A 72,089-nucleotide genomic window follows, 5' to 3' on the forward strand; every position below is an offset into this window, starting at 1 on the left:
TTGAAGTCACGTGTTTCACAATTCACTGATTCTGTGCTCAATAACCATGGGGATGCACAGGAATTAAGGTACGGGTAAAATTGTTTTGGCAATGGGTTCACGGACATTGTTGGTACCATAATTTGACTACCAAATAATTTTCCCTATGACAAAATATGTTGTGTCGTAATTTGTAACAATATGTAGTTTTAATTTAAGAATTCTTCCAGAAAATTATTCCCATATATAAAAGACATAAAAGTTCCTACTTATTCAGTATTTGATAGTATACAGATTTGTTATAGACAAGTACATTATTACTTATTCTGTATTTACATATCTTAGTTTCTTACATCATTAATTATAAATTTTGTTGACAATGCATTTCTTGACTTACTGTCCTAAAATTTTATCTTCCATTCAGGGGTGTAGTCGTCTGTTACGAGTCGTCAAATGTCAGGTCATAATATACAATAAAATTACTGTCATAAAATTATTTAAAGTATTCTTTTGCAGCTGAAAATTAAGGTAAACATTATTCTGGTTAGACATTGTAATGTGTGGTCCCCATCCATAGTGTTGCAATGTGTCACATGCTAGCAAAATTATTTCTTAACATTATACATTTCTTATATACTAACATAACATACACATTCTTCTTCTGCATCTGTGTCAACTCTCTGCATAACCTGTTATAAACATTCAGCATTAATTAACGTCAGCGCACGGCATGACTTATTATAAAACATTCAGTATTAATTATCGTCAGTGCACGGCATGAATTCAATAAACATCTTCTGGTACTTCTCGTCCGCTCCTGGCATGACCTATAAAACACTTTATCATAATATTAACTGCTGCAAAATCACGTCAGCTCCCGGCATGACCTATAAAATTTCTGTAATGACAATTAGCGTCAGCTATCTGCGTGACCTAAAGATTCACATCCTTATTCTAACTAAAACTACGTTTCATTTTGATGACGTGTGACAACAATGCTGCATTCTGGAATAAAGAGTACATGTTAATGTTACCACTAAAATAATTGATTAATGAACGATCTATATTATCAGTTTAGCTATTGCAAAAATCGACATTTTCTTAAGTAATTATGTCACGTTATAAAAAAAATTTCTTTCATTTATGAGCTCTCAGTGCACAAATTCATACGTCGTGTCGTTGTCTGCATGTTCTCTTTAAGTTAGGAAATGTTTCTCGTGTTTTTATTTGTCTTGGCTGGCGTAGCATCATTAAGTACTGCTGTGTTCTTTAAGGTACGGTGAAATATTAGCGGCCCGCTGCGTGTCGCGGCTTTGTTTGTTACTGAAGCGCGCTGAAACTACCATTGTTGCATACTTACGTGTCACGCCGTCCTTTCGTCAGCTGAAATGCAAAAATTTAAGTCAAGAAATGTTTCACGTTGGATACATGATGATTCCCTAATGATTTCTTCTTACGTAGCGTTTCCACATGCACTACATTAGCGTGTGGAATATTACGAACTCTGTAAGGGCCTGCATACAGAAGTTCGAATTTACGGCATCTGTGCTTACTTTTGTTGGAAAGAAAATGAGTGCGAATCAGTACTTTGTCGCCAATCTCGTACTTCTGTAGTCGACTTACCTGCTTCTGTTGTTTCTTCCGCCGATCTGCAGCTCTTTTAGTGTTTGCTAATGCTGTGTCTATTATTTCACAATGTCGAAGCCTACGCGTCTTAGGAAAAGTAATTAGTTCGTTAATTTTGTTCGGTGGGTCTTTATTTGTCAGTATTACGGTTGGTGATAGCATCGTAGATTCATTGGGTATTGCATTTATCACTTCTTGAAACTGTAAAATATATTTATCCCATGTTGTATGTCTTTTATGACAATAAATTCTGCATAACTTCCCGATCTCTTTCATTATTCTTTCTGATGGGTTGGAAGAACTGTGATATCTTGATATGTAAATAGGTGTTATGTTCTTACTTTCTAACATTTTCTTCCATACGTCTGACCTAAACTGCGGACCGTTATCCGAAATAACCTTCTGTACACGTCCTACTACTGATAAAAAATCTCTTACAAACGCTCTTGATACTGTTCTTGCTGTTGCTTTCCTTAGTGGAGAAAATGTTACAAATTTGGATGTTAGTTCTACAGCTACAAAAATATAACTATAACCATTATTTGTTCTGGGGATTGGGCCGAAAAGATCCACTGCTGCCATGTGTCTTAACTTAACCGGTATGATGGGATACAATGGTGGAATGTGTGACACTGTTGATGATTTAGCTTTTTGACATATCTTGCATGATGGTATTACTTTTCTTATGTGTTTTTCCATGTTATTAAAGTGGCAATTTTGTCGCAGAATCAGAAAGCATTCCTCGCTCCGTAGTGTCCATAACTTAGATGTGTATACCATATCAGTTTATTTACGATCCCTTCCGGAATGCATAAAAGCCAATTATTACCGTCTCGGTATGATCGAATAAAGAGTATATTTTGATGTACAGTGTAATGAAGTCTGACTTTAGCGTTACTTCTGTCTTTCCAAAGCGTTACAATCTCTTTCAGTGTTTCATCTTTCTGCTGTTCTCTCTCTATATCCTGTAATGCTGCTGATATAAAGTTTTCGAAAGCTACTTGTTTAATATACATAATACTATGGTTGTTGTAGCAAAAGGTATTTTCTTTCTCCATGCGTTTATTGTGAATGGACCTCGACAATGCGTCGGCAACAGTATTCTGCGTGCCTGGAATGTGTATAATGGTAAAATCAAACTCTTGTAAGTATAATTTCCAGCGGCTTAATCTATGGTGCGTAAGTTTTGCTGACAATAAAAACTGGATTGCTCGGTGATCGGTATATATTGTTGTATGTCGGCCATATAGAAAATGACGGAATCGCTTAAAAGCGTAAATTACACATAGTGTCTCTAATTCTGTTACAGAATAATTGCGCTCTGCTGGAGAAAGTATCCTGCTTGCAAAAGCAATGTGTTTCACGACTGTCTTATCTTCTTCCTTTATTTCTTGGAAAATATGTACTCCTAGTGCTGTGGTTGAACTATCTGTTGCAACGGAAAAGTTTTGTGTTGGGTCAGGGTGTGATAACAAAGGTGCTTTTAATAATGCTTCTTTCAAGTTCTCGAATTCAGCTTCAACGTCTTCATTCCATGACCAAAGTGTGTTTTTACTTGTAAGCTGGTATAGCAAGGGCGTGTCTAATGCTTTGTAGTGGATAAATTTTCTAAAATAATTGATAAGACCGAAAAAGCTCCGAAGTTCCTTTTTGTTTGTTGGCACGTCGATGTCTTTCAGTGCTTGCAATTTGTCAGGGTCTGGTGCGATACCTGTTTGTGAGATAATGTGCCCTAGAAATTTTATTGACGCTTTACCAAATTCAGATTTACGCAAGTTTATAGTTATACCATTCTGCTCGAATGTATTCAGTAATTGTTGAAGAGTATGATTGTGTTGTTCCCAGTTTTCTGCTGCAATTAAAATGTCATCGACATATGTAGTAATTTTGTTTTTCAGATCTTGTGGTAGAATAGTATTCATGCCTCGTATAAAGGCGGCAGACGAAATCGTTAGTCCAAACGGAAGTTTACAAAATTGATAGCATTCCCCAAAGCAAAGGAATGCCGTATATTTTCGGCAATTTGGGTGTAGTTGGATTTGCCAAAACCCTGATTTGAGGTCGAGTGTAGTATAAATGGAGGTGCCATGAAATTTTTGCAGTAACTCTTCTAACGTCTGTGGTCGGTCGGTTTCTGTAATGATTATTTTATTAACTTGACGTGAATCTAAAACTAAACGTAGTGATCTATCCTTCTTTTCAACAATGTGTAGTGGATTTATATATTGGCTGGCTGCTGGTTCTATTACTCCTTGATCGATCATTGCTCGTAATTCTTTCTTAACTGCTTCTGTGTGTATGTGTGGGATTGGATAATGCTTTGCTTTGAAAGTCTCGTGTGGTTTCACCTGAAATTCGTACATAAATCCTGTCATTGTTCCTGGAACATTGGCAAAAACTGCTTTGTGTTGTACCAGAATATTTTCAAGTTCTGTGCGTTCTGCATCGCATTTTGCTACACTATTGTCTACCTTGCGTGTAATTGTCTCGAACATATTGTACTCCTGTTCCTCTACCAAGTCATTATTAAGTGTGTTCGTGTATAGTGCGATATAACAATCGTTATCTTGAGAATCAGTAATAATCTCGATCCTGTGCATATTTTGTTATTCGGAGGATACTGTGTTTTGAAATCTTACGATCACTTCCCTGTTTTCCTTTTGTAGTGTGAGGTATGACGATTTGAAGTCAATCTTCGCATCGTACTGAACAAGAAAATTTATTCCTAATATCATGTCTGTTTTTAAATTCGGAACTATCCAACAATCACTGTGGAACGTTTCCCCTACAAAAACAAATGTTAATTGTGTCTGTCTTTTAACTTCAATGCCTTTTCCTGCAAAAGCTCCCTTGACCTTCGTTCTGTTTAAAGGAAATACTGGGTAATCATTATTGCTATTGCATCTGTTAAATGTGTCTTCGTTAATTACGCACATAGGTGAACCTGAATCAATTATCGCTAAAATATTGTGCGACTGTAAATTTATCTCTACTATTGGGTGATATATTGTTTTCTGTAGGATTGGTTTTTCCTGTAACAATGTGTCTCTCACGTCGTCAAATGTAATGGCATTTTCGGTCGTTATGTTTTCTCTGTGTGATTTCATAGTATCGACATTAAAAGATTCATTGCAGGTTTTCTCTAGTCATAATTCTTCCGATATGTGATTTTCAGCTTGGGAGTTTTGTATGTGTTCTATCAACTGTACAGTTCTGCCGTTTTGATTATTAGCAGTGTCTGGTGGATGAAATCTGGTGTCTGGTACATTCATACGGTAACGCAGCTGTTGGGCCCTGTTGTAGTTTCCGTTAAAATTGTCATTGTGGAACGTCCTCGGCGGTCTGTGTTCGTTTTCTTTTCTCCTGTCGTTATAACTGTGACTGTACGGCAGCCCACCTGCACCCCGTAGAAACGTTTGTTTTTGTTCATTTTGCGGTCGACCCGCGTAATGGCCTTCCCCGGTCGCATTATCTGAGCGATGATTCATATGGAAATTTGACCTATTCGGTTGCGTGTTAAGTCTCGGATTCTGTTGCTGTCCTGAATATAAATTTACCGTGTCAGTATAATGTTTTTCATTACTCCTGTTTTCGTTGTCATTTTCGCTGCGAAAGCGTTTACTCGGATTGTTATTACCAAATCGTGTTTGTTCAAAAGTAGCTGAGTTTGTTTGTTTTCCGTTCTGTCGTGAAAAATTTTTGTTAACAAATGCGTAGTCTGCCTGGTGTGCTTCTAATAGTTGTAAGATGTCTCTAAAAGCGGATACATTGTCCTTTTGTTGCCCTGTCAGTAATGACACTTTCAAAGCTCTGGGCAGTTTTGAAATGCAAAGCTGTATTAATGCCGATTGACTGTATGGCTCGTTGAGGTACTGGTTCTGTTCCACCATGTACTCGAAAAATTGTGTGATTGTTGGAAAGGTAGAATTTTCAAAGTTTGGCAAACTAAGTAGCCGATCTTTGATGCTGTTTTGTGTAGTGTCAGACCAATATGCTGATAAAAATGCTTCCTCAAATGCTTCTACGGAAAAACATTGTCTAGCAATTGGTCGCATTCGTCGTGCTGGTTCTCCTTCAAGAAAACTGACAATAAATTCTAACTTATGTTGTACTGGCCATGATGGTGGAAGTGCTCCCCTGAACTGTTGGATAAAATCCAACGGATGTATTTGCGCCCTGTCGTTTTTAAATGTTTTAAACTTTCTAACTGAAAGAAAATGTTTGTGATCAAAACTATCATGTCTGTGTGTGTAAGTGTTGTCGTATTGTCTTGAATATGGATTCGGGTGTCTTTCTTCCTGGGTAAAATCTCTTACTCTCTGAAGTCTACCAACATTATATGTATTATGGATCTGAGGCATTTCGTAACGGTGTGTGTTCTGTTGAAAATGATTATGTGCGGCGGTTTCTTGTGCGTCCGCTATCTCTTGCTGTAGAGAATTTATTTGCTGATGCAATGAATCATTACGCGATTTTAGATCTGTGATAGTTTGTTGTATATTTGTCAATGGCGTGTTATTACTATTAGAGTTCTGTTGCACTGGGACTGGTGCAGTGTCGTCTGATCTCTCGTCATTGTTAGTATCTAAAAGATCTATTCTTGTAGTGAGTTCATTGATCTTTTCTGTCAGTTCGTTTCGTAATTTACGGTTGCTTTTGGTGACTTTCTTAAAATCTGCCTTGAAATTTTCTGTGTCATGGTTAATTTCTATGTGTTCTATTTTGTCAGTTAGTGTCTGAACGTCCTCTGTTAATTTATCTTTAACATTCTGGATTTCAGTGTCTGTAGAAGTTTTCACATCGATTGTCTGTGTTTGGATTTCTGTAAGCCTGTCTTGTATTTGATTATTTGTTTCTTTGACCGTTTCGATTTCTTCCGAGATCGACTGTATGTGATTGTCTACATATGTTTTGCCCTGGGCAAACACTTTCTTTTTGTCGTCCTGACGCTGTTTAGTGATTGTTTGTAGTAATTCTTTTCGTTCTTTATCCTGCGATCGCACCAGTTTACGGTGACGTATCAAACAGTTTTCTGTGTGATTGTTAAAACGTTCATCAATCTGAGCGTTTTGTTTAGCAAAGTTTTCTGTCATTGTTTCCCGTATACTAACTGCAAATGTTGCTTGGTTATCGGATATTTCTTGAATTTTGTCGCGTAATTCTTGTGTTGATTGTGAACATTTTTCAGCGACTGTTTGAATTTCTACTTTGATTTCGTGTTTTAGATTTTGGTACATGTTGTCTAATTTCTGATCTGTGTGTGCGTGTTCTGCCTTAATTTCGTTTTTTAGATCTTGTGACCTTTTTTCTAATTCTTGTGACCCTCTGTTAAAGTTTTGATTCATGTCTTGTCTCATTTGTAGCAAAAATGCCATTATTGGATCCGTTTCGGATTGACTTCTGTGTGTATTTGTATTCGTTGTTAAAGGCTGTAGATCTGTGTTCATTTGAACATCCTCAGATGATTGTGACTGCGTCACGTTTTCCGTAATTTCGGAATTTTGGTCATGAGAACTGTTGGATCTGCTACGCAGGTTGTGTAGCTGTGTACCGTTTGAATCTAAATCAGTGCTTAATGGAGTCTCTCTGTCTGACTGCATTGTAGTGGTTTCGTTACTGAAACTGTTATGTCTATTATGCGGAATTTGTGACTGTGTACCGTCTGTTGCATTTAATGCCAAATTATTTTGCACTACCGTTTCATTGTCTGTGGGCATTTCTGAAGTTACTTGTTCGTTAAACGCTTCCATATTGTTACAGTTATTAAATGTCTGTTCACCTAACGTTTCAGAATCAGGGTTTTCACACGTATTATTACTGCCTATTCCAGAAAAGAATCTCTCGTCAGTATTTTGTACAGTTTTATCAGTTTGAGAACGAGTAATTATTCTGCGGGACATTGTCTATAATCATCACACGCAACAAAAAGTTTTATCAGTTTGAGAACGAGTAATTATTCTGCGGGACATTGTCTATAATCATCACACGCAACAAAATATATCACTGTTCAAAGCGGATTCAACACTGAACAAACACTTTTCAACGCCGAATCAATAAAGCAAACAGAATTGCCGATGACCTGTGAATAAAAGTTATACACTTTAGTATATGCGTTGCGCCACTTAACAGTAACTTATTCACACTATTATCAAAGTCAGTATATTCATATCCACAGTAGATTCACTAAAATGTCGTACTGAATGGATGTCGCCAAGTGAAACCTTCCCGTCTAATATTGAATGAACGTTTGCTTGCTGACTGAACGCTGCGTCTCTTAAAATCTTTTAACTGCTGCTCTGTCAAGACTACCTGCTGATTATTACGACGAAACATAAAATGTGTTGTCGCCGTGGCCCTCAGTCGTTACCTGAAATTATTAAGACTGATTCTTACCTTTAATTATTTATACTGGATCGCCATCTGACTGCTACAGCAAACTGTGGAATGAATATACTTACTTCTCTTTAACATAATTATAAGCTGCTGGTGGAGTTTCATAATACTTTGTGACTGGAATTCTTTAAGTTGAAGTTAATTTAGATTTGATAAAAGCTGAAGCTCAGTTTAGACTTTTCTTTTAAGATAACAATAAATTCCGTAAAGCATTTACGTGAATGATTTTGGGATAGAAAATTCTTAATGCATTTAATCTGGTAGAAGTTAACTATATTCTGAGAACGATCTTGACAAACAATTACAAGGGGTATAGTTCTTTACAAAAATTCTTAAAAAGTAGCGTTGCGCTACATACCTAATTTTCCATCAAAATTACATAACTATATTCTGAGAACGATCTTGACAAACAATTACAAGGGGCATAGTTCTTTACAAAAATTCTTAAAAACTAGCATTGCGCTACATATAGCGAGTGGCTGGCGAGCACACCGCTTCTTTCAAAGTGTTAATTCATACCTCGCTTACAGCGACCTCCTCTCATGTCTCGCTAGCTACGACTGCCTCGTCTCACATCTTACTCGCAACTGCTCGCTTCCAACGCTCAATGCTACAAAAGTGCGGTCTCGCCGCCAACAATGGTTTTTGGTGCAGACAATCCCTGCTACCATTACAGATGTATTACTGCGCGCTGTTTCCCGCTCTTTCTCAAAATGTATCTATGCGCGGTTTCCCGCTCTTTCTCAATAATACACAATGCAATTTAATTAACAAAACAATTTAAATAAGAAACAGTTCAGATAATTACATGCTAAAACAGTTTAAATACGCCTATTACATAATTACAATCTCCAAGCTCAATCGTTCCATTTGCTAAGTCCTAAACTGCAGAGATGCTCACTCTTTCTCGGCAAGCTGAGTAAAGAACGCTACGTCCGCACTCTAGGCAAGCTGGGAACGGAAGACGCCTACAGAGACTTCTCCCAGTCTGCTCTTCACCTCGGTTTTCCCTCCAGCAAAATCACTTACACCAATTGCAGCACAAGTGGCGTTAATTATGCGTCGCTTCCCAGCGCTGACCAATGCCTGCTCTGGGAAGTGAACAAATTCCCACAAAATTTCCCTTCCTCTCAGCTTCTGCTATTTAGCTCTTCCCAGGCCATCCATCAAGGTTAGCGTCTGCACAAAACACCAATTTTTCCGGAATTCTGACTCCCAGGACAGTACTTCAAATTCCTCGGCCCTACGTTCCCATCGGAGGCCGGCGTATTTCATTCTGTCGCTCTTCACCTGATTTACTTCAGACTCTGCGGACCGTGAATTCAGCGTGAAGTTGCTATAGTCAAGAACACGCATATTTTGGCCTGTGTTGATCACTCCGCCGTAGCTTTGCGCGGCTTTCTTGCATGTTTCACTGAAAACGGGACGACGGACATTTATCAACAGGTGTACAAGTTCTCCCTCTGCTTCCCGGTACACCAGCATGGGGTGAACCACCCACTCACTGTCACTCATCTTAAGGCAGCTGCAGGCCACGCCCCGTTACCGCTTTCTCAGAGCTTGAGCCGCCCTAAGCTGCCTGTTGTCGCTTCCCTTCGCCGCTCCCCAGCCAGCCACGTTCAACTCTGAATACTTCCCTGGGATAAACTAGCCTCCAGTAAATCGACGCGTTTCCACAAAGTTTTCATGTTGTGTGAATTACTTTACATCACCCAACATTAGTTATTCCAATATATCCATACTATACCCTCTACAAGATGCATTGTGCCTTGTCAGTCATTTTGTTCAGCCTACTGTTCGCTCAACGTGAGTTAGGTGATCTTTAGTGACTTCATGTAAGGGGCATAGTTCTTGCTATCTTACACAACCATTAACGCTCGAAAACAATAACAAACATGATCGGAAAAACGAGTGTCGATAGTAGACACAGGGTAGGAGACATTGAATCTATAAAACAATAGAAACATGAAATAATACACAAGGGGTAAGAGAACGCTGTGCGTTATCCCTGCATGGCAAAAAAGAAAGGCGCAGCACTTAAAATGCCCGATTGCACAGAGTGTCAGGAAGACCATAATTCCTCACGAAAAAATTGTCGTATTTACATAAAACAAAAACTGTTTCACGTAGGAAAGATCAGGCATTTCAAGTACACTAAAATCTGAAAATAGAATTTTTGAAGCCCACTTGCCTTCCGTCTCCCCTTAAAGAGTTTAACGGCAAGCATACAGGGCCAAGTCCACTCCTCTTTCGTTGGCGTCCAACGCCTTTTCACAGCCGGCACTGTAACGTGTCTGCCGCCGCCGTCCGAAAGCAACAAAGCCTATTGGCATCCGTGCAAAGCAGAGCCTCGTGCCAGTACACCTGGAGGGCATTAAGGTCCTCCACCAGGGATGGAGTAGGGGATCTCCCTGGCTGCTACAAAGGCCATGATTACTTCTTAATTTGGCTGCTTACAAGAAGTGTTGTTCTCCGGGCCACCTTTTTAAAATTAAATTTACTGAGATTTTGGACCGCCATTCGGATTTTATTACTGTTTACGCGGATGGGTCTAAACAGGGGGATTTTATGGGCTGCTGTGCTGTGTTTCCCGATACTGTCCGTAGGATAGGGCTCCCAGAGCAGTTCTCAGTTTACTATGCAGAACTGTTTGCCATTCTACAAGCGTATGCGACGACATCGTGGCACGAAATTCATCATCTGCTCCGATTCCCAAAGTGCTCTACACGCTCTTGGACAGATGTACCCAGCAGATCGGATGGTGTAAGAAGTGCAGGACACACTCCTGCTCTTGCAAAAGCAGGGTAAGGATGTAATTTTCTGCTGGGTTCCAGGGCACATACAGATTCCTGGAAACGGACTTGCAAACGCGGCTGCCAAGGAGGCTTGCTCCATCCCACCTCCTGCTCGATGTTCCGTCCCCCTGCAGGCAACTACATCATTCGTGACTCGGAAGGTCATGCGTAGGTGGGAGGCTCAGTGGCTGGAAGTGAGGGACAGTAAGTTGCGAGCGGTGAAGGATTCTGTCCGACCGTGGCTTACCTCCTCCCGACAGCGACGAGCAGAGGAAGTAGCCCTTACACGGCTTCGAAGAGGACATTGTCCGTTGACACATGGCTTTCTGTTACATCGTGAGGAGGCACCAACGTGTCAGACATGTGGGACACAGCTGTCGATACGACATATTTTAACTGAGTGTGTTTTATATAAGGGTTTGAGGGAATATTTCAGTTTCCCACCAGACCTGCCCTCTATTTTAACCCTTTATTTGGTAAATGGTGAAAATAAAAACAATTTTTTTTTCAGTGCTTATATTTATTTATTATGCTTAAAGAAATACAATTCAGTCAGTTTTAGAATTTTTTGACAAAACGTATGAAAATTATGAAATGTTGCTAATAAGCAACATTGCCAGCAGTAGACCACATTTATACATATTATAGAAAATAAGTATTTGTCAATAACATCAAGCAAAAGGTTTCCTGCACGTGAATAATTTAATTTATAAACACATTTATGCATTCCTGCTGTGTAATAGCACTGTTTCACTTTCCCTCCTATTTCTTCTTGCAATGGAATTTTTGGAAACTCCAGACACACCAGCACGAACAAAAATCTTAAAACCCCATTTGTGTGGTTTGTTTTGAATATATTGGCACAAATTACCTGCTCTTGTACCTCTATATGGAACCATCAGCTCACCTACAGAAAATTCCGACTCTTGTTTCTGCCCATGGCAGTTCTTTACAATTGACTCAAGAACAGGTCTTATTTTGAAAGGTCTGTCAGAAGAGTTCACAGCATTCTCATTGTTCGTAAAATGCAGGTATCGGAGGAGTTTCTGAAAGCGATTCAAACTAAAAATGCTGGTGATTTTTCCACAATTCATTGACTGAGACCAACAGTAAATGTACGAAGGCATAGAAACAAGACCCATGTATATCAGAACACAAAAAAATTGTTCCATTTCATTTATATTGGTGTTTACTGACGTGGTAGTTCGTTGCACAGAGTATAAGTTCGTTTCCTGCACAATTTCGTCAATTGGTTCTGAATCAAGGAATCTTCTGAAATAACCCAGTGGTGATTGCCTTCGTCAGAAAACACAGGAGACAGACTTTCTGCCCTAGCAGTTATATCTTCCTTTACCCACATGTAAGTGACTGCTTTGGTAGTTTTCTTTTTCACTTGAATGACACTTGCCCTAGAAGGATTCACTGCAGAAGATCCTTACGTAATTTCAGCTTCTGAGATTTCACTTCCTGAATCAGAATCAGTTTATGGAACTGAGATTGACGCTCTGGAATATAGTCTGGATCATCATCACTGCAGTCTGCCAAAACTTCGCGTTCAGAGTCTTCAGATTCGCTTAGATCAGACAAAGCCGGGTTTTCTGATGGAACTACTATTCCTCTCGCTTTTTTAATTTCATAAAATATTCTGGAATCCATAGCTAAAAGCCCACAAAAATAAAAATAAAAATGTCTACTGTCATGCTGTTAGAATATGTGATATATTAATGGCACATGTCCCAACTATGGGCAATGTTGCTAACAGGCAACATAAAAGTTTTATACTATTTACGTAATTCAAAACAATATTAGATTGAAATATTTCTGCTGTAAACTCACCTCTGGGTATTTCTTGAAGAAAATCTGCTAAGATTACTGCAAATTTATTGAACTCCACTTTTTCAGAACCAAAATAAGACACCCCTGTTGCTCACACGAGGAGATCTCTGTAATACCACTTCACAAATTGTCATCTCGTGTGGAAAACCTTGAACTATTACAACTGGCATTCGCAGTGTGTAAAGGAACGTTGCCTGGAGGCATCAATGCCAGTAAAAGGCACTGGGAAGTGTTTGTTGTCCCATAAGGCGAACGTAAATTTGATGTTGCTTGAGAGCAACACTGCCAAATAAAGGGCTAACTAATAATGAGGCAAGTGTGGCTCTAGATTTACGTTTTTGTGTGATGTCTGGACTTCTTCCCAAAATATTGGGATTGAGATCTTAATGTCCTGTAAAGTGGTTTGGTCACTCATTATTTGTAAGTGCTCACTCAACCACCCTTTAATAATTTTTACCTGTTTTGTACTGCTACTTTATTTTTAGTTTCATCTACCTGTTTTAATGTGCTGTGTCCAATCTTGAAATTTGAACATTTACAACTCTCGCAAAGATCGGCTCTGAATTGATCCTTGTTTAACAGATCTTGGCTGCGCTCGTCAACATTTCTTTTGGGAACGGGGCTGATAACCTCGTTGTTGTGTGCCCTAAAACACTAATCATCATCATCAGTAAACAGTTTAACATCACCCATCAGTTACCTCAAGTTTCAGACTCAAGACATCAAGTGTAAAATGAGAAAATTCACAAAAATCACTTGGACTAATTTTGGAAGTGGCGTGGAATTGAAAATATACTCATCCTATGTTTAAAATGACGGGAAACCCACTGATTTTTATAGAGTATCACTTGAGGGGAGCCACGCATTGTGTCGGAACATTATAGAACGTCCTCTGCCTTAAAACTGTGTGACTCACTGATAGAGTCTGTATGGTGGTCAACCTCTTGGCTACTATTATGTGTAGTGGGGGTTGGGGAGGGGGCAGGGGGGAGAGAGGGAGGGAACGCAATAGGAGAGATATTCATTTGCGTCTTTATGTGAACACAGCGGGCCCCATGCCATGCTGGAGGATGGAGGGCACTGCTACCTGCAGTGCAGCTACCCGCAGAGCAGCACCGCGCCGAGAACAGAGACCGCTGCCAGATGCCTGAAGCAGTTACACCACACTTGCTGTATCCGCAGCTGACAACACGCTAGATGCTCCAGTGGGTCCTTTGGTCCTGTGGACCCAGCCAAACTCAGCAGCCCACTACGAGCCACAACTGACCAGTTCCATGTCATCAGTTCTGAATGCATGCCGAAGTTTCCGAATCTCCTATTGATAGATGATGGCTCGACAAAGCCGGTTGCGTGGTTCCGTCCTTACCCTACTACACTGCTGGCCATTAAAATTGCTACACCAAGAACAAATGCAGGTGATAAACGGGTATTCATTGGACAAATATATTATACTAGAACTGACATGTGATTGCATTTTCACGCAATTTGGGTGCATAGATCCTGAGAAATCTGTACCCAGAACAACCACCTCTGGCCTTAATAACAGCCTTGATACGCCTGGGCAATGAGTCTAGCAGAGCTTGGATGGCGTGTACAGGTACAGCTGCCCATGCAGCATAAACACGATACCACAGTTCATCAAGAGAAGTGACTGGCGTATTGTGACGAGCCAATTGCTCGGCCACCATTGACCAGACGTTTTGAATTGGTGAGACATCTGGAGAATGTGCTGGCCAGGGTAGCAGTCAAACATTTTGTGTATCCAGAAAGGCTCGTACAGAACCTGCAACACGCGGTCGTGGATTATCCTCCTGAAAAGTAGAGTTTCGCAGGGATCGAATGAAGGGTAGAGCCACGGGTCGTAACACACCTGAAATGTAACGTCCATTGTTCAAAGTGCCGTCAATGCGAAGAAGAGGTGACAGAGACGTGTAACCAATGGCACCCCATACCACCACGCCAGTATGGCGATGACGAATACACGCTTGCAATGTGCGTTCACCGTAATGCCGCCAAACTCGGATGCGACCATCATGATGCTGTAAACAGAACCTGGATTCTTCCGAAAAAATGACGTTCTGCCATTCGTGCGAGGATCGTCGTCGAGTACACCATCGCAGGCGCTCCTGTCTGTGCTGCAGCGTCAAGAGTAACCGCAGCCGCGCTCTCCGAGCTGATAGTCCGTGCTGCTGCAAACGTCGTCGAACTGTTCGTGCAAACGTCCCCATCTGTTGACTCAGGTATCGAGACGTGGCTGCATGATCCGTTACAGCCATGCGGATAAGATGCCTGTCATCTCGACTGCTAGTGATACGAGGCCGCTGCGATCCAGCACGGCGTTCCGTATTACGCTCCTGAACTCACCGATTGCGTATTCTGCTAACAGTCATTGGATCTCGACCAACGCGAACAGCAATGTCGCGATACGATACACCGCAACCGCGATAGGCTACAGTCCGACATTTATCAAAGTAGGAAATGTGACGGTACGCATTTCTCCTCTTTACAGGAGGCATCACAACGACGTTTCAGCAGGCAACGCCAGTCAACTGCTGTTTGTGTTTGAGAATTCGGTTGGAAACTTTCCTCATGTCAGCACGTCGTAGGTGTCGCCACCGGCGCCAACCTTGTGTGAATGCTCTGAACAGCTAATCATTTGCATATCACAGCACCTTCTTCCTGTCGGTTAAATTTCGAGACTGTACCACGTCATCTTGGTGGTGTAGCAATTTTAATGGCCAGTAGTGTATAATTTCACAACTACGCCGCGGCATGCTACGTCGATGGGCGTCCACGCCAGGCAGAGACAGAAGCTGACCCCTCCACGTCCACTGAGCAAAAGAGCACTGCTGTTAGAGGCAATAAAAATACTATCTAAAAAATCGCATGAAACTGTTTTTAATCCTGAACTTTCCTCTACGTTTAGAACAACATGCTATCAAAGTTAATTGAAGGTGTATGTCAGAGAAAGGAATGGAAAAGCAAGGACCTCATGATATCAACTGCATTGGGGCTTTACATTGAATCGGCAGTGATGAGTCAAAATGAGCGCCGGACCGCGACACGATGCTGGGATCTCTTGGTTACTATGCAGTTGCTTTAACCCCTGTACCACCCAGACATAGCGTGTATCAGAAGTGCGCAAACTATCTCGGCGCGCCTCCCCTGGCAGACAACTCCCCCGCAATTGCAACCTAGCGCCACCTATCTGCAGTTCCTGTCCGTGCCCTCCATGCTTGCTAGTTTTAAATTCTTGCTGAAGGTCGAACATAAATGTGCACCTACGCTCACGGATGTGGATTCATATCCCATCGAGGAATATCATTTATATGTATTATGTATGTTGTTTCGGGCATGCAGGTAGGTGACGTCGCTAAATGAGTGTGAGAGTCGGCCTAGGAGGACGCCGAGACAGTCGGTGAATTTCCAGAATGAGATTTTCACTCTGCAGCGGAGCGTGCGCTGATAGGCAACTTTCTGGCAGATTGAAACGGTGTGCCGGACCGAGACTCAAACTCGGGACCTTTGCCTTTCGCGGGCAAGTGCTCTATCAACTGAGCTACCCGAGCACGACTCACGCCCCGTCCTCACAGCTTTACTTCTGCCAGTACGTCGTCTCCAAGCTTCCAAACTACAGAAGCTCTCCTGCGAACCTTGCAGAACTAGCACTCCTGAAAGAAAGGATATTGCGGAGACATGGCTTAGCCACAGCCTGGGACATGTTTCCAGAATGAGATTTTCACTCTGCAGCGGAGCGTGCGCTGATAGGCAACTTTCTGGCAGATTAAAACGGTGTGCCGGACCGAGACTCGAACTCGGGACCTTTGCCTTTCGCGGGCAAGTGCTCTAACAACTTTTTTTTTAATTTTTTTATTTATATATTTTTTTCTTGTGAACATAGTGTTTATGAGTTCTAGGCTGCCGTTGCGCAATATAAGAAAAGAAAGGAAATGTCTTCTTGAGGTGCACAAAAGACTATCACATCATTGTCGAAAGGAAAGTTGCTCCGCTGCTCTGCGAGAGAAGGAAAATGTTGAGAGAAAAATGGGAAGGAAAAAAAATTCCTTCTGCATTGGTGAGCATCTGAATAGTATCTTAAAATTCCGGCAAGAAATAAAGTCCCAGGAAGCAAATAGGATTCAGACATACAGGCAACTGGCAACCTCTACTATCCAAATATTGTATTTGAAGCATTTAACCGTTAATTATGATTTTCAGCATATTTCCAAATATCCTCCTGTAGTCACAATGTTGGCTTATTTTAAAGTGTTCAATTTCTATGTAAGAATAATAGTCTAGAAAAGTAGCATGCCTATTCTGCATAATAAACGATGCTGTGTGGCCCATGATCCACGTTGTAGCGTTGTTTTTTGCTCGTGGATACCTCAGTTTTTGTGGCTGAGTGATCTCTAAAAGTTCTACACCACTGGGCGTCGTACGGTCTATCACTGACAATCGTTGACGAAGAAATGTTGTAATTTCTTCTGCATGTCCGCAAGTGAACCTATGAAGGAGCGTATCGACTCTTCCGCATGCGTCACAGTTGGGCGTTGGTTGAAGGCCTATTTTATGTAGCTTTTCATTCGTTGCTACGTTATCGTTGACTGTGAGATACCAGTCTGCTATCACGCGTGATGGTAACATGTCGTTGTGCACATTCCGCCATATTATACTCCAATCTTCGAGACGATTCCTGTGGTTTGTTGTCATGAGAAGGTCATAAAGCTTCCTGTTCGTCAGGCTTCCGGTATCGACGATGTTGTGTCGAATGTAGCTCATTTCCATGTAGTATAGTCGCACATGTCGGTAAGAAAGTGGAATGCCGGCGATATTAACGGGTGGGTCCAAGCTATGAGGTTTCCACCGCTGAATGAGGTTTCTGATGAGACTGGTCCTCCGGGTACGAAACTCCTTCCTGATGCGATTTAGGAGCAGGGTGACACATTTTTTGTGTACTTTAATGAGGTTAAGGCCACCTTTGGACGAAGGTAAGGTTAAGGTATCGAACTGAACTTTGAAAATATGCCCCCTAAAAATAAACCAACATAACGCTTGTTGTATACTCTTGGCTAGGTGGTCGGAGATTGGAAGAATTTGCGCCAAATAATTCATCTTGCTCGTAATGGCGATCTCGATGGTCTTAACTTTCTGTACTATGTTCAAGTCACGGTCGGAGTGAAGCATCAAAGCAGCACGTAATTTATGAAGCCTGTGTGACCAGTTCTTCGTCAGGAATTTGTCTGGTTTGGCTTCAAAAGTAACACCGAGGATTGTGTGAGAATCCTTTACCTTGCACCAGGTATCATGGGATATGTCTCCGATACCGCCACCGATTTGCAAAACTGTGGTTTTAGTTCTATTGAGTATTGCTCCTGAAAAAAACGTGAATGTTTGTAGAAGAGTTGCTGCTGACAGAAGTTGTTGCGATGATGACACAGTTACGCATATATCGTCAGCATACGCAATGCATGGGATAGTGACAGACTCGACGCTAAGCCCGATCCCGCTATGCACTAAGTTGTTCAGGAGCGGCTCTACTGCAATGGCGTACAAAATCATTGAGAGAGGACATCCTTGGCGGATGGACTGCTCGATGGAAACTTCTTTTGTAAAATGGCCATTAATGAGAATCCGTGAAGAGGCGTTTGTAGTAAGTTTGCGAATTAATTCTATGAGATGAGGTCCAAATCCTAATTTCTTCATGCTTTGAAAGAGGAAATCATGACGTACACGGTCATAAGCCTTCTCAAAATCTAGAAAGATCAGAGCGCCCTGTCCTTTAGTTTCAGCATATGAACAGATGATGTCCCTCAAATCGCAGGCAGCTGAGATTGCACTTCGACCTTGCACTGCACTGTACTGGTAACTGCCTAAAACCTTGTACATAACGGTTTGCATCCTTAGCTTAATCGATCTGGTGGTGATTTTGAAGTCGGTATTCAGGAGTGTGATGGGTCGCATGTTTTCAACCTTCCTGCTGTTCCCTTTTTTCGGTAAGGGCAGGATGATACCTTCCGTAAATGCCAGGTGCCAGAGTTCATTCGCTATCTCGAGGAGTGTCGGACCGAGGACGTTCCAGTATCGCTGGTAAAACTCAGCGCTGAGACCATCAGGTCCTGGTGATTTCCCTTTCTTTGCACTGTGAATCGCCAGTCGGATTTCGTCCTGTGTGAAAACAGATTCCAACTTTGCATTATCCTGTTGTGACAAGCGACAGCTCAAGGTCCTAAGAAAATCCTCGCACGAGTGTTCATCAACGAGTTGCTTCTTGTAAAGTTGACTATAATAGTCGTAGACGTGCAAGATGATGTCACGTTGCTTCGTGATGGCATTCTCAGCGTCATCAACGACTGCTCCAATCAACATGGCTTTACACCGTTTCGTCGTTCTCAGGATGTGATACAGAGAAGCCCGTTCTTCGGCGGCAACGTCCTTAGGGTGGGCTCGCACGATGATGCCATGCATTCGTTGGCGTTGTATCGCCGTGATTTTCGCTTTATATCGTTTGATCTTTACGTCGATGTCTCGAGAAGGATTGCTAGTGCGACTGTACAGTTCTCTCAAACAGCGATAATAAAATTCAATAGTCTGTTTCTGCCAAAAGCTTTTTTGTCGGGCGTAGCTCATGACGGTCAGGCGTAATTTAGGCTTAGCACACTGAATCCACCACTGTAGAACGCTAGCGTAACGACGTCGGTGCCGCTGGAGCTGTTGCCACGTTAAGTTCACCTCCTCTTCAAGTTGGGCATCCTGCAGAAGGCTGACATTCAATTTCCAGTAGCCCTTCCCGCGGTAAATTGGCTGGCGGTGTAGGTTGAGGTAACACTGATATGCACAATGGTCGGAGATATTGACAGGAGCTATGTCACAGTTCACAGTGTGTCGCTGGAGGGCATCGGACACATAGATCCTATCCAGCCGACTGGCAGAATGACTGGTTACGAAGGTGTACGCTACCCGTTCACCGTGCAGTTGTTCCCATGTATCGTGAAATGTTCAAGTTCGATACATCTGTTCGTGTTACGAGTTTGGTCTTTGTCGTTGCGCACACAATTGAAGTCGCCACCAAGGATGAGATGTTCACGATAAGCGCTAAGAAGAATGGGAACCTCTGTTTTATAAACGTTTGAACGATCTCTCTTATGAGTGCTACCTGAGGGGGCGTACACGTTAACAATCTGCACACCATTCACTCGAAGAGAAATGCCACGACCACAGGGCAGCCGCTGCACATCCGTAAAGGGTACACCGTCGTGCAGAAGGAGGGCAGTGCCTACAGCATCCTGAAGATTGATGTTATCAATAAGAACGTAACCGGGCACTTCTAAGGCTGTGACTACCTCCTGTAGGAGGGCAATGTCAAAGCTGGTACCGTACAAGAAATCATTTAGCGAACGGAGTTTCACCGCACTTTGAATTCTATTGACGTTAAGTGTGGTAATGTTGTAGGTTTGGCTGTCACCCATGATGGTTCAGAGGACAATGAGCTGTGAGTTTCGCATCGTCCTTCTCTCCGGCTTTGAACCAAACTCGTTGGTAACGTTTGGAGTACGGAACGAAATGTCAAAACCAATAACGGGTCAGGGAGGGGAAGGTCGCAGCGCGATGGTCATGCGCGAGAGCAGCTACTGCTGCATCTCCTCGTTCTGCTGCCACCACGGCTCATTGCTGTCTGGGTGCTGCGCGGTGCGCGCGCCGCCCTGCTCGCCACCGCCGGCTGAGTCTGTCAACGTGGTCGCATCCGCCTGGCCACCACGCGGGGCTGCGACTGACGTCAGCGAGTTCCTGCGAGATCGCTGCTGCAGCTGCTCGCTGCTCTGCTCGCTCTTCCTGTTGGCCGTTACGGTGCTCTGATCCCTTTCAGCGCTCAGTAGTGCCTTCAGGTGTTTGGTTTGTTCACGAATGCGTTCTTGCCTCGCGGTGTCCTCGCAGCGCACGGGGCAAGAAGATTGAGGTTCAGTCTCGCTGCCACTTTCTGACATGTGTACGGGTCCTAAATCATTCGACTTTTCCTCTTTGCTACTATTCCCTTTGCTTCTCCTTCGGCGGCCTTTCTTCGTGTCTGCTACAGTCTCTACCGATAGGGGTGGTTCAGGCAAACTGATCTGCACCCGCTCCTGTATGTCACACGGCTTTGTTTCAGAGGTGGCTGGCGCATCGTTGGTATCCAGCGGTAACTGCCCCGGTGAGGATGACGGTGCCGAATCGACGTCCGTCCTACTGCGAATGTCTTTGGCACTGCATTCCATCCGAACTGGCACCTCCGCCTCGCTGACATGTTCCCGCTGCCGGGGTGGTGGTACAGTCCCCGCGACCACCTCACTCAATAGTGGTACTAGCTTTTCACTACCGTCTGCAGGACGTTCCCGTGGAAGTTGAAATGGACGTCGACGTGTACAGTTCATCCGCAGATGTTCAGTTGAATGGCAGATCGAACAGGTAGGGGGTTGACCAATGTAAGTTACCTGTGCACGACAGCCGCTAATGGCAACATACGAAGGTATATGCTTTTTCAAGTCTACACGTACACTGCGCACCCCGCTGTTAACGTGGTAGCGATAGGCACTCGACCATTTTTCATTTGTAACTGACAAAACAGCGCCGTACAGTGACAGAGAACGTGCAATCAGATCATTAGGGCACTCAGGTGGCACATTAAATACCCTGACGGTTCTTACTCCGTATCCCGAAGGCACGATTTGGACATTACTAATACTGCCATCATTATGACGGAATGGTCTCACACCAACATGCTCCTCAGCGAATTTCTCGTAAGTGTCACTCGAAATATATTTGATAAATAACGAGTACTGCACAAAGTCCAACTGGAATGTGTCGACTATATCTTCAGGCAATTTCAAATCCTCAAAGATCCACTCATGAATTTCAAGCGCCGTCGGTCGAAAAGGCAGCGCGATCGAAAACACACTGAACGCTGTTCGCTCTGTTAATTGTCGACATCTTACTTACAACAGTTATACAGAAACAAACGTTAACAGCGCTCGCACACGCTGCTCAGCTCTCCACCTCAGCACTGCTCGCGACGTAAACACTGGCCCGCGCTACCGCCCGTCACCGCGCGATGGGCACTGGCCGAGTGCCGGAACACGACCAACTGAGCTACCCGAGCACGACTCACGCCCCGTCCTCACAGCTTTACTTCTGCCAGTACCTCGTCTCCTACCTTCCAAACTACAGAAGCTCTCCTGCGAAACTTGCAGAACTAGCACTCCTGAAAGAAAGGATATTGCGGAGACATGGCTTAGCCACAGCCTGGGACATGTTTCCAGAATGAGATTTTCAGTCTGCAGCGGAGCGTGCGCTGATAGGCAACTTTCTGGCAGATTAAAACGGTGTGCCGGATCGAGACTCGCACTCAAAGAGCTTCTGTAAAGTTTGGAAGGTAGGAGACGAGGTATTGGCAGAAGTAAAGCTGTGAGGACGGGGCGTGAGTCGTGCGTCGTAGCTCAGATGGTAGAGCACTTGCCTGCCAAAGGCAAAGGTCCCGAGTTCGAGTCACGGTCCGGCACACAGTTTTAATCTACCTGGAAGTTTCAGTCCGTGAGTTTGTGATAAACACTGTGTCTGGGTGGCTCAGTAGTCAACGAAATTGCCTGGTAACGAGGAGATCAACGAATTCGAGTCATGGTTCAGCATACATTCTTTACTCGTCGCCGCTGATTCTGCATAAAGTCTCGATGGAGCTAATATCATCATTACCTTTCCTTTCATTTTCCTTCTCCTCCTTCCACCTTCATTTGCATAATATGGGTCACAGATACGGATTCCGCTTGGTGCCTGTTCTTTCGGACGAATCCAAAGGATTTGTGTTGTTGTTCTTGTGGTTTTCAGTCCTGAGACTGGTTTGATGCAGCTCTCCATGCTACTCTATCCTGTGCAAGCCTCTTCATCTCCCTGTACCTACATCCTTCTGAATCTGCTTTGTGTATTCATCTCTTGGTCTCCCTCTACGATTTTTACCCTCCACGCTGCCCTCCAATACTAAATTGGTGATCCCTCGATGTCTCAGAACATGCCCTACCAACCGATCCCTTCTTCTACTCAAATTGTGCCGCAATCTCCTCCCCAATTCTGTTGAATACCTCCTCATTAGTTGTGTGATGTACCCATCTAATCCTCAGCATTCTTCTGTAGGACCAAGTTTCGAAAGCTTCTATTCTCTTCTTGTCTAAACTATTTAACCGCCACGTTTCACTTCCATACATGGCTACACTCCATACAAATACTTTCAGAAATGACTTCCTGACATTTAAATCTATACTCGATGTTAACAAATTTCTCTTCTTCAGAAATGCTTTTCTTGCCATAGCCAATCTACATTTTATATCGTCTCTACTTCGACCATCATCAGTTATTTTGTTCCCCAAATAGCAAAACTCCTTTGCTACTTTAAGTGTCTTATTTCCTAATCTAATTCCCTCAGCATCACCTGACTTATCTCGACTACATTCCATTTTCGTCGTTTTGCTTTTGTTGATGTTCATCTAATACCCTCCTTTCAAGACAGTGTCCATTCCTTTCAACTGCTCTTCCAAGTCCTTTGCTATCTCTGACAGAATTACAATGTCATCCGCGAAAAAGTTTTTATTTCTTCTCCATGGATTTTAATACCTACTCCGAATTTTTCTTTAGTTTCCTTTATTGCTTGCTCAAAATACAGATTGAATAACATCGGGGAGAGGCTACAACCCTGTCTCATTCCCTTCCCAACCACTGCTTCCCTTTAGTGCCCCTCGTACGACTGCCATCTGCTTTCTGTACAAATTGTAAATAGCCTTTCGCTCCCTGTATTTTACCCCTGCCACCTTCAGAATTTGAAAGAGAGTATTCCAATGAACATTGTCAAAAGCTTTCTGCAAGTCTACAAATGCTAGAAACGTAGGTTTTCCTTTCCTTAATCTTTCTTCTAAGATAAGTCGTAGGGTCAGTATGGCCTCACGTGTTCCAGTATTTCTACGGAATCCAAACTGATCTTCCCCGAGTTCGGCTTCTATCAGTTTTTCCATTCGTCTGTAAAGAATTCGCGTTAGTATTTTGCAGCTGTTACTTATTAAACTGATAGTTTGGTAATTTTCACATCTGTCAACACCTGCTTTCTTTGGGATTGGAATTATTATATTCTGCTTGAAGTCTGAGGGTATTTCGCCTGCCTCATACATCTTGCTCACCAGATGGTAGAGTTTTGTCAGGACTGGTTGTCCCAAGGCCGTCAGTAGTTCTAATGGAATGTTGTCTACTCCGGGGGCCGTGCATTCATATAACACACTATTTCCTAGGAACTCTAAAACACAGTCACCTGTTGAACTGAGTGTGATTTCCTAAGGGACTAAACCGCTGAGGTCATCGGTCCCTAGACTTACGCAGTACTTAAACTAACTTATGCGAAGAAGAACACACATATAATCATGCCCGAGGGAGGACCCGAACCTCCCGTGGGAGGGGCCGCGCAATCCGTGACATGGCGCCTCAAACCGCACGGCCACTCCGCGCGGCAAAATTCAGTCCCAAATCGAGTTTGACATTCCACATTTTATTCATATGACGACAGTGGAGAGCTATAGTGAACACACTATCACCCTAGAGTACCTAACACCATGCGGAGCTAGTCAGCGACATCATACTGTCTGCTAGGAGCTCTTCAATTCAGTCACAAATCCCACATAAATATTCCGTATTTTGGTCACGTGGTAACATCTCCGAATCGTACTGAACAATAACCAGAAGTTTTCCCACTGTTGAGAGCATCACCGCATTTGATAGAAGCTCTTCAATTCAATCACAAAACCCAAGTGACATTACATATTTACGGAACATCCAGTTGTGATAGGCAGCAGAACGATTCGCATCTGACATCAGAGTCGCTAAGGTAGAGGAGAAATTATGACTCGCACAGAGGCACACACTTGTTTCCCCTTCGTTGTAATTGTAAGTAGGCTGTATAGGTTTTTATATGGGTAACGCCACCTAGCGCTCTGTCTGAATATCACTGGATGTGCTGTGTGCAGTCTGTGGGTGGTTGGCGTTGTTGTAATATTCTCTATTGTAGTGTTGGGCAGTTGGCTGTTAACAGCGCGTAGCGTTGCGCAGTAGGAGGTGAGCCACCAGCAGTGGTGGATGTGGGGAGTGAGATGGCGTAGTTTTGAGTTCGGATGATCTGGACGTGTGTGCATCAGAGACAGTAAATTTATCTAAAGAAACGTAGCATGCCGAACCGCAGTTGAAGTTCACTAGACTACTGGCGCCGACGGCCGCAAAGTCCAGCATCATATTCGAAGCTGTTCCGTCACGTGTTTAGCAGGGTATGAAGGTTTTATTATTCAGGGTGATTCTAATAAAAGTTTTAAAAACCCTGAAGCGGCGTAGATGAAGTGAGACAAGTACACTGGTGTCCAAAATTGAAGCAATAAACCGCTATTTCCCAGTCCTGTGCCAACTTCACTGTGTAATTATACGAACTGTCAACAGATGTCCGTGCGTTCGTGTTCTACACGGAATATGGCATTCCAGTCAATGTACAATTACGCCAGCGATGACGTCAGGGCACCCATCAGAATGGATGGTATTTCGTGGGTAGTCCCACATTAACACTCACTGTGTACACAGTCGCAGACGGTGCAGTATGGCACGGAGAAGACGCCAGCTAGACTCTCTGCAGTGGAGAGGCGTAGGAGTAATGAAGGCAGGACACTTGCCAAACTGATGTCGCCCCATGCTCTGTTGTTTCTCGGATGTGACGAGAGTTTCTAAAGACCAAAACTGTATCCCAAAGACCAGGGTAGGTCGGACCACGTGTGACATCCGAAAGAGATGAAAAAAAAGGGCACGACACTATCGCCTTAGTACTGCACGGCAACTGGCATCTGAGCTCGCCGGCCGTGGTTGGCGAGCGGTCTTAGGCGCTACTGTCTGGAACTGCGCGACTACTACGGTCGCAGGTTCGAATCCTGCCTCGGGCATGGATGTTTGTGATGTCCTTAGGTTGTTTGTTGTTGTGGTCTTCAATCCTGAGACTGGTTTGATGCAGCTCTCCATACTACTCTATCCTGTCCAAGCTTCTTCATCTCCCAGTATCTACTGCAGCCTACATCCTTCTGAATCTGCTTAGTGTATTCATCTCCACCAATGCTAAATTGGTGATCCCTTGATGCCTCAGGACATGTCCTACCAACCGATCCCTTCTTCTAGTCAAGTTGTGCCATATACTCCTCTTCTCCCCAATTCTATTCAATACCTCCTCATTAGTTATGTGATCTACACATCTAATCTTCAGCATTCTTCTGCAACACCACATTTCGAAATCTTCTATTCTCTTCTTGTCTAAGCTATTTATCGTCCATGTTTCACTTCCATACATGGCTACACTCCATACAAATACTTCCTGACACTTAAATCTACACTCGATGTTAACAAATTTCTCTTCTTCAGAAACGCTTTCCTTGCCATTGCCAGTCTACATTTTATATCTTCTCTACTTAGATCATCGCCAGTATTTTGCTCCCCAAATAGCAAAACTCCTTACTACTTTAAGTGTCTCATTTCCTAATCTAATTCCCTCACCATATCTCGACTTATTTCGACTACATTCCATTACCCTCGTTTTGCTTTTGTTGATGTTCATCTTATATCCTCCTTTCAAGACGCTATCCATTCCGTTCAACTGCTCTTCCAAGTCCTTTGCTGTCTCTGACAGAATTACAATGTCATCGGCGAACCTCAAAGTTTTTATTTCTTCTCCATGGATTTTCATACCTACTCTGAATTTTTCTTTTGTTTCCTTCACTGCTTGCTCAATTTTAATACCTACTCCGAACTTTTCTTTTGTTTCCTTTATTGCTTGCTCAAAATACAGATTGAATAACATCGGGGAGAGGCTACAACACTGTCTCATTCCCTTCCCAACCACTGCTTCCCTTTCATGCCCCTCAACTCTTATAACTGCCATTTGGTTTCTGTACAAATTGTAAATAGCCTTTCGCTCCCTGTATTTTACCCCTGCCACCTTCAGAATTTGAAAGAGAGTATCGCGGTCAACATTGTCAAAAGCTTTCTCTAAGTCTGCAAATGCTAGAAAAGCAGGTTTGCCTTTTCTTATCCTAGCTTCCAAGATACGACGTTGGGTCAGTATTTCTACGGAATGCAAACTGATCTTCCACGAGGTCGGCTTCTACTAGTTATCCCATTCGTCTGTAAAGAACTCGCGTTAGTATTTTGCAGCTGTGACTTATTAAACTGATAGTTCGGTAATTTTCACATCTGTCAACACCTGCTTTCTTTAGGATTGGAATTATTATATTTTTCTTCAAGTCTGAGGGTATTTCGCCTGTGTCATACATCTTGCTCACCAGCTGGTAGAGTTTTGTCAGGACTGGCTCTCCCAAAGTTGTCAGTAGTTCTGATAGAATGTAATCTACTCCCGGGGCCTTGTTTCGACTCAGGTCTTTCAGTGCTCTGTCAAACTCCTTAAGTTAGTTAGGTTTAAGTAGTTCTAAGTTCTAGGAGACTGATAGTCCCATAGTGCTCAGAGCCATTTGTACCATCTGATCTCGCAGCATCCACTGGAGGTGTTGTATCGAGGCAAAGAGTGTACGGAAGACTTCGGCAGAGTGGCGTTTATTGTCGGAGATTGCTGTAAGTGTGGATCTGACGCGTCTTCTCAGAAGGGATCGTCTAGTGGTGCCGTCAACATGCCACCTGGACGGTCGAACAGTGGGCCAATGTTGTCTCTACAGATGAGTCTCGATTTAGTCTGGAGAGTGATCCTCGACAGATTCTCATCCGGATCACGATTAGGGACCCAAACATTGTGGAAAGAGAGCGATATCGAGGAGAATCCGTAATTGTGTGGGCAGGGATTATGCTGAAATCACGAACAGCTCTTCGCGAAATTGTACGGGTCAATTGGTAAGGTTTAACAGCTGTCAGGTGTCGTGACGAGATCTTGGAACCTCATGTGCGGTTGTTGCGATATTCTGTGGGCCCAGACTTCTTATTGACGGACGGTATGTTCGACCACATGGAGCACAGGTGGTTGATGTTTCTTGGAAATGGAAAATGTTGCACATATGACGTGGCCTGCTCGCTTATTCGATTTGAATGGAATAGAGCTTGTCTGGGATGCACTATGGAGACATCTAACATCACGTCAACATCTACCAACCATTCGGCAATATTTGCGAGCTGATCTGGTAAAAGAATGGGTGTTAATGCCTCAACCTGAGACAGATGACATCATTCACACCACGCTCCGTCGTTATCAGGCCTGTACTACTGCCATAGTTGGTCATACACCATCCTGAGCTCAGTAATCAGTTGTCAAAATGTGCGTGTAAATCCGTTATATTGGAACAAACGAAGAACATTTTTGTCTACCGTTATGCATGTCTCAGTTGTATACGTTCTGTGCCGCCCTGTGTGGCTGAGCGGTTCTAGGCGCTACAGTCTGGAACCGCTACGGTCGCAGGTTCGAATCCTGCCTCGGGCATGGATGTGTGTGATGTCCTTAGGTTAGTTAGGCTTTAATAGTTCTAATTTCTAGGGAACTGATGACCTTAGAAGTTAAATCTCAAAGTGCTCAGAGTGCTTTGAAGCCCCCATTACGTTCTGCAGTCTGTTTCTACTTTACTATCACTTGTTTATACTATTTTGATGCAAAATAAACACAACTTTGTAAAATTTCCGTTTGTTGATGTAATTTTGGACACCAGTGTCTATGACACTGTAGGCAGGGCAGAGAGTGCAGCGAGAGTGTTTAGTGGCCATACTGCGTCCCAGATTTCTACAGTTCTTAACTAAAACAATGCTATGCAGCAACTAACATACAAAGACATCATATATTATATATAATTAACAAATGAAAACAAAAGAAATAATCACCAAAGAGACTCCATTCTATGTTAGTATGAAAAACAGCTTAATAGCCCACTACGGTAACCAGTACACCAAATTAGCACTACAATGAGCAGCTCTCTAAACATGCACCAGAATTTTCGGAACAGTTGGAACTACTGTCTCCATCAATATGCACTGTGAAGTGATTGTCAACGACGCGTGGTAAAAATAGGAATCTACGTGATTACTCCGCTATTCACAGTTAAGTGCCTGGCAGAGGGTTCAATAAACCACCTTCAAGCTTGCTCTCTACCGTTCCACTCTCAAACGGCGCGCTGGAAAAACGAGCTCTTAAATTTTTCTGTGCGTTCTCTAACGTCGCATATTTTATCATGATAATCATTTCTCCCTATGTAGGCGGGCACCAGAAGAATTTTTTCGCAATCGGAGGAGAAAAGCGGTGATTGAAATTTCATGAGAAGATACGGATACAAAAAGCGCCATTGTTTTAATGCTTACCACTCCAATTCTGCCTCCAGGGAAATTAAAGAGACCTTTGGAGATAAGAAACCACTTTTATGAACATCAAGAGCTCAGATGGAAACCCAGTTCTAAGCAAAGAAGGGAAAGCAGAAAGGTGGAAAGAGTATATTGAGGGTCTATACAAGGGCGATGTACTTGAGGACAATATTATGGAAATGGAAGAGGTTATAGATGAAGATGAAATGGGAGATACGATACTGCGTGAAGAGTTTGACAGAACACTGAAATACCTGAGACGAAGAAAGGCCCCCGGAGTAGACAACATTCCATTGGAACTACTGACGGCCTTGGGAGAGCCAGTCCAAGCGAAATACCCTCAGACATCAAGAAGAATGTAATAATTCCAATCCCAAAGAAAGCAGGTGTTGACAGATGTGAAAATTACCGAACTATCAGTTTAATAAGCCACGTCTGCAAAATACTAACGCGAATTCTTTACAGACGAATGGAAAAACTGGTAGATGCGGACCTCGGGGAAGATCAGTTTGGATTCCGTAGAAATACTGGAACACGTCAGGCAATACTGACCTTACGACGTATCTTAGAAGAAAGATTAAGGAAAGGCAAACCTACGTTTCTAGCATTTGTAGACTTAGAGAAAGGTTTTGACAATGTTGACTGGAATACTCTATTTCAAATTCTGAAGGTGGCAGGGGTAAAAGTACAGGGAGCGAAAGGCTATTTACAATTTGTACAGAAAGCAGATGGCAGTCATACGAGTCGAGGGGTATGAGAGGGAAGCAGTGTTTGGGAAGCGAGTGAGATAGGATTGTAGTCTCTCCCCGATGTTATTCAATCTGTATATTGAGCAAGCAGTAAACGAAACAAAAGAAAAATTCGGAGTAGGTATTAAAATCCATGGAGAAGAAATAAAAACTTTGAGGTTCGCAGATGACATTGTAATTCTATCAGAAACAGCAAAGGACTTGGAAGAGCAGTTGAACGGATTGGACAGTGTCTTGAAAGGAGGGTATAAGATGAACGCCAACAAAAGCAAAACGAGGACAATGGAATGTAGTCGAAATAAGTCGGGTGATGCTGAAGAAATTAGATTAGGAAATGAGACACTTAAAGTAGTAAATGAGTTTTGCTATTTGGGGAGCAAAATAACTGATGATGGTCGAAGTAGAGAGGATATGAAATGTAGACTGGCAATGGCAATGAAAGATTTTCTGAAGAAGAGAAATTTGTTAACATCGAGTATTGATTTAAGTGTCATGAAGTCGTTTCTGAAAGTATTTGTGTGGAGTGTAGCCATGTATGGAAGTGAAACATGGACGATTAACAGTTTGATGGGTAGATCACGTAACTAATGAGGAGGTATTGAATAGGATTGGGGAGAAGAGGAGTTTGTGGCACAACTTGACTAGAAGAAGGGACCGGTTGGTAGGGCATGTTCTGATGCATCAAGGGATCACCAATTTAGCATTGGAGGGCAGCGTGGAGGGTAAAAATCGTATAGGGACACCAAGTGATGAATACATTAAGCAGATTCAGAAGGATGTAGGTTACAGTAAGTACTGGGAGATGAAAAAGCTTGCACAGGATAGAGTAGCATGGAGAGCTGCATCAAACCAGTCTCAGGACTGAAGACCACAACAACAACAAAGAATCATTTCTCCCTATGTAGGTGGGTGCCAAAAGAATTTTTTCGCAATCGGAGGAGAAAACTGGTGATTAAAATTTTACGAGAAGATACGGTCGTAATGAAAAACGCCATTGTTTTAATGATTGCCACTCCAATTCACGGATCATGTCTGTGGCACTACCTCCTATTAGTTTGTAAGAGGAAAGGCCAGCATCATGGATTGTACAGTCACTGGACTACAGGAAATGAGCATTGTAATATGTTGTCAGAATGTGCGTGCAAATACGTTAAGTTGGAAAAACGGAAGAAAATTTTTCTCGACCTTTATGTATACGTTGTAGCTGCTTACGGTATGTATTATCTACATTGTTCCTACTTTACTATCACCTGTTGAAACGGTTTTGGGGCAAAATAAACACAACATTGCAAAATTTACGTTTGTTGATTTTATCTTGGATACCAGATTTGTTTAATACAAGATACATATGGTCATAAATGTCGCGGAAACACCCCAAAAGCGGCCCACAAATGTCGGGCATGTGACGTCACCGGATGACGCACCTCGGCGCACGTGCCGCTCTATCGATCCCACCCTCGCCGGTCAGGGGCTGTGCTACAGATCGCACCGCCGGGCTACCCTGTTTCCGTTCTTGCATTACGCGATGTGACGCGACAGTGCTTGCAGATAGCAACTAACTGGAAATCGTTTCGTATGTTGGACCTTGTCCGATAATTAACACTGATTTCAGAACACAGCGTGTCTGACCACAGTGTTATCGTCCCTCGATACGTTGTTTGCCTACAGTGTTCACTTACCCATAGCATCCCTATTTCCCGCATTCGACTATCCACAGTTGCAGACGACACGTGAGAAGCTAAAACACGCCGCGAGAAACATTCTGCGCAAATATTTCTTGCTGCAACCGCACTGGAATCAGCATCACCATAACGGAGAAGCATGTCTACAAGCCCGTTAATCGTAAACTCTTAGTCATTCCTCCTGTACAGGAGTCTGATACTGTTTTACACAGTAGCACATTCCGTGCAAGAAGACTTTGGCACCATCACAACAGACCAACAGCCCCCGCAACAGCAATGCAGAGAGCTTCAACAAGTGTGCTGGAAAGTACGACTCCATGGATCGGAAAGTCTCTGTATTCCATCCCTGAACCTATGCCTGCCACATAACATTTGTTACGACTCTCCTAATGTTTATTGTGTAGAGGCAAACACTGTGCCTATTAATAGTACCCTAATGCTACCTCCTTCTCAAGTCAGGCACTTTATAAATTTTGTAAGTTACCTATTCAGTAATAAATAGTGTTTAAGTCAGGGGATGTCAAATTGATCCCATATTTTTAGATTTCCAGAAGGCTTTCGACACCGTTCCTCACAATCGTCTTCTAACCAAACTGCGTGCCTACGGAGTATCGCCTCAGTTGTGAGACTGGATTCGTGATTTCGTGTCATAAAGGTCACAGTTCGTAGTAATAGACGGAAAGTCATCGAGTAAAACAGATGTAATATCCGGCGTTCCCCAAGGAAGTGTTATAGGCCCTCTATTGTTCCTGATCTATATTAACGACGTAGGAGACAATCTGAGTAGCCGTCTTAGACTGTTTGCAGATGATGCTGTCATCTACATCTACATGACTATTCTGCAATTCACATTTAAGTGCTTGGCAGAGGGTTCATCGAACCACAATCATACTATCTCTCTACTATTCCACTCCCGAACAGCGAGCGGGAAAAACGAACACCTAAACCTTTCTGTTCGAGCTCTGATTTCTCTTATTTTATTTTGATGATCATTCCTACCTATGTACGTTGGGCTCAACAAAATATTTTCGCATTCGGAAGAGAAAGTTGGTGACTGAAATTTCGTAAACAGGTCTCGCAGCGACGAAAAACGTCTATGCTGTAATGTCTTCCATCCCAACTCGTGTATCATGTCTGCCACACTCTCTCCCCTATAACGTGATAATACAAAACGAGCTGCCCTTCTTTTGCACCCTTTCGATGTCCTCCGTCAATCCCACCTGGTAAGGATCCCACACCGCGCAGCAATATTCTAACAGAGGACGAACGAGTGTAGTGTAAGCTGTCTCTTTAGTGGACTTGTTGCATCTTCTAAGTGTCCTGTCAATGAAATGCAACCTTTGGCTCGCCTTCCCGACAATATTATCTATGTGGTCCTTCCAACTGAAGTTGTTCGTAATTTTAACACCCAGGTACTCAGTTGAATTGACAGTCTTGAGAATTGTACTATTTATCGAGTAATCGAATTCCAACGGATTTCTTTTGGAACTCATGTGGATCATCTCACACTTTTCGTTATTTAGCGTCAACTGCCACCTGACACACCATACAGCAATCTTTTCTAAATCGCTTTGTAACTGATACTGGTCTTCGGATGACCTTACTAGACGGTAAATTACAGCATCATCTGCGAACAGTCTAAGAGAACTGCTCAGATTGTCACCCAGGTCATTTATATAGATCAGGAACAGTAGAGGTCCCAGGACGCTTCCCTGGGGAACACCTGATATCACTTCAGTTTCACTCGATGATTTGCCTTCTATTACTACGAACTGCGACCTTCCTGACAGGAAATCACGAATTCAGTCGCACAACTGAGACGATACCCCATAGCTCCGTCTTGTAATGTCATCAGATGATCAAAACGACTTGCAAAATGATTTAGGTAAGATATATTTGTGCTGCGAAAAGTCGCAATTGACCCTGAATAAAGAAAAGCGTGAAGTTATTCACATGAGTACTAAAAAAAATCAGCTAAATTTCGATTACGCTATAAGTCACACAAATCTGAAGGCTGTAAATTCAGCTATATATTTAGGGATTACAATTACAAATAACCTAAATTGGAACCACCACATAGATAATATTGTGGGTAGAGCAAACCAAAGACTGCGATTCATTGGCAGAACACTTAAAAGGTGCCACAGGTCTGCTAAAGAGACTGTTTACACTACGCTTGTCCGCCGTATTCTGGAGTATTGCTGTGCGGTGTGGGATCCGCATCAGGTGGGACTGACGGATGACATCGACAAAGTACAAAGAAGGGCAGCTCGTTTTGTATTATCGCCAAATAGCGGAGATAGTGTCACAGACGTGAGACGTGAATTGGAGTGACAATCATTAAAAACAGAGGCGTTGTTCGTTGCGACTGGATCTTCTCATGAAATTTCAATCACCAGTTTTCTCCTCCGATCGCGAAAGTATTCTGTTGCCACCCACCTACATAGGGAGAAATGATTATCACGATAAAAAACAGAAAAATTGAAGTGCTCGTTTTTCCCTCGTGCCATTCTAGAGTGGAACGGTAGAGAGACAGCATGAAGGTGGTTCATTGAACCCTCTGCCAGGCACTTTACTGTGAATAGGAGAGTAATCACGTAGACGTAGACGTACTCGATTTCCACGTAATCTACAAGTACGTTAGCCACTAGGGCAAACGAATCGCTGTTAAATGCAGTTACTCTGCTTGTTTTAAAAACTCGGAAATCTGATACCCAGTCTTTAGATGCACAGTGTGGTCTTGCTATACGCCAGCAGACACGTCCCAGAACGCTGCTACACATCTATTTAGTTATTTAGCGTATGGCATTGTACATCTCTTCATACTTCTTACAAATGTTTAAACAAAGATATACATAAAAACTCAATGACATATGCTATATAAGAAGTATAAAACATACGCATAATGTGCAATACAATTAAATACAAACATCAAGATTATATATGGTCAATAGAAGATTGTGTATAAATTCTTTTGCGGCGTCTGTTGCCATCAGAAAATCACTGAACTTGTCACTGTGACACTTGTGTGGCACGCCGGCCTGAGTGGCCGCGCGGTTCTAGGCGCTACAGTCTGGAACCGCGCGACCGCTACGGTCGCAGGTTCGAATCCTGCCTCGGGCATGGATGCGTGTGATGTCCTTAGGTTAGTTAGGTTTAAGTAGTTCTAAGTTATATGGGACTGATAGCCACAGCACTTAAGTCCCATAGTGCTCAGAGCCATTTTGAACTTGTGTGGCACGCTTGGACGATGTGGCGCATGGTCGATCTGTTGGCTCCGCAGTCGCAGTTGGGGGTTGGCGTTTTTCCCCATTTTTATAGAGTATCTGCACATCTTCTGTGATTTGTACGTATCCCGGTAAGGACATATTTTACGAGGCAGTTCATATCCTGGCGGCCTCTCAGTGATGCAGGAGAGGGCTTGCAATGCTCAGGACACACTTCTCGCCATTGTTCCTTCCAGATCTTTATTGCATTAAAGTTTATACTTCGCAATTTCTTGGCTGTTATCATTGTTGGATGTCTAGACCGAAGTCTGTTTCTTTCCAGGTCAGGCACGTGGCGGTGTATAGGGAGCTGGGCGTTGTCGGTTAACTCCCTGTATTCCCGGAGAAGAGCATTCTTCCGACACAGGTCCGCAGATGGTGTGTGGCTCAGAATTGGCAGTCAATCTGTTGGAGTTGATGCCGTGGTTCTGCTGACACTTCGCATCGTACTATTCAGCTGCACGTCGATTTTGCTGCTACACAGTCCACATCACACAGATACATTTGTCATAGGATGCGTTACCAATACTGGTTCTTAGCGTGAAAAATACCTAGCAGCGCCGTGGAGCTGGAAAGCTAAGTAACAGGTTCCTTTAGCCACGGTACACGTTTAAACTGACGCCATCTAGGCTGGAGTTAAGTCATACCACAGACGCAGAAGTGGACAGGGGTCCTCTGTACTGGAAGGAATACGATGTAACTATTCTGGGAGCGATTGACAGCAATACCCATCCGACTAACTAATTTTACAGTGCACAAACCTGCTATTACTATGACCTTCTGAACTATTTTCACTTTTGGAAAGCCACGCACTATTAATACCAAAAGCACTTCTCACACATGTCAGTAAAACAGGATCTGGGCACGTAAATCAGACATAAGACTGAAAAAATCGTATGGTACGATCTGAAAGACTTAAATATAAATGTCCTTTAGCGTGTGGAAGGAGTTTGTGGCATTTTAAAACCATCCTATCTGAAACATTTTACGTCTTCAATCCAGGAGTATTTAACTGACAGATCGCAGTGCGTTATACGGGATAGCGACTGTCTCACATATCAATACACACACATCAAAAAAAGTTTTGCATCACCTCGGTTCCGAGACTTCCGGAACTGGAATAGAGATCAACATAAATATCGTTTCCACCCTTGTTATTGCTCATGAAAATCACACACTGCATGTTGTACCACCATACAGCAATACCTTCAGAGATGGTGGTCCTTTTAGTGACACACCGGTAGTTCTAATAACCAGTAGCACGTGCTGTTGCATTGATGCATGCCTCTATTCGTCGTGGCATACTATCCACAAGTTTATCAAGGGACCGTTGGTCCAGATTGTCCCACTCCTCAACGGCGACTCGGCATAGATCCCTCAGAGTGGTTATTGGCTTACGTCATCCATAGACAGCTCTTTTCAGTCTATCCCAGGGATGTTCGATAGGTTCATGTCTGGAGAAAATGCTGCCCACTGTAGTCGATCGATGTCGTTATCCTGAAGAAAGTCATTCACAAGATGTGCACGATAGGGGCAAAAATTGTCATCCGTGAAGACGAATGCCTCACCAATATGCTGCCGATATGGTTGCATTATCGGTCGGAGGATGACTATCACGTACCGTTCAGCCGTTACGGCGTCTTCCATGACCACCAGCGGCGTACGTCGGCGCCACATAATGGCACCCCAAAAGAGCAGGGAACCTCCACCTTGCTACACTCGCTGGACAGTGTGTCTAAGGCGTTCAGCCTGACCAGGTTGCCACCAAACAAGTCTCCAACGATTGTCTGGTTGAAGGTACAGGGTGTTTCAAAAATGACCGGTATATTTGAAACGGCAATAAAAACTAAACGAGCAGCGATAGAAATACACCGTTTGTTGCAATATGCTTGGGACAACAGTACATTTTCAGGCGGACAAACTTTCGAAATTACAGTAGTTACAATTTTCAACAACAAATGGCGCTGCAAGTGATGTGAAAGATATAGAAGACAACGCTGTCTGTGGGTGCGCCATTCTGTACGTCGTCTTTCTGCTGTAAGCGTGTGTTGTTCACAACGTGCAAGTGTCCTGTGGACAACATGGTTTATTCCTTAGAACAGAGGATTTTTCTGGTGTTGGAACTCCACCGCCTAGAACACAGTGTTGTTGCAAACAAGGCGAAGTTTTCAACGGAGGTTTAATGTAACCAAAGGACCGAAAAGCGATACAATAAAGGATCTGTTTGAAAAATTTCAACGTACTGGGAACATGACGGATGAACGTGCTGGAAAGGTAGGGCGACTGCGTACGGCAACCACAGAGGGCAACGCGCAGCTTGTGCAGCAGGTGATCCAACAGCGGCCTCGGGTTTCCGTTCGCCGTGTTGCAGCTGCGGTCCAAATGACGCCAACGTCCACGTATCGTCTCATGCGCCAGAGTTTACACCTCTATCCATACAAAATTCAAATGCGGCAACCGCTCAGCGCCGCTACCATTGCTGCACGAGAGACATTCGCTAACGATATAGTGCACAGGATTGATGACGGCGATATGCATGTGGGCAGCATTTCGTTTACTGACGAAGCTTATTTTTACCTGGACGGCTTCGTCAATAAACAGAAATGGCGCATATGGGGAACCGAAAAGCCCCATGTTGCAGTCCCATCGTCCCTGCATCCTCAAAAAGTACTGGTCTGGGCCGCCATTTCTTCCAAAGGAATCATTGGCCCATTTTTCGGATCCGAAACGATTACTGCATCACGCTATCTGGACATTCTTCGTGAATTTGTGGCGGTACAAACTGCCTTAGACGACACTGCGAACACCTCGTGGTTTATGCAAGATGGTGCCCAGCCACATCCCACGGCCGACGTATTTAATTTCCTGAATGAATATTTTGATGATCGTGTGATTGCCTTGGGCTATCCGAAACATACAGGAGGAGGCGTGGATTGGCCTCCCTATTCGCCGGACATGAACCCCTGTGACTTCTTTCTGTGAGGACACTTGAAAGAGCAGGTGTACCGCCATAATCCAGAAACAATTGAACAGCTGGAGCAGTACATCTCATCTGCATGTGAAGCCATTCCGCCAGACACGTTGTCAAAGGTTTCGGGTAATTTCATTCAGAGACTACGCCATATTATTGCTACGCATGGTGGATATGTGGAAAATATCGTAGCATAGAGTTTCCCAGACCGCAGCGCCATCTGTTGTTGACAATTGTAACTACTGTAATTTCGAAAGTTTGTCTGCCTGAAAATGTACTGTTGTCCCAAGCATATTGCAACAAATGGTGTATTTCTATCGCTGCTCGTTTAGTTTTTATTGCCGTTTCAAATATACCGGTCATTTTTGAAACACCCTGTGTATGCGAAGCTCATTGGTGAAGAGAACGCCATTTTCAACCACAGCTTCCCACCCTGTGTTTGTGTAGATAAAAAAACCTTCCTGCCCTATTCTATACTACAGCAAACTGACCAGTAGCCTGAGATCTCGTGCCTCCTCCTACTACTGTCGACGGCAAACATAGTTCCGAGTGAAAATGTATCTCATCATCAAGTAACGATGCTTTAGCGATTGGGAATTACGTGAATGCCTGTGTACGAGTTGTAATTTTTCTTTTTTCTCTTTATTGGATATAGATATCCTTTACTGGATACAGGTATCCAGGGAGGACTGGCAGTAGCACAATACGCCGCTGTGCAGCCTACAAAAAGTTAAAAAACAGAATTAGTAGGTATAACAATAAAAGCAGGCGATAAAACGGTGACTGTTAAAAACTGAAACAAGGCGAAAAAGTTGCAAGAAACTATAAAAGCAAAAGGTCATTGATGCTGATGAAAACACATAGTAAGTAGACGGGCACAATTAAGAAACAGGGCGACAGTCTGGTTTCTGGTTGCAAGAGGTAAATAAAACACATAACGACAGTATGGTGTCTGTTCCCAACACTGACAGGGGACGCACAACGCTGAACATTCACTTAAAACAGAACTATAGAGGCGACACAGAGGCAGATGCGGATGGGGGGAGGACCCAGACCGATGAAGGGGAAAAAAGGGGCAGGAGAGGAAAAGAAAAAAGGGGAGAGCCGATTGAGGGAGAGGACATAGAAAAAAGGGGAACAGGGAAAACACGAGAAGGCGTGGGGAAGCGGTGGAGGGGAAAGCAAAAGATCTCGGGAGAGAGAAGGGAGTCAGAGAGAGGGTGCATGAGGGAAAAACAGGATGGAAGGGGAGAGCCGATTGAGGAAGAGGACATAGAAAAAAGGGGCGCAGGGCAAACACGAGAAGGAGTGGGGAAGCGGTGGAGGGGAAAGCAAAAGGACTCGGGGGAGAGAAGGGAGTCAGAGAGAGGGTACGTGGGGGAAAAACAGGATGGAAGGGGGCGAGGGTGCCTGGGAAAAGGACAGAGGGAAGGAGGGGGAGGTTAGGATCAGAGTTCATAGGAGGGATAAATGGAGGGAGAGAGGGCATCATCCAGAAGGGGGAGTCGACAGAAGCCACCTTGGGAAATGAGATGAAGGGTGCAGAGGTGGACAGTAGGGGGAACACAATGGTGAAGGAGTGGCAAAGGGCAGGGTTTGTACAGGAGAGGAGCAACCAGGGGATGAGAGGGATCAAGTCGGCAGGAGATGTAGAGGATGCGAATACGTTTAAGGAAAATGAGCAGTTGGGGAAAGGAATCAGGCCACAGAGGATCCGCTTGGGGGATGGGAGGCGTATACGGAAGGCGAGGCAGAGTGCATGGTGCTCAAGGATCTGGACATAGAATTTGGGGAGGGGCAGATATCCAGGGGGACTGGCATAACAGAGGATGGGACATATTAAGGCTTTGTAGGTAGGGAGGATGGTAGAGGGGTTCAATCACCATGTACAGCCAGAGAGGAGTTTAAGGGGTGGGAGGCGGTTGTGGGCTTTGGGTAATTTCTCCTATCTTCGAGGTTCTTATGTCAGATGCGATTCCTTCTGCTGCCTGTCACAGATGTATATTTCGTATCGGAATATCGCGCGGGATTTATTATACAGGATTATTCTAAGTGATGGACCCATTTTCAAAAATTGGTATGTATTCAAGCACAAATCCAAAATCAATGAGCTTTATACCAATGAAAAGTTTTAGTGGGCAGCGGCGGGAGGGCGGTGATGGTTTCAGAAGCGGCCGGTAGATTTCGCTCTACAATAGGGCCGCCATTCCTTTTCACCATCAGTTATGAATGAAGATGGCGACCGCGGAGCACGAGGTTTTCTACATTCTTGACGTCGTTAAAAGTGAGTCACAAATTACAGTGCAGCGGGCATTTCGTACCAAATTCGGTATTCAAACATCAACTCGCCAAACCATTAGCCGTTGGTTTAAGCAATTTAAATAGACTGGGATTGTGTGCAAAGGAAAAAGCACAGGCCAACCATGTGTGTCAGAGGATGATGCCCGACGGATTCGAGAAAGTTTTGTGTACAGAGCCAATCGAAAACTTAGAATACCTCAACCAACTGTATGGAAAGCTCTGAGACGGCGTTTGCTGTACAAGCCCAACTGATTGCACCTGGTGCAAGCTCTCAACCCCAGTGACAAAGAGAAGCATATCACATTTTCTGCTAGCAAAGATGGAGGATGACGCATTCCTATGGCACGTAACTGTTGGCAATGAAGCGATGTTCCAAATTAGTGGAAAAATCAACAGACTCAATGTTCGCATATGGAGTTTGGAAAATCCGCATTCACCATTCCAACACAAAGATACTCGCCGAAGATCAACATGTTCTGTGCCGTATCCCGTACAAAGGTTTTGTGGAAAGAACTGGAATGGGAATCACGTACCCAGTCTAATCTGGCCACTGTCACGAATGATGATGATGAAGATAACAGAAACACCCAGTCCCCGGTCAGAGAAAATCTTCAGCCTGGCCGGGAATCGAATCTGGAACCCTGTGATCCAGAGGCAGCAATACTAGCCACTGGACCACGAGCTGCAGACGAAAGACGCAAGTGAAAACGTCTCCTATTCCCTTCCTCTCTCCCCTCCCCCAGAACACACGACAGCGACAAATGTTCGACAGCCATACAGACTGCATCAGTGAGTCATACAGATTAGAGCTAGACGATATTGTCTATAGTTCTCAATGTATGGTTCCCTACAAGTGCTGCTCTATAACAGTCAGTGGGCTTCCCATAGTTTGAAAGTTACAGTGAGTAGGTTTTGAATTTATCACCATTTTTAAGCTTGGTCAAAGTGAATTTACTGAATTTGTCCTTTCATTTTTAACCGAGGGGGACTTATCCCATGCGTTTGAAGCTTAAGGTACCAGGTGGGTGAGATTATATTGTTTAAAACATGATGCTAGAGTAGTAAGCGGGAGTGCTCAAACTTCAGTGTCATGACACTGGCCAGTGTTTGTAGTATGCCTTAGATAACAAGGCAGTGCACCATTAGTCTAGTAATATGTCCATCTTTTGTCAGATGCATTTACCATCACTGATGATTATTTAATGGGAAGGATGTGAACATACCGTAATCATACGTGAATTTGCTAAACAGTTGACGTTATATGCCTCAAGAAATCTAAAAAATGCTTTGTGTCAGACGGGATCAGCGTTGTGTTTGGTGTACACACTTTTAAAATGTGCAACCGTAATGTGTGGAAGTTCCTAACTGGATATATGTCAAGCGTTGTTTCCTACATTAGAATGTTAACAGGGTCGCATTCTAGATGACTAAGAGTTCATAAAATGAGCAGTTCTAAGATTAAGGTCTATTTCAGTGAAAAATCGTGTAGTTCTGGGAAGAATCTGAAAGCTATCTCGTTTAGAGGGCACGCTGATTGCGGCAGGACACATGGCCTGTTTTGGTGAAAGGCAAGGGATGTCTGCTGGCATTCAATATGACAAGGTTCCAGCCAGTTCTGACACCTACTAGGCAAGTGAGAGGTAGCGGTCTGCACTTGCAGGTGGAGCGCACAAACACCTTCAATCCTAGAACCGGTTCAGGTGGAGCAAGGGATGACCTTGCCCTTTGTTCAAGGCAAGAACCTGTAGGGGGAAGGGAACATCCCTTGTCCGACAGGGAAAACCCAGGAAATCTCATATCATAGAGACTGTCCCAGTATTGCTGGTTTTGGATTCTGACATCAACGAGCCCATTCTGGTGCTCCAGGACAGTCGTCTTGGACTGCCATCTTGGATTATGACGTCATTGAGCCTTTCTCAGTATTTCAGGTCAGCAAGTATGACAAAGAGCGATCTTGGATTTTTGAATGTTCTGCCAATTTATACTTTGGACAATAGTCCAACTTCGATAGTGATGACATTGGATTACCTGTCAAAATTTCAATTACCGCCATTTTATAGATTCTGAGAAGGTGAGGAGGGGAGGGAAAATTCGATAGTATCGTCAATGACTCATTAATGACTTTGTTTGTGACCTACTTTGCTCCAGAAACTTGAGTGTGGCTGCTGCAAGAATTATCGGAATTACTTCCACCTCTGAGTGCACGAGGCCAGAATGCACTTCGGTTTTCATGAAACCCCAAAGAAAGAAGTCTGAGGGGGTGAGGTCTAGAGATTGTGCAGGTCAATGAAAAGCCATGCCTAGCCGTTCCATTGATTGGTGAAGCTACGGGTTGATGCTGCACATACTGGTTCTGCAGAGCACACCAGGGCCCCATCATTCTGGAACTGTATCCTGCCCCTTTGGAAGGTGTTCTTCCAATAACAGCCTGTACACTGGGCATCTGAGGTGATGCAATAAAGCAATGCCCAAGGATGTAGTTGCTCACGATAGCGTCACACATCTTTACTGCAAATTGTTTCAGATGACCTCGAATTAACGTTTTATGTGGTCACACATCTTTACTGCAAATTGTTTCAGATGACCTCGAATTAACGTTTTATGCGGTCTTTCATCAACCCATCAACTTTGGTGCAACGACATTTGTGGAGGTTCATTTTATTTGGTCAGTTAATAGACTATTTGCAGACTCAGTAGCTGTAGCTGGCAATTCCTGCCTGTGAGCGTGCTTCAGCTGCTCAGCTGTACACCACTCACCCCCCACCCCACCCTAATGCTCAGTGGCCACTCACTGCCGAGTCCCCACCACTATTGCTGTCCCCTCCCCCACTTCGCTGTCTGCACAGGTACGGGGAAAGTCATGCTGCGCACATTGCACAACTAGAGACGAAAGGCTTCCTAAGACATCAAGCCCAAGTAAAACGGAGGACACAGCATTTTGTCTCCGCAGTAAAGAGGTACGCAAGAAGCTACAGATGATGTTTGATGGAGACGAAGTTTCCCAGAACAGTTAAACGTATTTGAATTCCTTCTTTACTACTGTTACGAAATATGTATAAGGGGCGTTAAAAAAGAAACTAGCTGGAGTTATAATTACAGAAACCAGTACCTGTATGTTAGAAGTATTGGAATGGTTCAAATGGCTCTGAGCACTATGGGACTTAACATCTCAGGTCATCAGTCCCCTAGAATTTACACTCCTGGAAATGGAAAAAAGAACACATTGACACCTGTGTGTCAGACCCACCATACTTGCTCCGGACACTGCGAGAGGGCTGTACAAGCAATGATCACACGCACGGCATAGCGGACACACCAGGAACCGCGGTGTTGGCCGTCGAATGGCGCTAAATGCGCAGCATTTGTGCACCGCCGCCGTCAGTGTCAGCCAGTTTGCCGTGGCATACGGAGCTCCATCGCAGTCTTTAACACTGGTAGCATGCCGCGACAGCGTGGACGTGAACCGTATGTGCAGTTGTCAGACTTTGAGCGAGGGCGTATAGTGGGCATGCGGGAGGCCGGGTGGACGTACCGCCGAATTGCTCAACACGTGGGGCGTGAGGTCTCCACAGTACATCGATGTTGTAGCCAGTGGTCGGCGGAAGGTGCACGTGCCCGTCGACCTGGGACCGGACCGCAGCGACGCACGGATGCACGCCGAGACCGTAGGATCCTACGCAGTGCCGTAGGGGACCGCACCGCCACTTCCCAGTAAATTAGGGACACTGTTGCTCCTGGGGTATCGGCGAGGACCATTCGCAACCGTCTCCATGAAGCTGGGCTACGGTCCCGCACACCGTTAGGCCGTCTTCCGCTCACGCCCTAACATCGTGCAGCCCGCCTCCAGTGTTGTCGCGACAGGCGTGAATGGAGGGACGAATGGAGACGTGTCGTCTTCACCGATGAGAGTCGCTTCCGCTTTGGTGCCAATGATGGTCGTATGCGTGTTTGGCGCCGTGCAGGTGAGCGCCACAATCAGGACTGCATACGACCGAGGCACACAGGGCCAACACCCGGCATCATGGTGTGGGGAGCGATCTCCTACACTGGCCGTACACCTCTGGTGATCGTCGAGGGGACACTGAATAGTGCACGGTACATCCAAACCGTCATCGAACCCATCGTTCTACCATTCCTAGACCGGCAAGGGAACTTGCTGTTCCAACAGGACAATGCACGTCCGCATGCATCCCGTTCCACCCAACGTGCTCTAGAAGGTGTAAGTCAACTACCCTGGCCAGCAAGATCTCCGGATCTGTCCCCCATTGAGCATGTTTGGGACTGGATGAAGCGTCGTCTCACGCGGTCTGCACGTCCAGCACGAACGCTGGTCCAACTGAGGCGCCAGGTGGAAAAGGCATGGCAAGCCGTTCCACAGGACTACATCCAGCATCTCTACGATCGTCTCGATGGGAGAATAGCAGCCTGCATTCACCGCCTTGTGTCACAGTAGGAGAAGTGTCTGAACAGCCAGGGTCAGTAGTTCTAACTTATGCCTCCGACTCGTTCCTTTTTGAACACCCCTTATATTTACACTTGTGTCCAAAATTAAAGCAACAAACGGAAATTTTGCAAGATTGCGTTTATTTTGCCACAAAACAGTACAAACACGTGATAGTAAAGTACAGACAATGTGAACAATACAGAACATAAACAACTGCAACATGTACAACGATAGACAAAAGTTTTCTTCGTTTTTTCCAACACACATATTCCGACAACTGGTTAATGTGCCCAGTATAGGGTGTGACCTCCTCTGGCAGCAACACGGGCCTGACAGCCGTGGGACACGCTGTGAATGATGTCATCAGTCTCATTATGAGGCAATAACGACCATTCTTCCTGCAGAGCTGCTTACAGTCGTGGAGAGTGGTTGGTGGATGCTGACGTGTTCTTACTGCACACCAGACATACTTATAGGATACAAATCGCGAGACTGAGCAGGCCACGCCATGCGTACAAGATCTTCCGTTTCCAAGGAAACATCAACCTCGTGTGCTGTATGATGTGTAGGCGCCCCGGTGATCCCGGTTGCCTGCTGTGGACTGAATGGCCGAGCGGTGACCTCTCCAGTTGTCAGGATGCTAGGAAATGGCTGTAGAAGCGTGAGAAACGCCTAAGAAACATTATTAATTCATAACACCTTTATTCCTGCCGAGTGCAATGTGGCTTGGTGATATCAACGCCCTCCCCCCGAGTCCTTCGTTTTTTCCAACACACATATTCCGACAACTGGTTAACGTGCCCAGTATAGGGTGTGACCTCCTCTGGCAGCAATACGGGCCTGACAGCCATGGGACACGCTGTGAATGATGTCATCAGTCTCATTATGAGGCAATAACGACCATTCTTCCTGCAGGGCTGCTTACAGTCGTGGAGAGTGGTTGGTGCTCTTACTGCACACCAGACGTACTTATAGGATTCAAATCGCGAGACTGAGCAGGCCACGCCAAGCGTACAAGATCTTCCGTTTCCAAGGAAACATCAACCTCGTGTGCCGTATGATGTGTAGGCGCCCCGGTGGTCCCGGTTGCCTGCTGTGGACTGGATGGCCGAGCGGTGACCTCTCCAGTTGTCAGGATGCTAGGAAATGGCTGTAGAAGCGTCAGAAACGCCAAAGAAACATTATTAATTCATAACACCTTTATTCCTGCCGAGTACAATGTGGCTTGGTGATATCAACGACCTTCCCGCGAGTCCTCGCTGACTCGTAGCGATGACACCAGCTCCGGGCCGCACAGTCCTGCTTGCGCAGCGCCGCGTGCTGTGACGTAGCGGAGGAGTGTCCTTAATTCGGGTGCGCGTGGCTGGCGGCGCCCGGCTGCGGACAGCAAGCTGCTGTGCGAGTAGGCTCCGGGTTGGAGTCCCGGCTCTGTCGGCACCAGAGGCGTTCTCGTAGTGCGGAGTCCATCCCATCCCGTCTTCTTCCCTGCTCCTCCTGGTGGCTCGTCCGCGGTGGACGGGCAGAACGGGCTGCAGTCTCTCAGCGCCGTCAGCTCACCCGGTTGTGACGGTGGATGCACAGGGCCTAGGCCCCGCACGATCTCGACGACGGCTCGCTGATGTGCTCAGCACTGGCGGCGAGCGAGTCTGCCGCGATGTCTGCTAATCCTGGGTTGATGATTGACAGCGGCAGCAGAGAGGACCAGAGCTGGTACTGTCCCCCCACGTCTGCTGCTGGATGGGCCGCCGTTACTGCAACATATCCTCAATAAAGATTAACATGTCGACCACCGAGCTGAGCGCTACGCAGCGACCCAGTACACATCTAACTGCAAGTCTAACTGCGAGTGCCTTGTTGCTATCAAAGCTGGCGTATTTAAAGGAAGTGCAAGCGACGTCCTGACGTCATTCTCGTTTGTAATGACCGCATTCGTTCCACTTATACTGCTCATTCATCTGTCGTACTCGCCCCTTAGGTGTTCCTGCGACGGAGTTACGTGTTGTTACGGCAGACGTACGCGAAGTTGTGAAATTCAGTACAGCTGACGCTATACCTCTGTCTTGCACTCTACGAAAGTCTCCATCTAACACAAACCCGCGTGCTAAGCAATTCTCTCTCGCCTGTTGTGTGTAAGCAGATCATTGTCCCTGCGTGACGACACATTCCATACATGTGCCATCCTCTTAGCTCTTGGCTAACGTACTGCCTCTGGCTCTCGGCATAGGCAACGAAACTTCGACAATATTCCACGTTTCCAACTCTTTACTATTTCGCGACACTACAGATGTCGAGCGTTATCGTCCATCAGTACGAACCCCCAGCACCTCGCAACAACCGCAAATGAGGTCCGGAGATCTCATCACCATACCTGACAGCGGTTAAACCTTGCCAATTCACCTGTACAATTTCATGAAGACGGTTTCGAGTGGTAAACACTATTAATCATCCTCCTCGATATCGGTCTCTTCCCCCTAATGTCTGGCTCCCGAAATCGTGTTCCACTTTCCCTCCGGATGCGAATCTGTCGAGAGCCACTCTCCATGTGGCATACTGGTGACACCACTCCAGACGTTCCCTTCTGTGAAGACGCGTCAGAGGTACACATATAGTAAAGGTCACTCTGCCAAAGCCTTCCGAGCACCGTTTGCCTCGGTACGATGCCTTCATTGGATGCTGCGAGCTCATATGCCAGTTGTCGCGCAGTATTAAGGCGGTACCGTCGTGCCCTTACAGTCAAATAACGGTCCTCTCTTGTGAAGTCACACTCGGTGACCCCTGCCCTGGTGTTCTAGATACAGTTTAGGTCTCTGTAAACTGTCGCCACATCAGAGAAACAACAAAACGATTCACATTAAGCCAACGGGCCACATCAGTTTCCGACTGTCCTGCTTCCTTAAAATGCCCCTCCACCGCAGAGGGTGTAAGGTAACAGGGGATAATATGGAGCTCTTTCAAGTAGATCATAATTTGAATTTAAAGCACAGCAGCAGAGATAATATGCTGGGCAAAACAGACCGGAAAATACTTGTTTTGTGTTTTGATGGGCGTTGTAGTTCCGTTGCATAATGTTTTGGTTTCTTTTAATTGCAACGAATTATAAAAGTGTGATGATAAATGTGCGAATGTGCAAAATTATATAATGTATTTAGATTTAAGTATTTAAATATTATAAAATATTGTAAACGAATAGTGGCCATGTTTGGGGATTATTTTGACTAATGTAGTGTCACAGACCCGACTCAGGACTGTGGATATGAGCGATAAAATCGGAGTCTTTGGTCGTTGTCCGTTGTGGTGGCAAGTTGGGAGCGGCAAAGTGCCCTGAGTGCAAGCACGGACGCCATTGTATGTGAAGGAACAACGTGAAAGTGTGTGGGTGTGGGACAAACAGTGTGCGAATTGCACCGATTATTATTTGTAAAGATCGTATTTATTTGCGAACTTAAAAATGCATGGTCACAAAATTAAAGTGTTTCTTTTGAATAAATAAGTTTCAGTCTCAACATGTATAGTTCATTTCATTGCTGTTCAAAACCTAGCCAATGTTGTTGTTGTTGTCTTCAGTCCTGAGACTGGTTTGATGCAGCTCACCATGCTACTCTATCCTGTGCAAGCTGCTTCATCTCCCAGTACCTACTGCAACCTACATCCTTCTGAATCTGCTTAGTGTATTCATCTCTTGGTCTCCCTCTACGATTTTTACCCTCCACGCTGCCCTCCAATGCTAAATTTGTGATCCCTTGATGCCTCAAAACATGTCCTACCAACCGATCCCTTCTTCTAGTCAAGTTGTGCCACAAACTTCTCTTCTCCCCAATCCTATTCAATACCTCCTCATTAGTTACGTGATCTACCCATCTAATCTTCAGCATTCTTCTGTAGCACCACATTTCGAAAGCTTCTATTCTCTTCTTGTCCAAACTAGTTATCGTCCATGTTTCACTTCCATACATAGCTACACTCCAAACAAATACTTTCATAAACCACTTCCTGATACATAAATCTATTTACGATGTTAACAAATTTCTCTTCTTGAGAACCGCTTTCCTTACCATTGCCAGTCTACATTTTATATCCTCTCTACTTCGACCATCATCAGTTATTTTACTTCCTAAATAGCAAAACTCCTTTACTACTTTAAGTGTCTCATTTCCTAATCTAATTCCCTCAGCATCACCCGATTTAATTTGACTACATTCCATTATCCTCGTATTGCTTTTGTTGATGTTCATCTTATATCCTCCTTTCAAGACACTGTCCATTCCGTTCAACTGCTCTTCCAAGTCCTTTGCCGTCTCTGACAGAATTACAATGTCATCGGCGAACCTCAAAGTTTTTATTTCTTCTCCATGAATTTTAATACCTACTCCAAATTTTTCTTTTGTTTCCTTTACTGCTTGCTCAATATACAGATTGAATAACATCGGGGAGAGGCTACAACCCTGTCTCACTCCTTTCCCAACCACTGCTTCCCTTTCATGCCCCTCGACTCTTATGACTGCCATCTGGTTTCTGTATAAATTGTAAATAGCCTTTCGCTCCCTGTATTTTACCCCTGCCACCTTCAGAATTTGAAAGAGAGTATTCCAGTCAACATTGTCAAAAGCTTTCTCTAAGTCTACAAATGCCAGAAACGTAGGTTTGCCTTTTCTTAATCTTTCTTCTAAGATAAGTCGTAAGGTCAGTATTGCCTCACGTGTTCCAACATTTCGACGGAATCCAAACTGATCCTCCCCGAGGTCCGCATCTACCAGTTTTTCCATTCGTCTGTAAAGAATTCGCGTTAGTATTTTGCAGCTGTGACTTATTAAACTGATAGTTCGGTAATTTTCACATCTGTCAGCACCTGCTTTCTTTGGGATTGGAATTATTATATTCTTCTTGAAGTCTGAGGGTATTTCGCCTGTCTCATACATCTTGCTCACCAGCTGGTAGAGTTTTGTCATGACTGGCTCTCCCAAGGCCGTCAGTAGTTCTAATGGAATGTTGTCTACTCCGGGGGCCTTGTTTCGACTCAGGTCTTTCAGTGCTCTGTCAAACTCTTCACGCAGTATCTTACCTCCCATTTCGTCTTCATCTACATCCTCTTCCATTTCCATAATATTGTCCTCAAGTACATCGCCCTTGTATAAACCTTCTATATACTCCTTCCACCTTTCTGCCTTCCCTTCTTTGCTTAGAACTGGATTGCCATCTGAGCTCTTGATATTCATACACGTGGTTCTCTTTTCTCCAAAGGTCTCTTTAATTTTCCTGTAGGCAGTATCTATCTTACCCCTAGTGAGATAAGCTTCTACATCCTTACATTTGTCCTCTAGCCATCCCTGCTTAGCCATTTTGCACTTATTGTCGATCTCATTTTTGAGATGTTTGTATTCCTATTTGCCTGCTTCATTTACTGCATTTTTATATTTTCTCCTTTCATCAATTAAATTCAATATTTCTTCTGTTACCCAAGGATTTCTAGCAACCCTCGTCTTTTTACCTACTTTATCCTCTGCTGCCTTCACTACTTCATCCCTCAGAGCTACCCATTCTTCTTCAACTGTGTTTCTTTCCCCCATTGTTGCCAATTGTTCCCTTATGCTCTCCTTGAAACTCTGTACAACCTCTGGTTCTTTCAGCTTATCCAGATCCCATGTCCTTAAATTCCCACCTTTTTGCAGTTTCTTCATTTTTACCTACAGGTCATAACCAACAGATTGTGGTCAGAGTCCACATCTGCCCCTGGAAATGTCCTACAATTTAAAACCTGATTCCTAAATCTCTGTCTTACCATTATATAATCTATCTGATACCTTTTAGTATCTAATATATGATTCAATAGTAGGGGCGCAAATGCAACGCTTCAGTACCCACCCCCCTTGCAGATGAGCCACGAGAAAATTAGGTAGTGAACGAGCCCGAATTCAGCTGCAAGAGTTAGGTATCTTCTCCATACCATGCTGCACCGCCTGTGACTGTGTACACAGCGATTATGGATGTGGGGCAACCTGGCAAACACTGTGTCGTTTCGTAGCTGGCCTGACGTCATCGTCGGAAAGGGTGTCTATTGATCGGGATACCATCTTTCGTGCAGAACACGCTCGTACGGACACCTGGTTGACAATTTGTATGATTATATCGTGAATTAGACACAAGACGGGGAAATAGCGGTTTGTTGCTTTAATTTCGGACACCTGTGTATATCACCATGCCGGTATCGTTTTTTTATATAAAACGTCATCAGTGTTCTGGAATGACACATATATTCTGTTCCTTCCAAGATTTAAAACAGAGTCACAAGGGATACGGATTTATAATCGGTCCATGCACAACAGTGCACGGTACCAATAGGTTCCAAAAAGTCGCGGTGGAAAATGCGATTCATCAAGCGGTACTATCTCAGGTTCTATTGATCACACAGATAAGGGGTCAAGTGTTTTGGACACCCTCTGAAATGGCGACTATTTGTATATGTATCGGAAGAATACTGTACTTCTCCTACAGTACAGAGTCAAATTTGAACACAACACACTCCCTCCAGCCCATACAAATTCCGCAAATCGGTTTGTTCTTTTGTATTAGGTGTCCTCTAGGGCGATCCTTAGGAGACTTCTGAAAGCACCATTTGTACATGGGCGGTTCTTGAGAAAACCATATTTTTAAGTGCAGAAAGCACCAATTGTGGTGATGGCCTGTTCTGTAATTTCTATTTATGGTAAATCGTCTAAATTTTTACCACATGTTCTAAAGATGATGTTCTCGCGGAACCTTGAAGCTTTTTCGATATCATCCGGTACCAAGATCCAGAGGTCAAAGCTATCGCGCTTATCCACGTAAAATATGCGCGTTATATCCGGTCTGAGGCGTAAATGCAGTTTTAACTGACGTAGTGAACGCATGGCAAGCGTTGTGGGGTCATCATAATGGTTCTGACGACACTAAACTATGGTTTTAGTCCCCGTTTCTTCACCAATAAAACTGTAGGACGCGCAGCATCTGTATCGTTGACACTTCACGGCTATAGAATCTCTCTTGAATAGGAAATTACTCTGTGGTACTTCCTGGCGGCATAAGCAACTTATAAAAAATTATTTTGTAGTCACGAAATTCTTTGTACTTGCAAATCAAACACCGCATTTTTTTAGTATACTGTAGATGTAGGCCAAAAAGTTGCGGAAGGTAGTGTATCCTGAACTTGTGTTTGATGAGAGATCAGCACCACACCCTGCTGTAACATGGAAAAGGAGGGAACCAGCTGAAAATTCCTCCTATCTGGTCACAAAAAGGTGAATAGGCTCCTCTTCACAAGACCCCGACAGAAGAGTGGGGAAACTTCTTCACTAATCCCTATTCCACCTCCTTCATCCAAACCAGGGTCTCCAAACTTTTTTAGTCCGCAGGCCACATTGCCTCCTCCACGAAGTCATAAGGGCCAAGATCTACCTAGTGGAATTAAAGCACCCTAACACCCTATGATCACCGTAATGTAAGGCTAAAGGAAAGATGAAATCGCAAAAATATAAGGTTGTGGGAATAGCTAGCACTGAAACGAACTACGGTTTTTATTCAATTACATAATTTTGATTGGTGGACGTACCTGACCGAAATTCTGGCGTATTTTATTCTAGCGAATTTCACCGGCAGAAAAGTATGTCACTGCACATTCTTCACGAAAGCGTCCTGCAAAGTTAACGAAATCTCCAAATCATTGTTAGCAGCGCTATTACTGCAAGACGTAACAGAAGTCGAGTACGTCAACGCATTGTTATTTCAAGCGACGCAACAATAAGTTTAGTTATGTAGTCTTGTAGCGAGTAGCAGAGCCAATGTCGCGGTGTATTGGTCGCGATAGGCCTTTGAAGGTCAATTGTTGGCAGCATAGGTACCACCTCAAATATTTGGCGGGCCGGATACCGGGGATGTCCGGCCAGCTCCAGCTAACGCGGGTCGGTTTGCCAACCCTCGCCGGCCGGTTCGCGCGGTTCCATCCGTCGGAGGTTCGAGCCCTCCCTAGCGCATGGTTGTGTGTGTGTTGTCCTTAGCATAAGTTAGATTAAGTGGTGTGTAAGCCTAGGGACCGATGACCTCAGCAGTTTGGTCCCATAGGAACTTACCACCACGACAAAACATTTGTCTTTGTGTTTTCATGTGTACATTGTTATGAACTTAGCCTAGCAAAACGTTTGTCCGTGTTTTTTTCGCATATATAGTTGTGGTGTGCGTACTGTAAGACCTTCGGTACACACCCCATCAGATTATTTGACTTGTCGCTCTAACGAAGTAGGCGAGTGTCAGCAATATGTCTCGTGGTCTTATTGTGGAGTGTTTATCTTCTGCCGTTAGGTCACACAATAGAAATGCCACTTGAACGCTTAGAGTAGCAGATTGACAGTGACCAACTTTAAACAGAACTTGATTAATTTTCACACACATTTATTAAAATAATAAAAATGATAAACCTTACTCAATTTGATTCTGGATGCTATTGACAATTGACAATATGAAGCTCCTTTGGTCTTGGCACGTTAATCTTATTCTCACATATCTCTGATACTTGACAAAGTGTCTATTCATTTATCTTCATGGCTATACACAGGAATATGATAATCTTATTAGGCGCAGACTGTAACTTGACTGTATACTGGTACAGACAAATGCAGACTAATGCAGACTGAGTAATCGGAGGTCTGTACACTCTTTATAATACCTCACGCATTCAAGTATCACTGCACGAGTGTGATCCGCGAGGAGAAAAGGTCCTACGTTAGCTGCAATCTCATTGGCTGCGTTGCATATTAATACGAGGATCGGCGGAAGCAGAATTTGGTCCGTCTCTAAGACAGCGCCATCTCGTAGTGCGGAGACGGACGAGCGCTGCGCCTGCTCTGTTGTGCTTAGCGGGGCGCGCTCTATTGGGAAAGTTGTGTACACGCTGACTATGTGGAACTAAGTACACAACAATAGTAGGTTAGGTTAGGTTAGGTTATTGTTTTTTAACATCCCGTCGACAAAGAGGTCATTAGAGACAGAGCACAAGCTAGGGTTAGGGGGGGATGGGGAAGGAAATTGGCACCCGATTTTCCTCGGAAGGTTCTCCACCCAAGTACTAGCCAGGTATAATGCTGATTAACCTCAGAGATAGGGCATGAACTGCTATTACCAACATGGCAAGACCGTTTGTTTGAGTGATCATCACAGATGGTCAGTGAGGAGGACTGTCATGCATAATAAGAGGATGACATCCTCAAAGGTAGATGTTGCTCTCGGAAATGCTGTCAGCACTAAAACAACATGATCAGAGCCCCAGAAGGAGGGAACTGCAGTGCGAGCTGCTGGACCATGGAGCAATAGAAGAGGGTCGTTTGACTGGACAAGTTTTGTAGTACACTGTTTCCAACTTCTGGCCGAGTTTGAGTTAGGAGAGTGAAAGGTTGCGGTACTGCGTAGGATTTTTTGACTGCCTTGGCTGTTCGGATTGCCAATATTGTTGCTGTGTTCCAAGACGACACAGCCGCTTTTCAGACAGCTTCCATCGTATAGGATCGGTTTTGTAAACACAAAGATGGATTGTAGCATCACCACTCGCCACTGAAGTCACCAGATCTCAATATTATTGATTTTTTGTGGTCTTTTTGGAGTGCATGATCGGTATCCGCCTCCACTTTTGTTAACTGAACTTGACTTTATTTGGGAGCAGAATGGTATAAGATTCCCTTTAAAACCAAACAGAATGTGTATTTATCCATTCTGAGACAAAGCGAAACTGTTTTGAATGCCAGTGAGTGTCCTGTGCCGTATTAGGCAAGGTAGTGTTTTGTGTGTTTGGCGTTTCCAATTTCTGTACACCGTCTGCATGTGTATTAGGCCAACAGCTTTGCCCCAGTGGTAACACCGGTACCCATCAGATTTCCAAAGTTGTGCTGTAGGGCTTGGGTGGCACTTGGATGGGTGACCGTCCAAGTGCTGTTGGCTATTAGCGCACATTCAGCTCTTGTGAGGCCAGTTGAAGAGCTACTTGACAGAAAAGTAACTGCTCTGGTGTGCTGACCATATGTCCCTCCATATACACATCCAGTGACACCTATCGTCGGAGGATGACATTGGGCCGGCCTTCCAAGGCCCATTCAGTCAGAGGTGAAACTGTATGTGTATTACGTTGTAACCCCCTGGCTTTCATTTCCTCCGCACACCAGACAGGTCGTATGAGCAGCTACCCCACCATGATGATGCGCAAAATGGCTCTCATCAAAATAGAAAGTAATTCCTCCTACTTTTATGCATGGAAACTACAGAAGATACATAAATTCACACTGGAACAGCTAAACAGAGCAATATTTCAGCTACAGACTGTAATTTTTCCTCGCACTCACCACCATTTGCTATGCACTTTTGCCAGCAATGAACCACAACCTGCATTCCGCGCTTGTGAAAATCAGAACCAGCTTATGCTAACCACATTATTACACCTTTGACAACGTTCGAGACTTGGAAATGTTCCCCACATAGTCCATCTTTCAGAGGCCCAAAGATATGGAAGTCTGAAGGCGTTAAATGGGGGCAGTATGGCGGATATGGTAAGGCAGTCCAGCCGAATTTTGTAATGAGTTGCGTGGTCGCAAAGCTGGTGTGGGGCCTGGTGTTATTATATTGTAGATGTATGTTTGCGTGGTAGAGTAATGGTGGTGTACGCGTATGTGGAGAACTTGTTTGCTCAGCAATCGCCGACATAGTGCAGCTGAGACAGAATAAGAGGAACCCCCCTCGCATTCGCCGAGACAGATGGAAAACCACCTAAAAACCATCCACAGACTGGCCAGTTCACCGCCGGGCGGATTCGTGCCGGGGACCAGGCGCTCCTTCCCGCCTGGAAAGCAGTGCTTTAGACCGCACAGCCAACTGGGCAGGCCACAACCTGGTTACTCCAGAAGACTGTGCACATCACTTCGACTGCAGACGGCTGTGTATCGAATTTCTTCTTTGACGGAGAATTCGCATGTCACCAGTCCGTGGACTGTCTTTTCTGGCCTGTAGTGACGATGTGGTTCAGAAAACTGTCACATCAGTGTTTCACATCAGTCCAGCAGGTCCTGAGAAATTTCCATTCAATGAGTTTTTTGTTCTTCTGTAAGCATCCGACACAGACTTTCCAATAACCAAGTTGTCTCGACATTGTTTCCAAGGCATTACAACCAACATTCAGCTTTGCACACAATTCTCTGGTCGTTATCCGCCGATCAGCACAGATGAGCTGACCAAGACATCCTTCACTGTGAGGGATGACAGAGGTGCAGGGTCGACCACGCCATGGTTTGACTTGTACACTCTTTTCACCACCTTGAAAGTGCTGTACCCATCGCGTCACACTGCTCACGTCTATTGTATCGTCTCCATACACCATTAGCACGCGTCGATGTATTTCAATCGGCGCAATTTCTTCAGCAGCAAGCAATGCAATCGCACATCGCTGTTTTATACGGGCGTCCATATCTGACGCCATTTTGGATCGCACCTCTGCTGGCGCCAACTACCGCGGAACGACGGAACCACCTGCAAATGAAAGAGGAAGGTTCAGGCATTAGCACTACACCAACGACATCTGGTGCGGACATCCGAAGTCACAACAGAAGAGCAGGAGGGTTGACCGTCGCACTTTCCTTGGGCTGCTTACTGCGGAGTTACACGCCGCCTCCACAGCATTCGAGACGCCAGCCTCGCCGACAGGCATCGTGCCCTTTGACCTTCGCAGCAGGGAGTGCTGTCTGCAGGGCATTATTTTGCTTCGCCAGGTCACGTGCCCTCACAGGCAACGCAGATATCGATTCGCTCCCGACTAGTTACGCCACTTCAGGATTGTGCAGAGTCAGCTAAGCCCTACATTTCAAGTCTGTAGTACCAGCTGTTCTGTACGGATGCATTTAGCACTTCATCTGAGCGCTGCAAGTTGCCAGTACCAGCAGGCTCGTCTCAGCACTCCACTCTGGCAGCACCAGCCCAATAACTTCCCAGGTCTTCACACTGGGTTCATCGCATAGTCACATCACAGACAACAAAGGAGATCCGTGTTCTCTGTAGTTGTGTTGTGTACATCGAAGAACATTATCCAGAAGAACAGACACCACATAAAGTAAAACTGGCTCAAATCTGCCCAAACCGTACGAGTATTTCAATCCCGACGCATTCAGTGTACTTTTATACGCTGACTTTTGTATAAAGCGGAACATGCCTAACGCGCAAACGGGAAGCAAATCTTGGAAGATACTAAATAGTTAATTGTATAATGTGGAAAAGAGCCTATACAGTACTACTGTATTACAGTTCATTAACTGTTCACGACTCTACAGGAACGTTACTTTTAACGCTGCAGATCCCTTGAGTTGAGACGTCGGGTGGTGGGTTTCCCTGGTTCCGCTTAATAGGTCAGGGGTCCATTACACACAGGAGACGGCTACATGGGTTACGGGGGCTGTGTGGTAGGGACTGGGAGGTTCAAAAAATGGTTCAAATGGCTCTGAGCACTATGGGACTTAACATCTATGGTCATCAGTCCCCTAGAACTTAGAACTACTTAAACGTAACTAAGCTAAGGACATCACACAACACACAGCCATCACGAGGCAGACAAAATCCCTGATCCCGCCAGGAATCGAACCCGGGAATCACAGAAGGGGCGTCCGTCTAAAAGTGGGCATGTAAAACACAATAAGGTAGTTGTAGAAACGACTGGTATTGCAGTTGTAAATTGTGGTAGCTGTGTTGGAAAAGAACCAGAGCTCCAAGCCATAATAGAAAGCACTGAAGCTCGCATAGTTGTAGGGACAGAGAGCTGGCTAAAGTCGGAAATAGGTTCAGCATAAATTTTTTCAAACGATCTAACAGTGTTCAGAAAGGATGCATTAAATACAGTTGTGTGAGGAGTAATTATTGCTCTCAGAGGTAGTTTGCCTTTTAGCGAGATTGAAGTAGATAGTTCGTGTGAAATAGTATGGATAGATGTTATACCTGACACTCGGACTTGGATCGTTTTACCTATCCCCCGACTCAGAACACATAGTTGCTGAACAATTCAAAGAAAACTTGAGTCTCATTTCAAACAAGTACCCCGCTCGTACTATTATAGCCGGTGGTGTGGTGACTTCAATGTACCCTCGATATGTTGGAAAAATTATATGTTTAAAGCCGGCGGCAGGCATAAAACATCATCCGAAATTATACTGAATGCTCTCTCAGAAAATTAGTGTTAACAATTAGTTCATGAGCCCACTCGAAGCGTAAATGGTTGCGAAAGAGTACTTGACCTTTCAGCAACAAATAATCCTGGAAAAATAGTGAGTATTGTGACGAATACAGGGATTAGCGACCATAAGACAGTTGCTGCTTGGCTGAATACCATAAAAAAAGAAACGCAAATTATATCTATTTAGAAAAGCTGATAAAAATGCTCTTAACGCCTTTTTAAGACACAGTCTTCACTCCTTCCGATCTGATCATGTAAGTGTAAAAAGTTGTGGAATGATTTCAAAGAAATAGTATCGACAGCAATTGAGAGATATATACCACATAAATTAATAAGTGATGGTACTGATCCTCCATGGCACACAAAACGGGTCAGATCGTTGTTGCAGAAGCAACGAAAAAAGCATGTCAAATTTAAAAGAACGCAAAATCCCCAAGACTGGCAAAGTTTTACAGAAGTTCGAAATATAGCGTATACTTCAATGCGAGATGCTTTTAGTAATTTACACAACGAAATTCTGTCTCAAAATCTAAAAGAGATTCAAAAATGGTTCAAATAGCTTTGAGCACTATGGGACGTAACTGCTGAGGTCATCAGTCCCCTAGAACTTAGAACTACTTAAACTTAACTAACCTAAGGACATCACACACATCCATGCCCGAGGTAGGATTCGAACCTGCGACCGTAGCGATCACGCGGTTACAGACTGTAGCGGCTAGAACCGCTCGGCTACCCCGGCCGGCCCCAAAAAGATTCTGGTCATACATAAAGCACGCCAGTGGCAAGACGCAATCAATACCTTCTCTGCGCGGTAACAACGGTGAAGTCACTGATGACAGCGCCACTAAAGCAGAGTTATTAAACACGGTTTTCCGAAGCTCCCTCGGCAAAGAATATGAAGTAAATATTCCTGAATTCCAATCAAGAAAAACTGCCTAGATGAGAAACATAGAAGTATATATCTTCGGTGTAACGAAGCAGCTTAAATCACTTAATGAAGGCAAGGCCTCCGGTCCAGATTGTATACGTCAGGTTCCTCTGAGAGTATGCTGATAAAATAGCTCCATATTTAACTATTATATACAACCACTCGCTCACAGAAAGATCGGTACCTAAGAACTGGAAAATTGCTCAGGTCAATCCAATACCCAAAAACGGAAGTAGAAGTAACCCGCTGAATTACAGGCCTATATCACTAACGTCGATTTGCAGTAGGGTTTTGGAACATATACTGTATTCCCACATTATGAAGTACCTCGAAGGAAACGATTTATTCAGACATAGTCAGCACGGTTTCAGAAAATATCGTTCTTTCACAACTAGCTCTTTATACTCATGAAGTAATAAGTGCTATCGACAGGTGATGTCTAACTAGTTCCATATTTTTAGATTTCCAGAAGGCTTTCGACACCGTTCCTCACAATCGTCTTCTAACCAAACTGCGTGCCTACGGAGTATCGCCTCAGTTGTGCGACTGGATTCGTGATTTCGTGTCAGAAAGGTCACAGTTCGTAGTAATAGACGGAAAGTCATCGAGTAAAACAGAAGTTCCCCAAGGAAGTGTTATAGGCCCTCTATTGTTTCTGATCTATATTAACGACATGGGAGACAATCTGAGTAGCCGTCTTAGATTATTTGCAGATGATGCTGTCATTTACCGTTTTGTAAAGTCATCAGATGATCAAAACGACTAGCAATATTATTTAGATAAGATAAGGTGCGAAAAGTGGCAATTGACCCTGAATAAAGAAAAGTGTGATGTTATTCACATGAGTACTAAAAGAAATCAGCTAAATTTCGATTACGCGATAAGTCACACAAATCTGAAGGCTGTAAATTCAGCTAAATATTTAAGGATTGCAATTACAAATAACCTAAATTGGACCCATCACATAGATAATATTGTAGGTAGAGCAAACCAAAGACTGCGATTCATTGGCGGAACACTTAGAAGGTGCCACAGGCCAACTAAAGTGACTACTTGCACCACGCTTGTCCGCCCTATTCTGGAGTATTGCTGTGCGGTGTGGGATCCACATAAGGTTGTACTGACGGATAACATCGAAAAATTACATAGAAGGGCAGCTCGTTTAGTATTATATCGAAATAGGGGAGATAGTGTCACAGAAATTATACGTGGTGTGGCAATCATTAAATCAAAGGCGTTTTTCGTTGCGACGGAATCTTATCATGAAATTTCAATCACCAGTTCTCTCCTCCGATTGCGAAAACATTCTGTTGCCACCCACCTACATAGGGAGAAATGATAATCACGATAAAATAAGAGAAATCAGTGCTCGCACAGAAAAATTGAAGTGCTCGTTTTTCCCGCGGGCCGTTCGAGAGTGGAACGGTAGAGACACAGCTTGAAGGTGGTTCATTGAACCCTCTGCCAAGCACTTTATTGTGAATAGCAGAGTAATTACGTAGATGTAGAACACCTCTGTTAAGTGCCGCAAAACCAAGAAAAGAAGTCCAGCGCTGTGCGGCGTTGCTGGTGTGGACCTAAAACCGCGCCGCTCTGTGCAACAACGAATAAGTTACGCTCAGTGTAGGTAAAGAACATCAAAGTAAACGGTTCGTCAGCGCTCTGTTTGTCAGCTTTCTCGTTTTCCTCATGATTGACGCACGCCGGCACATACAGGAACATTGTTGCGCATCTACCAACACACTGCTGCAGTGTGCGCAGTGAAAGAGGTGGACATTGTTCCGTTAAACAATGGTTCTACCCGGCAAGATGACTAGTAACACTTTAAGAGACACAGTAACACGATGTCGAACAACCGGTATGTGTCGTTAACACTTAACGAAAAGATCAGTGTAATCCAAGCGAGTGAGAAAGACACTCTCTGTGCGCGAAATTATGTTGCGTTTCAAATGCGGTAAAACACAAATTTATGAGATTTTAAGAAACAATGATAAGATTCCGAACGAATGGATGAAAGGGAACGGGCAGATGAAAAGAAATGCGAAGACGACCGGTAATGAAGAAATTAACGAAATAGTGTGGGAATGGTTCGTAAGTGCACGGGCAAAAAACTTACCTTTATCTGGACCCATGTTGCAGAGTGAGGTTCTGAAAGTCGCTGAAGAGCTTGGAATTCGGAATTTAAGGCGTCCACAGGATGACTGGACAGTTTGAAGGTTAAGAACAACATCGTGTGAAATGACGTGTTTGGGGAGGCTAAGGATGTGCACGAAAGTGTAGCAACAGAATGGAAAACAACGCTGTCCAGCTTAATTGTGAATTGGAAAAAAGGCGTGTTTAGTGCTGATGAAACGGGACTATTTTATCGCGCACTGCTTTCAAATTGGCTAGCAATTCGAGGTGAAAAGTGCATCGGCGGAACAATGCCCAAGGAAAGACTCACTGTACTGCTGTGTGGAAACATGTTGGGTGGAATGGAGAAGCCACTGCTGATTGGAAAGGCGGCAAAACCGCGTTGTTTCGAATACACAGACATCAGTAAGCATCCAGTCACATTGGGAAGCAATAAAAAGGCGTGGATTGTGAGTGGTCTTATGGAACAATGACTGGGATCTTTAAGAGCCAAAATGAAAAAAGGAAATTGCCAAGTTCGCCTTTTCTTAGACAATGAAACCTGCCACCCGAAAGTAACGTTATCAAACGTGAAATTGGCTTGGTTCTCTCCCGGTTCAACCAGCATCAAATAACCCATGAACCAGGGGGTTATTTACACATTAAAGTGCCATTGCAGGCGATTGCTGATGCAGTCTCATGCAGTAAATTGGACTGGATTGGCAGTAAAGGAAATAAAACCCGAAACTGTCACCAAGAGGTCCAACAAATCGAAGTTTGGGAGTCAAAAACAAGATGCTTCGGTGACCATCGAAGTTCACGAAAATGCAGCAGAAATTGCTGAATTAATGAAAATGCGAAACATTCAATGTACTGCAGCTGATTAGATTCAGAGTTATGACTTTCTATCAACTCACTCCACTTTCACTTCAGCAACAGATTTAATAGAAATCCTCAATATAGAGGCTGATGAAGAAGAAACAAAGGAAGAAGAAGAGGAGCAAAATAATGTCCCTAGAATAATTAATACGCCCGAAGAATCCATTGCATTCATAAACGATGTTATGCAATTTGCAGCACACTAAAATTGTCCCAACTTGTTGGAAATATTGTATGATGCAAAAAAAAACTAGAAAAAAACAGTTTCGACCGGGAAATTAAAACAAGTTTCCCTCCTTGATATGTGGCGAAAAATGTGAAATGTAAAGCAAATAAACACTGGAGTAATATGTATGTACATACAATAATAAACGATTTTAAAGTTAGAGTAAAAATGTAGAAATGCCATATTTGGAAAGTAGGAGACGAGGTACTGGCGGAATTAAATCTGTGAGGACGGGGCGTGAGTCGTGCTTGGGTAGCTCAGTTGGTAGAGGACTTGCCCGCGAAAAGCAAAGGTCCCGAGTTCGAGTCTAGATCCGGCACACAGTTTTAATCTGCCAGGAAGTTTCAGTCCAGTGTTTTGTTCTCCAATTTACAGTAAATGAACATCTGCCGTGATGGAGTGAAGGTACGTAAATACAGTATATGCATAATTAAAAAATTTTACTGTAGTTTTGTGCATAATACCTGACAAATTTTATGTAGCACAGTGAGTTTTGTGTAATCCGGAAATTTGTCCAATTTAGATTATTTTATTCCCAGGCGATTCCGTTTTGAGCAAATTTTACTGTATATGAATAATATTATCAACAATCAAGACGCGTACGAAGTGAATTTGTCTGATGGCTATAAATGTCTTTAGCTGTATCATAGCAGGCTTCGATGTCAGACAATGGGCAAAGCAGCTCTCAGGAGCATGTGCGTCAGGGTGTGTTGAGAACATTCTAGCTGTCGTTTGCGCTAGAGGTCGACACTTACGATGGAACTCAGTTTTCGAGGCACTAACCGACATTGCGAAGGACTTAGCCGGAACTAAAAAACTGCGCCTTTGAACATCCCACCAGATCAGGACTGCCAGACGTCCCGGTTTTCCGGGACTGTTCCGGTTTCTGATTTAAAAAATGAGCGTCCCGGAAATAGCTCTCATACCGTCTATTTTTTCCCAAATGCTGGCGTGAATTTGTATTTTAACTGTCACTGTTAATCACTGCTGTTTTTCTGGGGGAACGCTGGGGGATGCGTACCCCTAAACTTTTTCACCGACAAAGTAGTTTTTTACGACGTTGAGAACTTGGAAGAGTGCCAAAGATTTATTTCACGGATGTTAATTTTTTATTTCATGTTTTCGTGTTGGTAATTGCAATACGAACGATACCAGTGTAGTTTTTGGTGGGAAAAGCGATGCCATTGACTGTTTCAAGCATTTCGAAGCTGCGGCAACCGTTTTCGACAACTGAATTGCTGGTAGCCAGTTCGACAAGCATGTAGTGCCCTCACCCGCTAATAGTGGCCGATGGTAGTGCTAAACGGATACACGTACACTCAACCGCCGAGCAACCGATAGATGTCTCTACGGTCCCGCTACCATGATCATTCACGAATCATTGACATCTTTATTTTGTTGTTCTTTATTCTTTTGTGTTTGCTGTTCCGTTCTTGTCAGCTGCGCCAAGTTTCACAATGTGTCCTGACTTTCGTTGCAACTTGTAAGTTAAGTTGGAGGTGAGAGACGAGCAGAAGACTTACAAACTACTGTACTTGTTCTCCTGCTATAGTAAAGTCAACTGAAGAATGCGATACCTTTTTTATTTCTTTTATTTTTTTAGTTCGATATGTTGAAGACGTCATGGCTAAAAGCAGACAGGTAGCATCCCATGCTTCAGTTATAAGTAATTTTTGCTGCATTATATCCAATGTCGGAGTACCCTCAAACTTTTTTTTGGAAAAAAACACTGCTGTTAAGCAAAATAATGATTTTTGTTTCATTGTTGCACCTGCCAGCATCTGTCAGGGGCCTTTATTGCGGGTAACGCTTCTTTCTGTAATTAACTATTATCCTGGGAGTCATTTCAGTTCATACGTTGCAGTTTGTTTGCAGATGACACAAGTATTGCAATAAATAGTATGTCGAGTGTAGTTGTAGAAAGATCTGCTAATGATATTTTCATGGATATTAATAAATGGTTTAAAGCCAACTCACTGAGATTAAACTTCGAAAAGACTCACTATATGCAATTCAGAACCTGTAAGAGCTTTCCACACAGCATATGGATAAAGTACGAAGAAGAGCAGATAGAAGAGGTTGACAGTCTTAAATTCCTGGGATTACAACTTGATAATAAATTCAGTTGGGAGGAGCACACCACAGAACTGCAGAAAAGCCTTAACAAATCTGTATTTGCAATTCGAGTGTTAGCAGACATAGGCGACATAAAAGTGAAAAAGCTTGCATACTTTGCCTACTTTCATTCCATAATGTCATATGGTATAATATTTTGGGGTAACTCTTCAAGTCAAACAAAAGTTTTCAGAGTCCAAAAGCGTGTAATAAGTATTATTTATGGAGTAAACTCACGGACGTCTTGTAGAAACCTCTTCAAAGAACTGGTTATACTAACAACTGTCTCTCAGTATATTTACTCCTAAATAATATATCTCTTTTTCCGACAAACAGCTCAGTTTATACATACTATACCAGGAACAAAAATGAGGACTTAAAAGCACTTACTTTAGTTCAAAAAGAGGTCCACTACCCAGGAACACTCATCTTCAATAAGTTGACAGGAAACTTAAAAAATTTAGTTACAAATAAAGATCAGTTTAAAAGAAGCCTGAAAGACTAACTAGTGTCCAACTCCTTCTATTCCATTGATGAATTTTGTAATAGAAACAAATGATGTGTTGTATATATTCATACTATTAGTATTGTTATTTCAGCTTAAAACGGCTACAGGGTTCTCAGTCCGAAGGTTATTGTGCTTGGTTCATATTTGTGTGTGTGTCTGTGTGACGTGAGCTCCAAATGCCAAAGTAAAAGTGTTCCTTTCAAGACAGATATACAGTAGAACGGTCTTTCATCTAACGAGGAAGACATGACTATGAAGTGGAATATCTAACTCAATGTTTCCAATGCACATGGAGGAAGGGCAGATATTACAGATCATTTAGGCAGCCAAAAGCGTAAATAAAAAATGTGCTCTTCTAGCACTTAAAAAAATAGACAGCTTTTTTATTTCAAAGTCATCAAAACAGAGCCAATCAGTAGCAGCAGCGGAATTAACTATGGTTGTCATACCGTTAAACATCAGAAATCTTTGAAGTGTGTTTAACGTACTTCTAGGCTAAGCTCCAAACTTTTTAACGATTCTATGACGGTGAAGAGTGTGACGTTCAGCAAAAGCAAAACGACAGTACTTTTGAAATCAGTTTTTGGTATCTGACACTGTCAGACAAAAGATGCGACGACCTTTCACTGGTCCGCTATTATTCATTAGCTACAGATCGAAGCAATCACAAGGCTAAAAAAATGTTTCCATTAGTTGTTCAATATTTTACACGTCAGAATGGCATTAAAGTTAAATTGCTTAAATTAGTTTCGCTGCCAAATGAAACCGCCTCTACGAAAAGTAGTTACTGCATTTATTTATTTATTAATTACATATTTGAAGCCCACTTTGGAGCACTTTATTCAATCCATTTACGAGGGTTGGAACTTAAATAGTGGCAACTATTTATTCACAACCGATACAACAGAGTTACATGTTTCCACCTGTTACTGTCCTTCAAAGTAGTCACCACTGTTGTGTAGAACCCGTTGCCAGCGATGTGGAAGGCGTAGTATACCGTTAGCAGAGCCTGTTCTGTTGATGGTGCGAATGGAGCGGTCTACTGCATGTCGAATCTCTGGAACAGTTCTGAAGTGGTTCCTTCATCTTCGGAATCAAATCAAAGTCACAAGGACTTAAGTCCGTGGAGTGTGGTGGATGGTACAGTACTTCCCAGTCCCATCGACCGAACAGAGCAGCCACAGCTTGCGCTGTATGCGCCCGCGCATTGTCGTGCAAAATGATGGCTGGGTTGCGCAGAAAGCGTCACCGCTGCTTTCGCAAAGCTGCTCTCAGGTGATGCTCCAAAAACGAACAGTAATACTGTGCATTGACGGTCTGCCGTGGTGGAACGTAATGCGTTAGGATAACACAGTAGTACACGAGACTCACCATAATTTTCACCATCCCGGGGCTCTGGCGCACTTTCGACTTTCGCGTAGAACCATAATGACGCCCTTCGTTGGATTGGCGTTTCAGTTTTTGCTCGTACGTTGTGGCTCGTGTCTCATCCAGGGCTACGATACGTCGTAAGAAAGCCTCTCCTTTGCGTTCCCAGCGCATCCATTTCTGCATTTCCGTCAAGTCGTGATGCAGTTTTTCGCATGGTCAGGCGTTCCTTCAGGATGGGAAGCACAGTCGTATGCGCTAATCTGGTTTCATGGGCGAGCTCACGAATCGTCTGTAGTCGATCACTGTCCACTAACGCGGCAACAGCATGAACTTCTTCTTCAGAGACGCTAGGACGACCTGCCCGATGCATGTCTGCCACAGTTTGCCGACATTCGTTGAAGGCTTTTACACAACGTGCCACTGTTCCCCACCTTGATGACACTGTGGTGCTGTACGACCCCTGGCGCATTCAGTCTTGATCAAACTCCGTTGTTCCTGTTTCGAAAACATAGTGACACATTTACGTTAGACCGCTCGCTCACAATCCAATGTTCAAATGGCTCTGAGCGCTACGGGACTTAACATCTGAGGTCATTAGTCCCCTGGAACTTAGAACTACTTAAACCTAACTAAGGACATCACACACATCCATGCCTGGGGCAGCATTCGAAACTGCGACCGTAGCGGTCGCGTGGTGCCAGACTGACGCGCCTAGAACCGCTCGGCCACGCCGGCCGGCACAATTGACTATGTTTTCCTCGATTTTGCGCACGCCGGTGACGTTGGACAGGCGAGTCAATTTGTTCGGAGGTAACGTAGGTATGGCAACAACGGGTGCTATCAGCGACAATTGTAGATTTCATTGCACAGTGTCTCCTCAGCAGTGCTGCCACTATTCAAGTTCCAACTTACGTACATTTAAGTCTTAATAGTAGTTGTAGATTTGGCTTTCCTCTTCTACTCCCAAAACTTTTTCATCCTTTCCGACCTGGCTGCCCTTTCTTCATAACTTCTGGTGTATTTTTTTCGTATAAATGTCTTTGGTTTAAATCTGTTGTCACTCTTTTTCAGGATCTTCTTCTCTGCCTTCAATTTGTTGACCTGTCAAGCCTAACTCGCCCAAATCATCTTGAACCAGTTGTTTTTGGTCTTACTTTCCCAAAAGCAGGTGAACAATTGTTTCAGTAGGCTCGTTTCTGGTAGCCTGGAAATTTTGCAGAAAAAAGCAACCCTCCTTTTCCGTATTCTGTCAAATGTTGACTCCGTTTCTTGGTATACAACTTCGTTAGGTACAGTCGCCACTGTTATATTTTGTTTATAGTTGTTTTAAGAATTCTTCTGTCTGCCTTCTGTAGTTTGTCTGTGGTTGATTTGGTGTTTATCTTGAACAGTGTTTCACTAGATTAGGTTGCTTCAGGTTAAATGCAGAGTGGTAGTGTCTGAGTTTTGCATTTATCGAGAGACATTTCTTCTTGTACGTTGACCAGGTGGTACGTTGACCAGGTGATGCGTTGCGCTTCTTTCAGTTTACTTGTTCAGCTTTCTACTGACATTTTCTCGTTTGGATTCCAACTTATAACCTCCCCAAGAGAGTTGAATTTAATTACAGTTTTAATTTGTTTGTTATCGTTCAGCGTAATGGCTGGTGTTCCAACCCTGAAGGCTGGCATCATTTCTGTCTTTTCAATCGAGATCCGTAGTCCGACTTTTGGTGCTATTTTTTCGAGTTATTCAGTTTGATGTTTAGCCTCTTCCACAATTTTTGCGAGCAGCGGTAGATTATCAGCAATCCTGATGTTTGGTTGGCATTTCTTATTCCACCCTCGCATGGCTTCCTACAGTCCCCAGCCAAATAGTAGTGGTGAGAGATCATCCCCCTGTCAAAGTCCCGTCCGGATTTCAAATGATTCAGGTAGTTCCCCTCTGAATTTAACTTTTGATTTGGTGTTCTTAAGGGTGAGTCCAATAATATTAACGAGTTTCAGGTGCAATCCTAATTAAGCGACAATTTTAAGTAATGACTCACGATGGATACTGTCATACGCCTTCTTGAAGTCAACAAAAGAGATGACCAACATTTTGTTGGATGTTTCATAATCCACTTAAGGCTGATAATTTGATCTGGGCAGCTTCTTCCAGGACGAAATCTTCCTTGATATTCTTCAAGTTCTTGGTCGAGTTGTTCCTGAATTCTTGTAAAGATTATTCTGGACATGATCTTATATGTGACATCAAACAGCGAAATCCCCCGATAGTTGTTTGGATCCGATCTATAACCCTCTTTGTGTTTTGGGTGGACTATAGCTGTATTCCACTCTGCTGGCATTTTTTCAGAATTCCAGATGTCTCCTATGTGCTTATGGAGGGTCTGAAGTGTTTGTTTATTTGCGTTCTTCCACAGCTCTGCGACCAGCTGATTCTCCCCTGCTGGTTTGTAGTTCCTGAGCCACCTAGCTGCTTCGATCACTTCACTGAGATCTGGTGGTGTGATTTTGCCTGGATGTGTTTTGTTCTTTGGGTGTGGTTGGAAACCTAGGTATTCTTTTAGTTCCTCGGCATTTAGTAATTTTTTGAAGTGATCAGCTAGAATGTTCGCATTGTCTTGATTAATGTGCGCTGGTTTCCCATTTTTATTTTTTATCATGAGTGTGGGTGGAGTATAGTTTGATACTTTCTAAATGTCCTATAATAGTCCATTGTTTTATGTTGTTTGAATGATTCCTCTATAAAGTTTAGGCTTTCTTTTTGGTGGTCTCTTTTGATTTTTCTGATTTCCTTGGCCGTTTGTCTTCTGGCGTACTGGATTACTGCATTAGAAGAAAATAAAATTGATAAGAGTAAGTGTATTGCATTTTGCGGTGACAATGCTAACACTAATTTTAGAGGAATGCGACAGCCATGTACTAACAATGTATTTGCTAGACTGAAAAGTGAAGTAAACAGAAAATCTTTTAGGAGTAGGCTGCCCTGCTCACGTAATACACAATGCTGCCAAGACGGCCACTGACGTAATGAGTGTTGACGCAGAAACCTTTATAGTGAAACTTTTCAATTAATTCTTCATACACACAGCACGAACGGAGCGCCTAAAGGAATTTTGTGAGTTTGTGGACGTAGAGTTTCATGCATTGTTGTCACATATAAAAACATGGTGGTTATCTTTGTTTGTTGCTGCAGAGAGAGTACTAAAGTTGTGTAATGCTCCTAAATCATTCTTCCTCTTAGAAGAAAAGGCACCTACATTTCTGACAACCCACTTCCAGAATTCCGTTAACGGAAGCACATCTGTGGCTCTTGCATAGTTAGTTGAGTGTGTTTCAGAAACTTGAGAAATCAGACAGCAATGTTATAGAAGCAGCTGCGATTTTGGAAAATACTAGCAGAGCCACAGGACATCGTAAAGAAGAAAGTTTTATTACACTCAAAGTGACGTCTCTCTTGCAGAACAGCGAGTTTGGATTAACAAGTGAAATTCAAAAATTTCATGTTGATGAAAGACAATTTTATGAAACGTGTACAGCTCATTTAGAAAAATGCTCAACAAACCTCAGTCAGTTTTTCATTTTTAAATGGATGTTGCTGGACGCAGAACCTGAGTGAAGCAGTGTGACAAGGACAACAACATTTGTAGAAGGTAGAGGATTGTCAGCAGATGATAATTTATTGTTTGACCAGTTTTCTTTAATCAAGCAGTTCACTAAATAAGAAATGAACAAAAATAACCGATAACTGGGGTAGTAATTCATGTCAGGAGAAATGGACCTATGTGTTTCGACGGGATTGGATGCGAAGAATAGTATTCTTAGTTGCTGAATCTTTGTGAATTCGTTTTTAGTATTCCCGGGCAAAAAGCAAACGTGGAACGAGTATTTTTCTCATGAATGTGCAGTGGACTGAGGAACAGATTACAATTACCAACGGTCGGAGCAATAATTAAATTAAGTATCAAATGAGTTGAGCTAAGTTTTATGATTAGCGGAAAGATCTTCTCTCCAAAGCTCAGAATTCAGATAAATTTGAGGAGTAGGATAACAAGTTATGTGAACTTTGCACTTCAACACATGGTGTTCCAGTAGTCAATTCTGTATCTCGTATTAATGCTTCAAAATAAAAAAGCCGTGTGTTACCAGTACTAATAATGTAAAATGTTATTACCATTTGAATGACCTCAGTTTGGTTTTATTACAGTATAACGTGTTCATTTATTTATTTACTTTACTAAACCAATTGAATACATCAGTAATTTGCACTAATATTACACTTTTTTAACGTTAAGAAAAGTGTCCCGAAATGTCAGAGTTTATGATTCACAATTTATGTCCTTTTTAGTTAATTTTAGATAAACGTCCCTGTTTGCTAGCAATAAATTCTGGCAGCCCTACAGTAGATGCTATAGTATCCCACAACAGTCAGCTCTGAGAGTAGGATGGGATACTTCATTCATCTGTTGACAGTTTATTGCAACGTCGAGTACTAGGCTGACAGCTACTGCAAAAGGCGTTTTCGCAGACAAACTGCGCATAACATGTAATTTAAAATTATGTCGCTCTGGGTAACACTTCACCGAATATTTTTCGTCAGTCTCGGATCCTTACCTAGAAGGATCAATACACTCCTGGTAATTGAAATAAGAACACCGTGAATTCATTGTCCCTGGAAGGGGAAACTTTATTGACACATTCCTGGGGTCAGATACATCACATGATCACACTGACAGAACCACAGGCACATAGACACAGGCAACAGAGCATGCACAATGTCGGCACTAGTACAGTGTATATCCACCTTTCGCAGCAATGCAGACTGCTATTCTCCCATGGAGACGATCGTAGAGATGCTGCATATAGTCCTGTGGAACGGCTTGCCATGCCATTTCCACCTGGCGCCTCAGTAGGACCAGTGTTCGTGCTGGACGTGCAGACCGCGTGAGACGACGCTTCATCCAGTCCCAAACATGCTCAATGGGGGACAGATCCGGAGATCTTGCTGGCCAGGGTAGTTGACTTACACCTTCTAGAGCACGTTGGGTGGCACGGGATACATGCGGACGTGCACTGTCCTGTTGGAAGAGCATGTTCCCTTGCCGGTCTAGGAATGGTAGAACGATGGGTTCGTTGACTGTTTGGATGTACCGTGCACTATTCAATGTCCCCTCGACGATCACCAGAGGTGTACGGCCAGTGTAGGAGATCGCTCCCACACCATGATGCCGGGTGTTGGCCCTGTGTGCCTCGGTCTTATGCAGTCCTGATTGTGGCGCTCACCTGCACGGCGCCAAACACGCATACGACCATCATTGTCACCAAGGCAGAAGCGACTCTCATCGCTGAAGACGACACGTCTCCATTCGTCCCTCCATTCACGCCTGTCGCGACACCGCTGGAGGCGGGCTGCACGATGTTGCTGCGTGAGCGGAAGACGGCCTAACGGTGTGCGGGACCGTAGCCCAGCTTCATGGAGACGGCTGCGAATGGTTCTCGCCGATACCCCAGGAGCAACAGTGTCCCTAATTTGCTGGGAAGTGGCGGTGCGGTCCCCTACGGCACTGCGTAGGATCCTACGGTCTTGGCGTGCATCCGTGCGTCGCTGCCGTCCGGTCCCAGGTCGACGGGCACGTGCACCTTCCGCCGACCACTGGCGACAACATCGATGTACTGTGGAGACCTCACGCCCCACGTGTTGAGCAATTCGGCGGTACGTCCAGCCGCCTCTCGCATGCCCACTATACGCCCTCGCTCAAAGTCCGTCAACTGCACATACGGTTCACGTCCACGCTGTCGCGGCATGCTACCAGTGTTAAAGACTGCGATGGAGCTCCGTATGCCATGGCAAACTGGCTGACACTGACGGCGGCGGTGCACAAATGCTGCGCAGCTAGCGCCATTCGACGGCCAACACCGCTGTCCCTGGTGTGTCCGCTGTGTCGTGCCTGTGATCATTGCTTGTACAGCCCTCTCGCAGTGTCCGGAGCAAGTATGGTGGGTCCGACACACCGGTGTCAATGTGTTCTTTTTTCCATTTCCAGGAGTGTATAAGAGCTAGAGAAGATCAAACGAAAAGCGGATTTTCTCTTCAGCATGTTGTTTACGAGGACTGCAACTTTAATAGAGGCAACTATTTATTTACAGCTCGTACAGAACAGATACGTGTTTCAAAGTTTTACTGACTTTCAAAGTAGTCACCAGCACTGTGTATAACCCGTTGCCAGGTGATGTGGAAGCCATAGTCTTTGCAGTGCCAGTTGTGTTGACTGTTCGAGCGGCGCGGTCTATTGCCCGACGAATTTATAGCAGTTCTGGAGCGAATGCCGTGAAGTGTTTC

The sequence above is a fragment of the Schistocerca gregaria genome, chromosome 9 (assembly GCF_023897955.1).
Source record: "Schistocerca gregaria isolate iqSchGreg1 chromosome 9, iqSchGreg1.2, whole genome shotgun sequence".
NCBI classification, from domain to species: domain Eukaryota; kingdom Metazoa; phylum Arthropoda; class Insecta; order Orthoptera; family Acrididae; genus Schistocerca; species Schistocerca gregaria.